Source organism: Pistacia vera, unplaced genomic scaffold, assembly GCF_008641045.1.
Source record: "Pistacia vera cultivar Batoury unplaced genomic scaffold, PisVer_v2 Contig270, whole genome shotgun sequence".
Lineage (NCBI taxonomy): Eukaryota > Viridiplantae > Streptophyta > Magnoliopsida > Sapindales > Anacardiaceae > Pistacia > Pistacia vera.
In genome coordinates this window covers 492,503-560,641 of record NW_022196080.1, presented here as the reverse complement: position 1 = coordinate 560,641, position 68,139 = coordinate 492,503, and the positions used below count along the sequence as shown (strand labels likewise).

The window sequence follows — 68,139 nt, the reverse complement described above, 5'->3', positions numbered from 1 at the left end:
AAATATCCATTAATGATGATGTATAAAACAAGTCCAATCAAATTATGTAACATTATCATTACCTGTATTCTTCTCTAATCAAGAACTCTTGATATTTTAAAAGTAGGAGAGGGATGTTTAAACAACATTAAGAAAAGTTCAAAAAATAAAAAAAAAATGAAGCACCTGCTGGGCGTCGGCGCTGCTGGTCGTGAGGGAGAAATGGTTTGCAGTTATGGCTGCGTGAGAGAACTCTGGCCACCTTCTTGTTAGCTGAGTGAGAGACTTGTCTAAGGCCCAAGTAGTGCTGGCTGCGTGAGAGATAAATGGTTTAGGAAAAATGGTTCAGTGATGGCTGCGTGAGAGAGAAATGGGTGAAATGGTTCGGTGATGATGAGTGATCTGATGGCTGCGTGACAGAGAAATGGCTGCGTAAGGAAATTAGGAGAGCCGCTGGGCGGGTTGAGTGATGGCTGCGTGAGAGAGAAATGGTTTTAGGGTTTTTACTTTTTTTTTTTTTTTTTTAAGTAAAATGCGGATACTGTTGGCATTATCCGGCTCACCTGCATTTTTTACAGGCGAATCGGATACGGATAAATTTAAGATGTATCCGTATTTGTCCGTTTGATATGAGTACCCGTTGATACCTTTTTGCCAAGTCTAGGTAAAATTAAGTATTTTAAAACACTTGATCTAGACATAGTTGATTAAAACCTCAGGGTCGGTAAAGTGTAAACTATTGGGGCAAATGTTAAAATAATTGATTTTATAAAGTTTTAATTATAAGAAAAAGAGTAGATTCTTTTACAAAGTTGCATTCTAAAGAAGGAAGGCTTTACAATTTTTATTTATACAGAATTCCTTCCCCTTTTCATAAGGAGAATATATTATGCCTATTAAGCTAACATTCTTTTCCCTACTTCTACTTATTTAATTTTTTTTTAATGAATATTCATAATTAAATAATGCTTGATATTTTTATATGACATGTTAATAAAATAAGCTTTTCACAGCTTTAAATATTACACTTATATCCTTAAATGGCGAATTTAACTAAAGTTAGTTTAACCAATTAAGCTTTAAAACTAAATACTGAGGTTGTGCTTAGAGGAGGCACATGTTAAAATAATTAAAAATTAACCAAAAAAAATAAAAAAATTTACATGTTAAAATCATTAAGAGAAAAAATCATTTTGAACAAACATAATGTTATTGAAACAAAATATATAAAATAAAAGTAATATAGGTTATATATTGTCTCATGCCTTCAAATAATTATAAAGTAATATGTGTATATATATATATATATATATATATATACACGATGGATAAAATGGGATAAAAGAATCATCCATGAATTAGATTCAATCTGTCCTTAAAAAGCAAGTAGAGAATTTCAATTTCCCAAAATAAAAGTAATATAGATTATATATTCATTGCTTGGCAAAAGAGAAAAATTAAAGCATCTTATAAATCCCCATCAATTTTATGCTTCAAGTCTCATGCTCTTATTATTACAAAATTATACTAACTTTATTATTTCAGTAAAAAAACTTTAAAAATAAAAAATAGAATATTAATTATAAATTGTTGAAAGACCTACATTTTATGAAATATTATTAATGAAAAATTAGTTTAATCGACAAACAAAAATATAATGAATTAGTAATGATTTTAATTAACTTAATTGCCGAAAGGGAGCTAATTAAACATCCTAATAGAAGTAACAATTTCTAATTTGGAGGTATTATGAAAACTTATAGTTATAGACTTATATGACATTTCTATTAGAAAAGATAATGAAAGCATACTTTAACTTTTAAAGCTGTTAACTTTAACCAATTAAAACTATGTTAAGGCCAAAAATCATCCTCAACCTAAATGGGAAAACGGGACTGACAATAAGGAAAAGATCAGGCGTGATCTTGATGCGGCCCAATCCAAAACTCACTGGATTAAGCCCATTTGATATGAAGTACAATCGGCCCAAACCTTCCGGACACAAGCCTCCTAATCCCAGTTCACCCCCTGGACCTATGAACGAATTCAGAGCCCACGGTCACCTACTGATCACGCTCCTACTCAAACACTGACAAAGTAGTCCACTATTATCTCCATTCCTCCAAGGTCCGCGTCAGAGTGACACTCGAACTCCCTTTCACGCCAGGATAAGGGGATCAATGACATATCGCTAGAGGAAACAGATTGCTACGAGAACTCCCAATCCCACTAGGATTGGGAGACCAGACAATCACTATTTAAACAGAGACCAGCCCTCTCACAAGGAGATTACACTACACCTTCAGACCCCGGAGTTCCAGCTTGAGAACTTCACATCACAGCCGTAGTCACAGTCCCCGACTAGACTTCTGGTAACCTCTTTACTCCCTAGCCCTCACTAAATCAGCCTCTTTCAGCCTTGCTGACTTGAGCGTCGGAGTGCCTATGGAAAACACCACCTCGATGTTTTCCGTCGCTTCATGTTTGTTTCTGTTACGTGTGCAGCTATAGCAGATCGCTAGTGGCCTCAACCTCATGGGATCAATCCCTTATTCCGTACAGGTAGATTTTTACGTCTACAGTTTGACGCCCATCATGGGGCCTCTAACAATCATTCGGTTCAACAAACCTTGCTATGTAAAGGAACTTTCCATGATTGACAATTCTGACAACGCTAACCCCGGCCTCGAGGCCAAACTGGAAGCTCTGACTGCCCTCATGTAGCAGAACTCAGATGAGGTGGCTGTACTGGAAGCTGAGAACACTGCCATCCAGACTGAAAACGCCTCCATCAGGGCCGAAAACTAGTCTCTGAAAGATAAGGTAAGTCAATTTTATGACCTTGAGCTTCTGCCTTCTCAAGTACCACCCAATCGATTTCGCGCCTCGGTTCCATCTATGCAACCTCTCCAAACTCCAAAGCCCAGACCTGCGGCCTTAGATAAAAGGTCGCGTCAACTATGTTCGTCGGTGGTCGACGATTTGGTCCTGCCCCATGGAGAAAAATATTTGCCAGCGGAACCTCGCTCGGCCGAACCATCACAAGATCAAGGTGTCTAAGTGACAGAAAGCCCACTCCAACAAGAACCACCCATCCTAGCCATCCCACCTCACATCCAGTCAACCATCCATACACAAAACCCATTTAGCTCGGCTCACCCTCGCGGGTCAAATGGCCACCCACATCAAACCATCCCGCTCGAGTCCATCCATCCTGACGGACCGAGCAAGTACCAAACAACCCCTCTGACTATCCATGTAGGGCGAAACACTCGATCAGTTACAATGGGAGTCATCCAACCGGAGGTAGTGAACGGTGATCCAAGCTACTAGGTGATACATGAAGGAATGATCCACCAGGCTACACCACGCGGAATGACCCAACAAAATTTGCCGAATGTAATGGCCGATCGAGTCAAATGGGATGACCTAGTGGTATCACCTTCTCCCATGGAACAAATTCTGGCCAAGAGGCTGGCCAATGTAAAGGCAGTGATGAGGCGCATACTAGGGATGCCGATCCCCACCAAGAAGAGCAGGCCCCACTACTACGCCGATTTGCCTTTTGTAGATGCGATCGCCCTAGTCGACATGGCCCCACTAATTTACTATCCCTGGCATGAAGCCCTATGACGGCACAACCGACCTAGATGATCATATAGCCTCGTACAAGCAGTGAATGTTCACTGTTTCGATACCCCAAGCACTGAGGGAAGCCTGCATGTGTAAGAGTTTCGGTTCAAGCTTATCTGGTCCAACACTTTAGTGGTACACAAATCTCTCGAACGGTTCCATTGACTCATTCGCACAGCTCACCGACACCTTCGTAGGGCAGTTCGCTAGCAGCAAAAGCCTCGAGAAACTATCGGCTGACCTATACAGAGTATACCAGAGAAGGGGAGAGCCACTGAGAGAGTATGTCAGCAGATTCAATAAGGAGAAAATTTCCATCCTTTCTTGTAACCCCGAGACAGTCGTAGATGCCTATAGGAAGGGTCTCCTCCTGGATGGAGAGTTATACAAAGAGCTGATGAAGCTTGGCTGTACCACGATGGAGGACGCCTTGGCCAGAGCAGTGATTCAGATAAGGTGGGAAGAAGATGAGATGAATCAGGTAGTACATGCCAGGTATGACCCAAGGCAGAATGATAGAAGGCCAGAATTTAGATCAACTGAACCCCGTCACCAGCCCCCTCCTCGTAACCAGAGCAAAGTAAGAAAGCCATATGATTGCCAGCCACAATATGACCGCTAGCCACAATATGACCGCTAGCCACCTAGAACTGACAACAGATAGGTTAGACCGAGCCGATCTCAACATCGAACCAGCCCAAGTGGTGGCGATCATGAAAGGAATGGGATCTAGTGTTAGTGGCCAGGCAAGCTTAATGCCGAAGCAAGGAGAGACACGACCAAGTGGTATGAGTTCCACGATGACCATGGACATAACACCCTAGACTACATTGCCCTGCGTTTGGAGGTCGCCGCATTATTGAAAAAGGGACACCTCCAAGATCTGTTGACAGATAAAGGGAAACACACGATCAGCCAGAAAAGCACTAAAGAAACATCTCCACCCCCACGAGAGGCCACACCAAAAGGATTCTGCTCACTCATCTTCGGAGGCCAGAGCCAACAGCCACCATGAGATCCAGTCCATCCATCCGGCTTCTCGGTCACATTCCTATCAGGTAATTCAGTTTGAAGATAATGAGCCGATCACTCTGGCCGCTCCTCATCATGATGCTCTGGTCGTCTCCCTCCAGATCGCCAACATCTTAGTTAAGAGGGTATTCATAGATGGGGGGTCATCAGCGAACATTCTGTTCCTTGTAGTAGTGAAGGCTATGAGTCTGGAAGAGGAAATCATCAACAGAAGGCCGACCCTACTGGTTGGCTTCAGTTCTGAGCAAAAGTACACCATCGGAGAGATCATCCTTCCTATTTACGCTAGCGGAGTAAATAAACAGACCGTCTTTCTAGTGATCAACTATCCTTCACCCTGTAATGTCATCTTGGGCCAACCTTAGATCCACGACATGCAAGCGGTCCCATCCACTTTCCACTAAACGATCAGGTTTCCTACCAAATGAGGAGTACGAGAAATCAAGGATGACCCGAAAGCTTCCACAGATTGTTACAAAAATCTCTTTAAGGGCACGGGTAACACTTCATAGTAATTATAGTCCCATCTAATCCCTCCGACCGAGCCAGATCAATCATCTATAGAAGAGTTAGATGAAGTGCAGATACACCCGAATGACCTCGAGAGAAAGACACAGATAGGTTCCCGCCTCAGGCCCGAGACAAGAGAGAAGCTGATAGAATTCCTTAGACAAAATCAAGACTGTTTCGCCTGGTCCCATGCCAACATGACAGGAATCAGTCCAGAGGCAATGGTCCACCAGCTCAAAGTAGATCCAGGTCACCCGCCGGTCAAGCAGAAAAGGAGAAAATTCGCAGCTGAACGGAACCAGATCATCAATGAAGAGATCGAAAAACTCCTAAACAACGGTATGATCAGAGAGGTCCACTACCCCGAATGGCTTTTAAACATCGTGGTTGTAAAGAAAAAGAACGGAAAGTGGAGAGTTTGCATCGACTTCACGGACTTAAACAAAGCGTGCCCTAAGGATTCCTTCCCGCTCCCACATATCGACATGATGGTTGATGCGACCGCAGGCCACAAGCTCCTTAGTTTTATGGATGCTTTCTTAGGTTACAACCAAATCTTGATGCACCCGGATGACCAAGAGAAGACAAGCTTCATCACAGAGAGGGGAACCTATTGTTACAAAGTGATGCCATTCGGTCTGAAGAATGTCGGGGCTACCTATCAACGGCTAGTCAACAAGATGTTTGCTGAACACCTCGGGGACACTATGGAGGTTTACATTGATGAATATGCTCATCAAGTCCTTGATAGTCGAACAGCACCTTGACCACTTCAGCCAGGCGTTCGCCGTTTGAAGGAAGTATATCATTCGACGTCTTGTCAGGTAAATTCTTAGGCTATATGTAACTTAGCGAGGGATAGAAGCCAACCCCGACCAGATCACAGCGATCCTCAATATACCATCTCCAGCTTGCATAAAAGATGTCCAGCGCCTTGTAGGATGAGTAGCTGCCTTGAGTCGTTTCATCTCCAGATCCGCCGACAAGTGCCACCTTTTCTTCCATGCACTCAAGAAGTCCAACAAGTTCGAGTGGACCCCCTCCTGTGAGGAAGCCTTGCAACAGTTAAAAAGGTACCTGACCTCCCCTCCGCTCCTTTCCAAGCCTGTGGACGGGGAGAAGCTTTACACCTATCTGGCGGTCTCAGAGACAGCAATCTCAGCAGTGTTAGTTCGGGAAGAGGATGCGAAACAGCTACTGGTCTACTATAAGCAAGTCACTCCTCGACATAGAAACACGGTACAGTCAATTGGACAAACTGGCCCTCGCACTCATCCATGCATACAGGAAGCTCAAGCCGTACTTTCAGTGCTACTACATAGTCGTACTCACCTCTTTCCCACTCAAGAAGATACTGCACAAATCAGAGATATCAGGCTGACTCACACAATGGACAGTGGAGCTTAGTGAGTTCGACATATCATACCAGCCTCGCACTGTCGTCAAGTCCCAAGCATTGGCAGACTTCATTGCTGATTTCACCTCGAGCACCACCACCCAAGCAGAAGAAGAGATATTATGCATGAACAGTGAGTCACCCTTTAAGTGGACTGTTTCAGTGGATGGCTCAAGTAATGTGAATGGAAACAGACTCGGGCTAGTACTGACTGCACCAGAGGGAGACGTCATCCAGTGGGCAATACGGTGTGGGTTCAAGTGCACAAACAATGAAGCCGAATATGAGGCTCTCACGGCTGGACTCTCTCTAGCCAAAGAAATCAGAGCGAGGAGTCTGGAGGTGAAGTTCGACTCCCAGCTAGTAGTCAACCAGCTGCAAGACACTTACCAGGCATGTGACTTGAAGATAACGACATACTTGAACCTGGTCAAAGAACTGCAGGCCCAATTTGAAGAGTTCTCCATCGCCTAGGTCCCAAGAGCAGAGAACTCTCATGTTGACGCCCTTGCCAACCTCAGCTCAACACTCCAATGTTCTTCCTAGTCATCCATCCCTCTGTTATTCCTGCAATGGCCATCCAACTAGAAGGAGCAACCACTAAATAAGTCGCTTGAGGAAGCAATGGATATTGAGCTAGTCGACTGCTGGATGACCCCGATAGTGAAGTACTTAGAACATAATGAACTTCCGGCTGATAAGAACGAAGCACACCGACTGAGAGCAAAAGCTTCCAGATTCACCATCTATGAGGGCCAACTCCTCAGGAAATCATTCTCGGATCCCTATCTCAAGTGTACAAGCCCAGAGGAGGCCGAACGTGTTCTCGCCGAACTCCATAAAGGCGAATGTGGAAACCATGATGGGGGACGCAGCCTTGCACATCGGGTGATCACCGTTGGATATTACAGGCCAACCATACACACTGATTTGACTGCTTATGTTAAGAAGTGTGACAATTGTCAAAGATTCGCTCATGTCTCACACCTCCCACCCGAGCGACTCCACTCCATCCTCACACCTTGGCCCTTCATGAAGTGAGGAATGGATATAGTGGGGAAACTACCGACCGCACCCAGGGCAACGAGTCTTCATGTTGGCTGTGATAGATTACTTCACTAAGTGGATCGAAGCCAAAGCTTTCGTACAAGTCAGGGACAGAGAGGTAAAAGCTTTTATCTAGAAACATATCATCTATAGGTTCGGGATACCAAAGGAAATCGTCATCGACAATGGATCCCAGTTTATTAGTTCAGGCTTCAGGGATTTCTGCGACATGCGAGGGATCAAGCTTAGCTTCTCCACCCCCTGCAACCCCCAGTCCAACGGCCAAGCCTAGTCATCAAATAAAACCATCATATAGACCCTAAAAAGGCGATTGCAGAAAGCGAAGGGTGCATGGGGAGATGAGCTACTCGGAGTCTTTTGGTCCTACCGAACTACAGCTCGCTCGTCAACAAGCGAGACCCCCTTCTCCCTCACATACAGTTCTGAAGCGGTCATCCCGGCCGAAGTATCAGTTCCATCCACCAGGGTCCGATGGACAGACGAGGAAACCAACAACCAGAACCTTTGCCAAAACTTGGACATCGTCGATGAGCTAAGCGAGCAGGTGAGCATCCGCAATGCTATCTACTAGTAACAGGTCGCCCGGTACTACAACTGCAATGTTAGGATCAGAACTTTCAAAACAGGAGATTGGGTCCTCCGCAAGGTCTTTCAAAACACTAGGAAGATCAATTCTGGCAAACTCGGCCCCACTTGGGAGGGTCTCTACAAGATAATCAAAGAAGCGGGGAAGGGCGCATACCGACTCCAGACTCCGGAAGGCAAAGACATCAACAACAGTTGGAATGCAGTCCATCTCAAACGCTACTACTTTAGGTGAACTCATTCGTTTAAATGTTTGTTTTCTTTTTGTTTTTATTTTTTAAAGGGATAAGTAGGCCTATCCACCTCCTCATAGACAGTCGGCCTTATAGCCTGAATTTAATGAAGTATTATTCAGAATTTCACATCTTCAGATCGACCTTGCTTGATCAAATTATTTTTACACCTTCCGATCAACCTTGCTTGATCCATGGATTTACACTTTCGGATTGACCCTGCTCAATCCACGGATCTACACCTTTGGATCAACCCTGCTCGATCCACGGATTTACACCTTTGGATTGACCTTGGTCGATCCACAGATTTACACCTTCAGATTGACTTTGCTTGATCCATGGATTTACACCTTTGGATTAACCCTGCTTAATCCATAGATCTACACCTTCGGATCGGCCCTGCCAGATCGGATCGACCCTGCCCGATCGGATCGACCCTGCTTGATTCACGGATTTACACCTTCGGATCGACCCTGCTTGATCCATGAAATTACACCTTTGGATCGGCTCTGCCTGATCCACAGAATTACACCTTTAGATCGGCCTGCCCGATCCACAGAATTACACGTTCGGATCGACCCTACTCGATCCATATTATTTACACCTTCGGATCAACCCTGCTCAATCCACAGAATTACACCTTCAGATTAGTCTGCCCAATCTACGGATCTACACCTTCGACGGGCCCCACTCGGTTCATGAAGCTACACATCCAGACAGCTAGACTGAGTGAAGGGTTCTTACACCTCAAAATCTACAAGTCATCGACCCAGCCTAGTAGAGAGTTTATAGGACTCAGCCACTAGGCCACACCAAAATCACAACACAAGCATAAGAGTTCAACCCCTAGTGCATCTACGAACAAAGAAGCAATCAACAACTCATTCACCCATCAAGAAAACATCAAAAACAGAACAAAAAGTTTTAACATATAAACAACCTCAAGCGGCTTAGTTCAGAAATACAATAGAAGGCATACACGCCAAGAAAGGGCATTGCAGGTCCCAAAATACATGAGCAAAGCAGAAATAAAGCTAAGTGTCATCGATGCGAGTCGTCTCTCCCATCTCCGACTCGGTCACCCCATTGCCAGCACCAGTACCCGTCCCCGCAGCTTGGTCACTCACATCCCCAGTAACCGATGGTCCCGACCAACTAGCAAAATCGAGTACCTGCTCATCAATCTGTTCCTTCGTATGCTCAGCCTCCTCTTCTAACATCTCCTGCATGAGCTGGATATCCTTATTCGGATTCTAGTGGGAAGTGTTCCCGACCTTATACTCGAGCATGAGCTCTCCCTGGGCCCTAATAATGGCATCATCAGCAATAGTGAGGCACTGCTCCTTGAGGGACTTAACCTCTGCAGTCTTCTTGGCTAACTCTCTCTTCAGCCTCTCCAACTCACCCTCGGCCGCCTTCAGACGCTGCTGGCTCTCCTGCTCGGCCTTCTGGGCTGTCGCCTCCCTCTGTCGCAAATTGGTGTTTGCCTTTGACACATCTTGTATCCTCTTCTCCTGCGCCACTACGGACTTCCTCAGATGCAGGTTGCTCGTGAATGCCTGCACAACAAAACATTGTCATCAGTACAAACCATGATGAACAAAATAAAATAAAACTCTTAACCTACCTAAAAGGCGTGGGATACCCCCCAGTCAGCGGCCGCGATCACCCCCATCTGCTTCAAACCGGTCTCGTCTGCCGGGAATAGGAAAGAGTCAGCCAATTTGCTCATAGAAGCTGCGTTAGAGTAGGTCGACGTAGAAGCCGGAATATGAAAGGTGATCATCTCAGTCTCTTCATCCAAGATCACTGTCTAGGATGACCCGGCTCCGACAGTGGGTTGACAGCTCAGTGAGGTCGCCACCACATCCTCCGCTCTTCTGTCCTCTCTAGCCGAGGATTCCCTCTTCCTCTTTTCCCGACGCCGGGCGATGGACTCGCTTGCACTGGGGATTGTCAGCTTCTTCATCAATGTCTCTGCAAGCGCAAACTCTCCAATGGTTAGTGGGTTCAGGACTTACCAAAACTGGTATGATTGCAGTAGCGAGTTAGAAGCACATCCCAAGTTTGCTTCAACGAAGGGAAGGGAATACCTTGCTGAATCATCTCTACTCCGGCCCAGAGATGACTGCTCCATAGATTGGCCTCCGCCAATACTACTCACCAATCCCTCTACGCCTTCGAAATGGCTAGCATCTTCTAGGTCTGCACGTCAAAGCCATCTCCGCTCTGCCTAGCCCGATTGTACTCAAGCTTTGCAAGCAAAAAACACAATAAGATTTAGTAATCAAAGTACAAAAAAAGACAAGTTCTCACCAGTGGTTTGCCAATTGCTCGGAATATCGCCTTGGCCTCTCTCCTCAAAGACAGCCTGACCCCACACAAAGAAGTACCGATCCTTCCAGTTCTTGTCTCTGGATAAGAGGTTGGTCACCAGATGAGACCGATCATGCTTGAGGTTGATCAGATATCGACCCTTCTCTTTGTCGTTCTCCTTCAGAAAATACAAGTACAAAAGCTCGTGCAGCCCAAACATCACCTAGTTCCGCTTACAGAGGTCCTCCATCGTCATAAGTAACCTCCAACCATTTGGCATGAGCTGCGATGAGGCAATCATGAAGTGGTTCAGCACCTCCCAGACGAGGCGAGGAATAGGCAACCTCAGCCCGTCGTGAAACCACTTCTCATAAACACTCACCCAACCTTTTGCCTCCCAATCAACCTGCTCGTACGACCATGGCGCCCGAATCTCAACCAAACCCAGAATGTGATACATAGTCCGGATTTGCCACACGTCGCTATCCTTGAGCACAGGCGGATAATCCCTGGTCAAGATACTACTGGATGAGGGTGAAATCCCAACACCTTTGGAGTCTTCCCCACTTCCCCCATGCCTGCCCGAACCACTCGGACCAGCAACACTCGTCCCTGGGGTAGCTACACTAACACTGGTTGGTATGCCCATCGGAACGCCCTCCTCGGGCATCATCACTATGGTAGGAGCACGTTCGCACTTGTTCCCAAAATCAGACCTAACTCTGCTCGAGCCATCCGACTCTGAGTCTGACATGTGAACCTATTCACCCTACCCGACCTACTGATTTGATTCCACAGTCCTAACTCCCCAAAACCTAAGTACGTGATAACCACTCACTCTGCACCACCAACTAACCTGTTCGAGCCCACCAACAAAATTTCTTAATCTAGTACACCGGTTGGTGTGCTGTCATAGGCAACCAAGATTTTGAACCTTCCTAACCTAACTATTGAACTATAAATAGGGTAAGCAAGGGTCGATCCCACGAAGAGTGTCTAGCCGAATTTTCGATGATGTGAATAAGGCTGGGGGGTTTTGAGTAAAATAGAAAACAATCTTAGCCAAAAACAAAAACAAAAACAAAAACAAAAACAAAAACAATTCAATTCAAAATCAATTAATATAACGAAACTTGGTCTCCGTCAACATCCACCACCGGAATCTTACAACTGATCATTAATGCAAAAAAATAAATAAACTCTTATGAATATTCACCGTTAGAACTATTTTCCTATCTCTCCTTAATTGTAATTAATTAGGAAATAAGCGATCTTAATTAATCTTACCACTAAACAACCCTAGACAAGCGCTCAAGATTTAATCTAGTGGCAGCCTTAAGAATTAGAGAAATCGACGAAGCTAAACAACACAAACACAAGCGGTTGTATTTAATTTAGTTGAATGTTCTTCTTAAGATTACTAATTCTTGACACAGCAAATTATTAACCCTAATTGTTTCACAAGTTAGAGGGATCAAACAATTATGGATTTGATAGCAAACTTAGCAGTAGATTGCAACAAATAATACACTAGTAGGCCTCTTAGTAATTAAATGCATCAATCATGAAGATATGCACATAATAACATTCAATACTCAAACACGAAAATTGAACACTAAAATAAAATAGATTAGATCTCACAATTGGTTGATTCCGAGGTCTCCGTTTCCTTCGACCAAGTTACCAAAAATCAGCCACTCATGGCCATCACGAAAATACAAAGAAAAGTTCCAGAAGAGAGCCAAGAGAGATGTCCTTGATACTGGTCTAATCCCCCTCTCTTTAACAAATCCAATTCAAGTGTTTGAAATCCACTCAATCTCCTAAAATATTCTAATATCCTAAAATCATTTATCCTAGTCTGATTCTAATTAATTGACAATACAATAAAGTCCTAAAATAAAAATAGGAAAGTGGTGTGTCCAGCTATAACTTGTGTGCCACATGTCTTCAGATCTTCCAATAATAAACTGCCTCTTGGACTTGCATTACTAGGCGGAATGTTCCAGAATATCGGTAGTGCAGATCCGTCAAATTCAAGCCTGATTACAACCTTGATCCAGTGAATATCTCTCCAAACTCGAAACATAAAATTGTATATATCTTTCTCAGCATTCCACAGCATTTTGAATTAACTCAATCGGAGCTCGGATGAGAGAGTTATGCCCAGATTACGAAACAATGTTGAAACTGTCCGAATTCACTTAATTAGTTCCGTTTTGCAATTAATGCTTCCATTTGCTTCCTAAATCAAAATAGAATAATAATCAGTATATTTTAAGAAACAAATAAGTATAAAAGACTGGACATTAAGGGGGATAAATATGACATTTTGCATTCTCATCACTGGTTGACCTTCACTACCGACTGGATAAACTATCGACACTAGCAACTTCACTGATCGACCCTCACAACCAGCCGACCTGGTCCTCGAAAACAGCAACTGGCCTGTCCCGTTCACCCAGAGCGACTGACCTAAGGTTAAAAACTACGTGCCTTCTTAATGTCTTCACTCGCCCTGGGTCCTCGGATGATTACTCCTAACTAGGGGTTGTTGTAAAATCTCCCACTAAGTCTGGATGACTGATCCCTTATTCTATTTTACTCTGCACGACCCCCTTACCACTCGGTCGGGGAGACCAGGTGACTACTTATCTCTGTTGAAGCTGTTTCCTTCCAACCCTGATCCAACCAGTCACTCAATATGGTCAGGCAGATCGACCAAGCCAAATTAAGTGGATACTTAACCTATTTTCGTCTTCTCGGTTCCGTCCAAAAAACTCGAAAAACGCCAAAAACCAGACAAATCGGCAGAAACCCACTGGAAATACCAAAATTCACGCATATTCTAAAAATCTGTATTCCAAACACCTCAAAACCCAGTCAAAACCCCTCGAAAACTTCAAAAAAATCTCACCCTCTCCCAAAAAAACTCAGCAAACGGAGCAAACAAACCAAAAAATCAGCCCAAGGAGAGAGTATTTATCGTAAAGACTTCGGAATCTGCAGAAAGAGAACCACCGCTGCTCAAGGAAACTAGAACAAAGAAGAAGAAAAGAAGAAAAAAATATTGTAGAAAAATGGAGGTAAACGCAAAATGGGAGACGAACAGTCCGCTCCCTCGTTTTATTAAGCAAAATCTGACAGAAGCAAACACGTGGCAGCCCGCGATTGACTAACGGTCAGAGCGACTTTTCATTTTCCCGCCTCCAAAGCGAAGGGATGATCGCCACCGTACACATGGCAGGGATCCACGACATCTAGGAAACTGCAACACCGTATGAAAACCATGCTCAACCACCCTTTCTTCCTGACCTATTCATCATGCGACTACCGAAACGGACCCAACATGATCCCATGTTTCACATACCAAGGAGATTCTGCCGACTGGTCGACTAGCTTGGAACAGTTCAACTTGTGTCCCCCCTCGAGACGATTAAGGCAAGAGGCCTCGCCCATTTGGTCTTTCATAGAGGACGAGTGGACAACCCAAGGGTCAATGTTCGCACATTTGATTCGGCCTTATGGCATCCAGTAAAGACCGCCCCGTGGTATCACAAGCGTTGGTCATACGGTCTAGCAAGCCGGTCGAGTCGATCCCATCCACTTGTTCACCCAAGTACCCTGACCGAACGCACCTTCAGTTCAATGTCTTTTCTTATTTACTCGACTCGACACACTGATTGGAAATGCCTGTGATAGAGGCTTGCTCATTTCTCCACTCGGCCGGACACACCGAACGGAAATGTGTACCCCAAAAGTTTCGTTATCTCAGTCCGCCTGGCCCTTCCCATCGATCGAGTACATCCTCCTGGGATGGTTGCATACTCCGGCTCGACAATGGATACCGAACGACCCTTGACCACAAATCACCTGCATCAAACTTTTTATCTGTGCTGACAATTGGTCATTTGGGAAGGATGATCGAATACGCCCTGCTCACTTCCTACTCTCTGACTTAAGAGAACCTTAACTTAGAGAGTGGGGGGCAAACTGTTAGGGCCAAAAATCGTCCTCGGCCTAAATGGGAAAACATGACTGACAATAAGGAAAAGACCCGGCCCTATCCCGATGCAGCACAATCCAAAACTCATCGGATTAGGCCCATTTGATACAAAGTACAATTGGCCCATTTGATACAAAGTACAATTGGCCCAAACCTTCCGAACATAAGCCTCCTAATCCCAGTTCACCCCCTGAATCGATGAACGAATTCAGAGTCCACGGTCACCTACTGATCACACTCCTACTCAAACACTGACAAAGTAGTCCACTATTATCTCCATTCCTCCAAGGTCCATGTCAGAGTGACACTCGGAGTCCCTTTCACGCCAAGATAAGGGGATCAATGACATATTCCTACAGGAAACAGATTGCTATGAGAACTCCCAATCCCACTAGGATTGGGAGACCAGACATTCACTATTTAAACAAAGGCCAGCCCTCTCACAAGGAGATTACACTACACCTTCAGACCCCAGAGTTATAGCTTGAGAACTTCATATCACAGCCGTAGTCACAGTCCCCGACTAGACTTCTGGTAACCTCTTTACTCCATAGCCCTCACTAAATCAGCATTTTTCAGCCTTGCTGACTTGAGTGTCGGAGTGTCTACGGCAAACACCACCCCGATGTTTTCCATCGCTTCACGTTTGTTTCTCTTACGTGTGCAGGTACAACAGATCGCTAGTGGCCTCAACCTCACGAGATCAATCCCTCCTTCCGTACAGGTAGATTTTTACGTCTACAAACTATGCCTTATTACAAAATAAGCTTTAACAAATGAAATACATATACAAATAAAGATGATGGATAAAATAGGGTAAAAGAATCATTCATGAATTAGATTCAATCTGTCCTTAAAAAGAAAGTAGAGAATTTCAATTTCCCAAAATAAAAGTAATATAGGTTATATATTCATTTCTTTGCAAAAGAGAGAAATTAAAGCATCTTATAATTTCTCCATCAATTTTATGCTTCAAGTCTCATGCTCTTATTATTACACAATTAAATTAACTTTACTATTTCGGAAAAAGCATGTAAAACAACATTAAAAAAATTAAAAAACTATATTTTATAAAATATTATTAATAAAAAATTAGTTTAATCCACAATTAAAAATATAATGAATTAGTTAGTTGGCTTCTGGGTTTTTTTGCTCTGGCGAGTCTTCTTCTTGCTTTTGTTTTCACTCAAAGTTCATTTCTTTTTGTTATTTAAAGAAATAAGTTGGCTTTGACGAAGACGATCAACTTACTCTTCACTCTTTGCTTACAGCACTCTTCATCTTCTTGGCTTCTGGGTTTTTTCTCTGGTGTGTCTTCTTCTTCTTCTTCTGCTTCTTTTCCTTTTCTTGTTTTTGTTTTCACTCAAAGTTCATTTCTTTTTGTTATTTAAAGAAACAAGTTGGCTTTGTTTACTGGCAGTTTATGACATGAACACCATACTTACAGTAGAGACCATGTAAATCTAAAAAGAAAAAGAAAAAGAAAAAAGGAATGAAATTTAGTGGCAAACTTGTAATATGAAAGTTATATGATCGTTCCTTTTAGTATTAGAAGTCTTATGTAGAGAGATTTTCAGATTATCAAAAAAAAAAAAAAAAAAAAAAATAGGCTTATGTAATAAAGGATTAATGAAGTTTTTGTTATGTTACTGGGTAACGTAACCTCTAGTATTATATTAGCATCTTGGTTTAATGGTACAAGTCTCGATAATGTTACCGGGATGGCAACACAGAAAAATTCTTTTGCTGTATGCATGATTCATGAATGAGAGGGAGTGTTATTATAGACTGGCTCGATGATGTTACTCGAGTATCTATAAAAGAAAAATGATAATAATTACAGGTTATGTATTATATATTAACAGAATGCCATATTTTAGAATTAATATTTTGTTGTTAATTTGATGTTTAATGTTACTATTTTATTTTTTTCTAGTTTCTGTTCTTTTCTTTTATTTGCTTCAGGAGTGTTTGTTTTGTTACATAAAATTTCCACATTTATTGAACCCATGATGGATTTAACATTTTTGCTTGGATTAATTTTATTGTATATAATTTTATCTGTGCCCACTTTAGAGTAAATTTCTTGTTTTGATTTAATCGCAAGCTTATCTTTTCAAAATCACTACTGATGAGAAATGCTGGCACATCAGCATCAATTTGATTTTCCTTCTGAGTAGAACATGAATTCATATAAGATTGCTGTTCATGTTTATATACGCACACACCCACACATAAGACTACCTTCTCTGATTTTTCATAAGTTTCTTTTTCTGTGGAATGATTGAAGTTAAAGTATGGCTAGATTTTAGATCTTATTTTTAATTGGTGCTTCCACAAATAAGTAACTGAAAGTTTGACCTATGGATCTTATTACCTCCTCGAGAATGTTAAGGTCAACAGTACAACAGTATTTCGTTTTGCTGATATTACTATGTTTCGCAACAATTTTCTTTGTTGTTTTTGAATACTTATTTTACATTGAGAGGACTTGATTGGGGATAGTGGGATTTAAAGTGTTAACATGTTGCAAATACACATTGCAGGGGTTGCTCCTGTACCCCTGCAAGATTCCTTCTTTACTCAGAAATAGTGTTTACCGATATTAATTTGGGAAATTGGGGTTTTGGATGCAAAACTTATTTATAAATTTGGTTTGTTTCAGAACTCATACACACAGTATGCCTAAGTTGCAGTAACTATGAGAAAGATAACTATGGTATGGGAGTTCATATCTCAATGCTCGGCCAATGGAGCATGATATTGTGCCGAAACCGAGAACCTTTATGCATAGCATGGAAAAAATAATGCTGCATTTTGGTTGTCAGATCTCAAGTGAAGCATTTGCTGTTCTCTGGAGAGGGGTGGATGTTTCTGTGAATTTTGGTATCGGAATGCGAAAATTAAATTTTTATCTGTCTTATCAACGAGTAGAATACAGGCTTGAGCTCGCTTACGAAAATATTTGGCAGATAGAACTCCATCGTCCATGCCATCAAAGAGCAAAGTATCTTCTGATTCAGGTTGCTTTTCTAATTTTGATCATTGACGATAATTCATTGCTATTTTATTTTCTTTTATTTTTCACGCAGCAAAATGCAGCTTCATTGCTTGTATTGCATGAATGGAAAAAGAATGAAAGTTCTTTTATATGAATGTATACATTCTGTTGATTTCTATTTTCTGATTTGCAAGCAATTGATGATAGTCACCTGCATTTTCTTTTTCTTATTGAAAAGAAGTTCTTTTATATGGACTGTCTCAATGCTTTTTGGACATTTATATTTCAATACTTCTGGCTATGGTACTGCACTTTTTAAATAAAATTCTTACCAGTTTTCTACGTAAAAAAATTTACTTTTAACAAAAAGAAGGGGGCGAGGGGGAAGGGAATTCATAGTCTTTTGTTGAAGGTTTTTTATTTGGGATTCTGAATGGGAAAGAATGGACTAGATTTATTTAATACATATTGCAATTGGAAATTCATGGAATTAGATGGATGGTGGAATTCAGTTATCTATATGCTTGAGAGTTGGATCTTTCAGATCATGTTTACTATTCTTCTTTCTTGGGTTAAATGTTAATTTGCTGACTGTAAAGGATTATTTTTTTGGGTTTCTTTTGATTTTAAGCTACTTGGTGCTCCCCGGATTTTTGAGAAAGAAACACGCTTTTCTTATGGTGAATTTGAAGACCCTTTATTTAACTTCTTTAAGGATGACCCTGATGATAAATGGGTCAGGGCAACAGATTTCACTCCCTCAAACTGTATTGGGCAGTCTGCTGGATTATGTTTAGAGCTTCCTTATCGCCTTGAACTTCCAAACTTTAAGGAAAACTTTGGTTACTATAAAGAAAGTGATGGCAGGTTTGATTTGGAAATAAGTTCTGCCTATTCTTGCAATCACAGTTTGGTTCCAATTGTTGGTCCTCCCTTTGGAATTTACTTGCCATATGAGATCTTGTTTAAGATCAATTTGTTGGATCAAAATGGGTGTCTTGTTTAAGGTGGCTCACTGAACAGTACCAAAAATACCTCACAACCAGGAATAAGCCAAGATCATCTGCTATAACTTTGGATGGCAGTTTGGTATATGTACACAGAATCCAAGTAACACCTTGTAAAGTTTATTTTTATGGTCCAGAGGTTAATGTCTCGAACCGTGTACTTCTTCACTACAGAGATTATATTGACAATTTTCTTCGTATTTCTTTCATTGATGAGGATTTAGATAAAATCCATTCAATAGCTGTAGCTCCACGTTCATCTTCTGCAAATGAGCATAGGGGAACTGGAATTTACACAAGGATCCTTTCAACCCTACAAAATGGTGTAGTTATTGGTGATAAGAAATTTGAATTTCTTGCTTTTTCATCTAGTCAATTGCGAGAAAACTCTGCTTGGATGTTTGCTTCTACAGATGGGGTCACTGCTGCACATATAAGGGAGTGGATGGGAAATTTTCGTCAAATAAGGAATGTGGCGAAGTATGCTGCCAGACTTGGTCAATCCTTTGGTTCATCAACTGAAACTCTTAGTGTTCGTGAGGATGAATTTGAGGTCATTCCTGATGTACAGGTTACAACAGGTGGAACTGAATATGTATTTTCCGATGGTATTGGGAAAATTTCTGTTGAGTTTGCAAGGAGAGTGGCCCAAAAATGTGGTATTAAAGATTGTCCTCCATCTGCCTTTCAGATTCGATTTGGAGAAGTATGTTCAAGTATCATTGAGGAGAAGTATGTTCAAGTATCATTCAGACATCATGAAACTGGATGTTTTGGCATGGAGCAAATATCAGCCTTTGTTTTCTGAATCGTCAGCTGATTACTCTTTTCTCTACCCTTGGTGTTCATGATAAAGTTTTTGAGAAGAAACAAAGAGAAGCTGTAGATCAACTGAATGCTATCTTAACAGATCCACTACGAGCACAGGAGGCTCTGGAGTTGATGTCGCCTGGAGAAAATACTAACATTCTCAAGGAAATGCTCTTGTGCGGCTATAAGCCAGATGCTGAACCCTTCCTTTCTATGATGCTACAAACATTCCGGGCATCAAAGTTGCTGGAGTTGCGGACTAAAACAAGGATATTTGTTCAAAATGGAAGATCTATGATGGGATGTCTGGACGAAACATGAACTTTAGATTATGGGCAGGTGTTTGTGCAATTCTCTAAAGCTGCTTCTCAGCAGCGTTATTTTATTGAGGGAGAGGTCGTTGTTGCAAAAAACCCTTGCTTGCACCCAGGCGATGTTCTTGTTTTAAGGGCGGTGAATGTGCCAGCTTTGTATCATATGGTGGATTGTGTTGTATTCCCACAGAAAGGAATGAGGTATAACTTTCAACTTCATGGTTTAGAGTGTTGCGGTGTGTACTGGAATTTATTTCAAATAACTATATAGATATCCTTGTTATACAACTGGTGTATCCTTATCATATGCCCATTGTCAACTAAACAAAATGAAAGCATCTTCAGTCAACCTTGTGAATGACTTTACTTAACATGTTTATAATAGATTAAACTTTGAAACTGCTGGCATCCCTTCTGATTGTATCACTCTGTCAAGTCTTACAAGCTATGCCATGTGGAATTTGACACACACTTGAATCAATTTTTGTACTTTTTTATTTCTGCTCTTTTACGTTTTTGCTTTCCTGGGTTATGAATATGTGACACTGAGTTCACCTAATTTAATGCAAGAAAAATTATAGTCAATAACCACAAATGCCTGTATTTGGGAAACTTAGGATTTACTTTCTGTACTTCATATTGTAATGTTCAAATTTGACACGATTTATTTTTTTGAATGGTAATACTATGTGTCTTTCTGCTGTTTATTAATAATAGATTAACGAGACAAATTAATGAACTGCTCAGACATTTTGCATTTGACTGATATTCAAAACTGATTTATAGTCCTAGACCTCACACAAATGAAAGTTCAGGAAGTGATTTGGATGGAGATATCTACTTTGTCTGTTGGGATCCTGAATTGATTCCACCACGGCAAATCTCACCGATGGATTATACCCCAGAACCAAGTATTCAGTTAGATCATGATGTTACAATTGAGGTATTATTCTTTTAGACCCTGAAGTATTCAAAAATTTTGTTATTTTCTTTTATCCCATTTGCATATGACCAAAGTCATGATTCTTCTAGCTTTCATTGCCTCATGCTATGTGCAGTATACTGCCAAAAAGATAAGATCTGACAGCTGGAAATCCTTGAAAGCAAATGATGACTGAGATGCATTTATACATGCCTCTAATTTTTTACCTTACTCTTCTTTCTCCTGCCACACAAGTACACAACTGCACACAACGTTTTTATTCAGTGATTTGCATATAAGGGTGTTAATTTCTGCCGTGCAGGAAGTTCAGGAGTATTTCACCAACTACATAGTGAATGACAGTTTGGGAATTATTGCGAATGCTCACACTGCTTTTGCTGATAAGGAGTCTGGCAAAGCAATGAGCGACCCATGCTTAGAACTAGCGAAGAAATTCTCTATTGCGGTTGACTTTCCAAAAACTGGTATTCCTGCGGAAATACCACCTCATTTACATGTCAAAGAATATCCTGATTTCATGGAAAAACTAGAGAAGCCCACCTACGAGTCACGCAATGTGATAGGAAAGCTTTTCTGAGAGGTGAGGGACATAGCACCAGATACAAGCCCTATTAAGTCGTTCACTGGGGAAGTAGCAAGAAGGTCTTACGACCATGACATGGAAGTTGATGGATTTGAGGATCACATTGAAGATACTTTCTATTACAAAAGCAATTATGACTACAAACTAGGGAATTTGATGGATTACTATGGCATCAGAACTGAAGCCGAAATACTCAGTGGTGGTATCCTGAAAATGTCCAAATCTTTCACAAAGAGAGGAGATGCAGAAGCAATTGGTATGGCAGTAAGGGCCTTGAGGAAAGAAGCTAGAGCCTGGTTCAATGAGAAGGGAAGTGGGTCTGATTTTGAAGATGATGTGTATGCAAAAGCGTCGGCTTGGTACCATGTCACATATCATCCTAACTACTGGGGCAGCTATAATGAAGGCCTGAATCGCCAACATTTTCTTAGCTTTGCGTGGTGTGTTTATGACAAGCTGATAGAGATCAAGAGGGACAAAACAAGTCTGAGAAATGCTCTAAGCCTGTCATCTCTTCAGCACTCGCTCAGTCATGGATTGCTTTTGCATTGAGAAATTATGCTTGTGTTGTTTTCTTTTACAATGCTTATAAATATGCGTGGTATCTTGTATATATTTGTGGCAACAGTCGGACTAACAACTGTACTCTGTTACAAGTGTTTCTGTATTATAAAGTATAAATGCTTCATAATCAAGATTGAGACTGAACTGGATTGCTGTAAAAAGTATATGATTTTATCCTTCTAAGTTCATGGCTCCTTGTTCTCTGATGGATTGTTTTGTGTTTGTTGAGACTAAAATATACTATCAAGAAAAAAAGGCAAGTGGATTCTAGAAATTGGTCAAGTCACATTTTGTAGTTTCAGGACAATCGTTAGGTGTGTAGTCAACAGAAGAAGAAAAAGTAAATTTTGAATTTGAAATTAAGAAAAAAGAGTTATAAACAGAACACCTGATTAAGAAATTAGTAAAAACTGATATAAACAAAAACCCTAATTGAGTTTGAAATTGGGAAGAAGTAGTGTAACAAATACTCTAATTGCATTGAAATTGAGGAAAATGGGTGCAAATAATAACCCTAGTTAAGTAGGGATATATTCGGTATTAAATAAGATTTAAAGAGACTTTTTTCTTTTTCTTTTTCTTTTTTCTTTTTTAAATATAGTAAAAGTGTATTTAACAATAGAGGCTATTAAAACTCTGATGGGGACTAAAAAAACATTTTCCCAAGATAAATGTTCCTCTTTTACAAGCTCAATAAAAGCAATTTATTAATGGGTTTTCACTACAAACAATTGTTTGCATGAAATTTTAATATCGAACTCAGAAAATTTCTAAATTGGTCATCGCTCTCTTGAAGATCACATTATATTCTTCTTGTGCACTGATATTTTGTTTACTTAAGCATAATTTCTCTGTAAAGCATATTTACAGTGACATTATTGACATTGTTAACTAGACCTCATCTTGATGAATGTTGGGAGAGTGATTTGGATGGAGATATCTACTTTGTTTGTTGGGATCGTAATCTCATTCCTCCTTGCCAGTATCCACCTCTGGATTGTACTTCACCACCACTTAAGATTCTTGATAATGAAGTTACGGTTGAGGTATTACTCAATCTAGCGTGCCAAGAATTGTTCAAACACATACATATTGCATTAGTTCATTTTCTTTTGGATTCTAATTAGCGCATATTTTTTTTTTCTATGCCTTAACATAGACAGTATTGTGGTACAAATGTGGAGGAGTTTCTTGCTGATTACATGGTCAATGAAAACTTGGGAATAATCTATAATGCCCATGTTGCATTTGCAGATATTAGTCCTTACAAGGCAATGTGTTGGCAATGTATTCTTCTTACAAAACTAGCCTCCATTGCTGTTGACTTCTCAAAAACCGGAGTACCTGCTAAAATCCCTCGACGGTTACAAGTTAGAAGTTTTTCGAATTACATGGAAAAGCATGAAAGAGAATCTTATGAATCGCGAAGTGTGATTGGGAAACTTTATCGTGAGGCAAAAGATCTTGTGCCAAAGATGGGTACTATCAAATCCTTCACCTCGGATGAGGTGAGGCAGTTTTATGATCTTGACATGGAAGTGCAGGGCTTTAAAAACTACAGTGATGATGCTTTTTATTACAAATGTGAGTCTGATTATAGATTGGGAAATTTGATGGATTATTTCGAGATATCAACCGAGGGTGAAATACTTAGCGGTCAAATAATGAAAATGGAAAAATCTTTTAGTAAGAAAAGAGATTTGGAAGGAATCAAATTGGCTGTGAAATCATTGATAAAAGAAGTCAGGGATTGGTTCAACAAGATGGAAAATGAATCTGATGGTCCTGAGAAAGTATACATGAAAGCATCAGCTTGGTATTATGTTACATATCATCCGAGTTTTTTGGGTCGATACAACGGACTAAATCGTGAGCATTTCCTTAGTTTTCCATGGTGTGTTCATGATAAACTTCTTTAGATCAAGAAAGACAGGTAGAGAATCTTATGGGCTTTGCATCATTCTTCATTACAAGCCTAGTTCGTCATATGAAGTTCTTGTTTGTCTCTTGATATCATTACTTCAATATGTGAATACATATGTTTATTTGTACAGTTATTCAGTTTGAGTGTCAACTTTATATTTTATTGATTGTTGTGTGCTTGTCAATATTGTAAGTGTCTCAAAACTTGTTGTATCTTACGATTTGTTATTCAATAAATCTGTGATTTGCTGGGTTGCCTTAAAATTCTGCTGCAAATTTAAATACATGGCCTTCTTCAAAGAAGAACACTTTGGTGAATCCGTTGCACTTGTTACCACCCAATTATGATTCAAGTGTTTGTTATTTGCGCTATTTTTATTGAGTTGTTTTATGTGAAACGGATATACAAAAAATTCTCTCTTGATTCAAGGATTTTGTATGATCTGCAAATGTGTGTATGTATGTAATATTCTGGCCTGCCTCAATTTTTGCACAAGAGTGCTTGTATTTGAACACTTATTAGCAAATATCAACTTTTAATTAGCAAAATTTGCTTTACTTCTAATGGATAATATTATTTGTTAAACATTTTGGAAAATTATTTTTGAAAAACTATTTCAAGAAAGAGTTTCGTCACATATTTTAAAAATATCTTCCAATAATTAGGACAACAAAAATACATAATTACAGAAGAAACATTATATTCAATACGCATTTAGCAATAAATATTTTAAAGAGTTTTCATAATGTGGGTTAAAATAATAAACTCTTATTAAGATATTATTTCTTACTATTTTAATCATACTTAATATTTGCAATGTATTTCTTCATAAAATCATAGTTTAAAGAAGCATTCTATAATCTTTTGGTTTGATAATTAATTACAAAATTGTCATGGCTATAAATACGAAAAAGAAGAAGAAAGATAAGGTCAAAATAAAATATGATTTTGGGGTCCTCCTTCAAGCAACTTAAGGAAGAAGGGGATAATACTCCACGTTTTAAAGAAGCATTCTTTATTTTTGTCTTTGTCTTTGTCTTTTTACCTTTTTAAATATTGATGATTCAAAACGTGTGCAGCCATATTGTAGTAAATAGTACAACTTTAATCCCATGTATTTAGCCTCTAAAAAAATATTATCCACTTAACATTAACACAGATTTTAGATATTAGATTGATTAAATTTGGATAAATTAGTAAAAATGTTATTTTCTTACAAATTTAAACATAATAACCTAAAATTTCATAAAACATTGAGGTTCCGTTTGTTTTGTTTTTGGGAATACTATTATTAGTATTCCCAAAAAAGTTAAACAGTAAAACTATAAAAACTCACAATATTATCCAATATTATTCAACCTTTTTAAAACCCCTTAAATTTGATAATTTAATTAAAAACCCTAAATAATTCTTTTTGAAATTACAAAAACACCCCTAAACCCACATTATACCATATTCCGGCCACCACTGCTGGAAGATGGCCGGAATCCGGTACAATGGCACACTACCGGTTGAATCTGGCCGGTAGTGCACCAATCTAGCCTTTTCCGGCCAGATCCATGGTGGATCTAACCGGAAAAGGCCAGATCTTTGGCCGTAGCCAATCGTCAACGACGACCAACATATGGCCTTCGTTGACCATCAACGACGATCGTATGTTGGCCGTCGTTGACCAGCAAATGCAGCCAGATCTGGCTGTCAATGGCCAGATCTAGCCGTAGATCTAGCCTTTGCCGGCCAGATCCACCGTAGATCTAGCCGGGAAAGGCCATATTGGTGCACAACCGGCAAGATCCAGCCAGTCATGCGTTGATACGGCGACTCCGACCACTCTTCAACGGTGATGGCCGGCTGTGATTATTCAATGGGTGGGTTGGGGGTGTTTTTGTTAACTTTTAAAGTTTTATTATAGGGGTGTTTAATAAATAAAAAAACATAGGAGGTATTTTTATTAATTTTCAAATCTTACATCGTAATACCCGCCCAATTCAATTTTTTTTTAACTTTTTTCAAAATTTTTTTCTAAAAAATGTAAAAAAGTGAACCAAACAGAGCCTAAAATAAGATCATATTTTTAAAATGGACGCATGCGCACTACAAAAAAGACAAAACACCTTAGGATTAGAGTGTATTTCTATGATTGAACTTCTTAAAATGGTAGCTCACAAATAATACATTTATTAATTGGAAAATGTTACGTTTTACAACATTTTCTCATAAACTTTCTCTCATAACTTCGATGTGACAACTCATAATTGGTTAACTTGTAATTGATTCTACCTTATAAATTGCGACTGGTCAATAGCGAGTTATCACTTTAGAATTGTGTAAAATAGTTTCTAAGAAGAGGTTGTAAGTATAACATTATTCTTATTAATTAATTAATGAGAGGTTCCATGTTCCAAATCCGTCCTCCAATTTCGGGTTATGCTTACATTTCTACGTAGTTATTTCAACTTAATAGATTGCTTCGAGTCGTGAGATGAAATCATTATGAGCTATTCATTATATCTAGTCGGTAGACACGGATGTTTTTGATGCAGTGAAATTGAACCAGTTTTGTAGTATAAACATACAAGCCTTAGCAAGCTGCACGATATTTTTGCGAAATTTTGTGCTTATTATCTGTATTAAATCCTTCCATTGGTGGAAACATTGTTAAAATAATCTTGTTAACTTGGGAGAGCCGTAGCTAGTTGGAGGCGAAGTAATGTATTATTGCTTGTGTCAACCTCTTCCTGTTAAGTGCTTATAATTGTATTCAACTATTTGTAGTTATGCAAGAACTAACATCATCTTGCTCATTAGGAATTACCTGCGTTTACCCCCTGTGGGGTTTTTCTCCACTAGTGCTTATAATATGTATTAGTGGGATATATTCCTGTGATTTTAACGGCCGACAAGGATAAATAGACAGTCTGGGGCAGAATCTAGGCTTTTAAAATTGGGATAATATCAAAATGAGGGGTGTTTTGGTTCTTAAACAGAGAAATCCCAATTCACTGGTTATGTAAACGTTTGCTAAATTCATGTGGGATAGCTTAGGTATTTTAAAACACTTGATCTTGACATTTGATTAAAACCTCAGGGTGGAGAAAGTGTTTCTCTTTTGCTAGACCTGGTAAAACAAGCAGGCCAGGCAGGTACAAGTACACAGAAAACCTTAAGCTCGATCGAGTTCGAGTTCGCTGCTGTAGCAGTCGAGTCGAGCTCGGTCGAGTTCGAGCTTGTTGTTGTAGCGGACCTAGCGGTTGAGTTCGAGCTTGCTGTTGTAGTAGTTGAGTCGAGCTCGTTGTTGTAGAAATCAAGTTGAGTTTGAGTAGCTAAATACTCAACTCGGCTTGATTACACTGCTAGTGTGTTAAATTCACGTGGGGTAAATTTAGACCTGGCAAACGGGCGGGCTGGACAGGGATGGGTGGGTCGGGTAGCTGCGGACAAAGGGTAAAACGAGTACGGGTAAATTTTTTTTTTGCGGGTAGGAAAAAACATGACCTGTACCTGCCCATACGGGTACAGGTCACCCGCAAAAATGCAGTTTTTTCATTTTTTTTTTCCCTGATTTTTGTTATTCAAATTTCAAATTGTTGTGCTTTCGTATGCATATTTGATCAATTTTATTTCAAAAAGTATTCTATAAACAATAAAAATTTAAAAATAAAAACTGGTCTGATAGTGTGATCAAACCACCGTTGGCACCAAAATGATTAGATGGACTTGATTTATCCATGAAACAATAAACTGTACATTGTAATATCATGAAACGTTTTAGGAAGCATGGAGAGATAAAAAAAACCTCTGTACGCTATAAATATCCATTAATGATGATGTATAAAACAAGTCCAATCAAATTATGTAACATTATCATTACCTGTATTCTTCTCTAATCAAGAACTCTTGATATTTTAAAAGTAGGAGAGGGATGTTTAAACAACATTAAGAAAAGTTCAAAAAATAAAAAAAAAATGAAGCACCTGCTGGGCGTCGGCGCTGCTGGGCGTGAGGGAGAAATGGTTTGCAGTTATGGCTGCGTGAGAGAACTCTGGCCACCTTCTTGTCAGCTGCGTGAGAGACTTGTCTAAGGCCCAAGTAGTGCTGGCTGCGTGAGAGATAAATGGTTTAGGAAAAATGGTCCAGTGATGGCTGCGTGAGAGAGAAATGGGTGAAATGGTTCAGTGATGATGAGTGATCTGATGGCTGCGTGACAGAGAAATGGCTGCGTAAGGAAATTAGGAGAGCCGCTGGGCGCGTTGAGTGATGGCTGCGTGAGAGAGAAATGGTTTTAGGGTTTTTACTTTTTTTTTTTTTTTTTAAGTAAAATGCGGATACTGTTGGCATTATCCGGCTCACCTGCATTTTTTACAGGCGAATCGGATACGGATAAATTTAAGATGTATCCGTATTTGTCCGTTTGATATGAGTACCCGTTGATACCTTTTTGCCAAGTATAGGTAAAATAAGTATTTTAAAACACTTGATCTAGACATGTTGAGTAAAACCTCAGGGTCGGTAAAGTGTAAACTATTGGGGCAAATGTTAAAATAATTGATTTTTAAAGTTTTAATTATAAGAAAAGAGTAGATTCTTTTACAAAGTTGCATTCAAAGAAGGAAGGCTTTACAATTTTTATTTATACAGAATTCCTTCCCCTTTCATAAGGAGAATATATTATGCCTATAAAGCTAACATCTTTTCCCTACTTCTACTTATTTAATTTTTTAATGAATATTCTAATTAAATAATGTGATATTTTATTAAAAATAGCTTTTCACAGCTTTTAATATACACTATATCCTTAAATGACGAATTTAACTAGTTAGTTAACCAATTAAGCTTTAAAACTAATATTGAGGTTGACTTATAGGAGGCACATATTAAATCATTAAAATTAATCCCAAAAAAAAAAAAAAAATTACATGTTAAAATCATCAAGGAAAAAAATCATTTTTAACAAACATAATGTTATTGAAACAAATATATAAAATAAGTAATATAGGTTATATATATAATTATAAAGTAAAAGAAATATATCATTGTAGCAGATGAAATATAATATATATACATACATTATATATATATATATATATATATATTATAATATATTATATATATATATATATATACACTACAACAAAAATGGCTTTTAGTTACGAATTTTTTTGTTGCTAAAAACCTAGAAATTGTTGCGGTATACATTTCGCGACGAAAAAAAATCGTCCTATGATCGTCGCGGTAGGCATGTCGTGCTTGATTTTATGTGACAATTTGTTAAAATTCGTCGCTAACTCTGGCGACAAACCAAAAATTGTCGCCTATACCATTTTGTCGCTAAATCTAATTACTGGTGAAATATTAAATGTCGGCCAAAGTTAATAGCAGCGTACTCTCTATTGTGTCGCCTACTCTATACCGCAACAAGAGTGTGTTTTTGTGCTAAAGTATACCACGACGAATGTGAATTTTGCTCGCCTACAATATACCGCGACGAAATGTGCATTTTTGTTGCATAAAGTAATAGGACATTATAATTATAGCATCACTTAAAGTAAACAGCGACGAATATGACGTTTTGTCGCCTAACATGTAGTGCGATAAAGTATGGGTTGTTGTCACCGAAAGTTAATAGTGACGTAATCTCTATATGTGTCGTTTAAAGTATAACAGACAATAGTTATATTTTGTCACTTGAAACTATTAGCGATGAAATGTAAAAGTCGTCAACAAAATTTTTTCAACTTTGAATGTATTCATAGCTAAAAGTCTACAACGTCGAAATATAATTGTGGTCGCCCATATATATATATATATATATATATATATATATATATAATTTTATCCTAGAATATTAAAATTTAATTCTAAAACGTAAATATCAATTTGTAAATGTAATTAATCAAATCAAACAAATATATCGAACCAAATATATTATAGAACTATATATGTTTGTTTTTAAATAAAAATTTAAAAATATATAAAGTTGACTAAATTTTTAATGTTCAACAAAAAGTGACAAATAAAAGCTCAAATTGTTGCAGGTGGTGGAGGATCCGGTGGAAATTGGCCCGAAAATATTTGTGAGCCATTAGATCGAGAACCCATATTCATGAGATGAACTGCTGCATCTTCTCCATTGTTTGCCTATATGGTCAAATTCTTCCCTATGCCCGTAGTTCTTGCACCTCCCCGCAAGTGTGTGAGTTCCTCTAAAACTTCTTGATCGGCTCACTTTCTAGTCTTCGAAGATGCAGGTGGTTTTGGACCATAACCTAATCCACGTAATAACTAGGTTTTTTCAAGACCTGTTGAGTGACTCTAATTGAGTAGGTGGCTGAGAACCTTCTTCACGCTCCTGATTGAGAATGTTCTCCATTTGTTCCTACAAAAATAATATTATGTCCATACGCACAAATATATAAAAAAAACAACATAATTTTTAAATTAAAAATTAAAAGGTATTAGGTTATAATATAAAAATATAATAAACTTTTATTAAAAAAAAAAATACACTACATAATACTTACATATCGAACCTTAGCTTCATCATTTATCCAAGTATTTTTTACTGCTAAAATGAGTGTCGTGGAATAAATGCACCTCCCCTTGGAGCTGGCCTTCAGGAAGATCCTATATTAAAAAAATAAACAAATAAAAGACAATTAATATTCAAAAAATGAAAAAATAAATAACAAAAAATATACATTTTAATATTTTCAAACCTCTGAATTTTTTGTTCGGTGAAAAACAAAGGGTTGACCCACCATAATGATTGTATGGCAACTTAGCAATTAGCCTTGTTTGCTTTCGAAAGTTTTGAAAATTGAATCATGATGCATATAAGTGTATCCGGGTTGTAAATTATCTGCTTTAATTTGTGGTTAGGCTAATGCATTTGAAGGTTCTTAACCTTTGGAGCAATAGTCACTTGATATGTTGCTTACACTGTTGAATGAGGTATTACCAGAAGGTACAAGTTGCCAAAAAACCCCTATGGTGTTAAAAGAATGTTACATGACCGGGGACTTGGATGTGAAAAGATTCATGGTACAAATTTGATGTGCATTATTTTGGAAAGAAAATGAGAAGTTGGAAAATTGTCCTGTATGTGATGAAATCATTAAAGTTGAATAATGGCACTAGGAAAAAGATACCACATAAGTACTTAGATACTTTCCATTGAAGCCGAGATTGCAGAGACTTTATGTTGAGGCATACGCAGTTGATATGCAGTGGCATAGTGAGAAGCGAGTTACTGATGGTGTGCTTCGACATCAACTGATGGGGAGGAGTGGAAAGAGTTTGATAGGGCATATCCATCATTTGCTAGGGATGCACGAAATGTTCGAGGGACTTGCTTCAGATGGTTTTAATCCTTTGGTAATATGTCTAATTCGTATAGCATGTGGCCAGTTGTTCTTGTACCCTATAATCTACCACCGTGGAAATGTATGAAAAAGCCATATTGATGATGTCTCTCTTATACCAGGGCCACAATCACCTGGTAGAGAAATTGATGTGTTTTTACGTCCATTAATTGAAGAACTCAAAGAGTTATGGTCGGTTGGTGCGTTAACATTTGACTTTTCAACTGGCAAGAGTTTCAAATGCATGTTGTCTCTTATGGACAATGAACGACTTTCCAGCCTATGGAAATTTATCGGGTTGGAGCACTAAAGGTTATATGGCATGTCCAGTATGTAACAAAGAGACTTTCATTAGCGGGTAAGAAGTAAGATATGTTATACAGATCATCGACGATTCTTACATTCTGGGCATGCATGGAGACGGAGTCGACTACACATAATAAACTAGAAACTCGAGCAGCACCAAGGGAGTTATTAGGGGTTGATATTCTAAATCAATTAAGAAGTGTTGAGATGGTGAAATTGGGAAAGAACCCAAGTAATCAAGATAGAAAGCGAAAACGTACACCAGCAGAGAATTGAATTGGACAAAAAAAGTTTTTCTTCGAATGGAATATTGGTCCTCTTAAAAGTACGACATAATATAGATGTCATGCATGTGGAGAAAAATATTTGTGATAATGTTGTTGGGACAATTTTGTGCATTGATGGAAAATCAAAGGATACTGATAAAGCTCGAATGGATTTGCAAGATATGACATGAGGAAGGAATTGCATTTGGTGAAAATTGGGGATAGATACATAAAAACGTGCAACATACACTTTGATACTACAAGAAAGAAAAGACATTTTGTAACTTCTTAAGACGATTAAATTTCCTGATGGTTATGCAGCTAACATATCAAAAAATGTAAGTGTTTTAAGATGGTAAACTTGGACACTTAAAAGTCACGATTGTCATGTTTTACTTCAACGAATTCTTCCCATTGGCATTAGGAAATTTTTTCGTTTGACATTTATACGCACTGGTGGAGTTATCTTGTTTTTTCAACAAATTTGTGCAGAGTCAATTACAAAGGATGTGTTGCACAAGTTGGAGGAACATATCGTGTTAATACTTTGTAAATGAAAGGATTTTTCCACCGGCCTTTTTTGATATCATGGTTCATGTAGCTATTCATTTACCACGTGAGGCAAGACTTGCAGGACCAGTTGGATTTCGATGGATGTTCCAATTGAAAGGGCTTTAGGAACTTATAAATGTTAGTAAAGAATAAAGCAAGACCCGAAGGCTCTATTGTCGAGGGATACATTGTTAATGAGTCATTGACATTCTGTTCCATGTATCTTCAAGTATGAGACTAAATTCAACCGACCAGAGCGTAATTTTGATGACAATGACAAAGTTGGTGAGCATCTATTTTCAAGATAAAGTAGTCCATAGGTGGGAGGCAAACTAATGCAGTTACCACAAGCAGAAATTGATAAAATGCATTGGTACATTCCAATAATGTGTGGAATTGCGTGGTATTAGAGTAAGTGATATTTTGCTAACATTGTGAATTTTTTGTTTTGTGAAGTTTTATTTTGTCATTATATGATATGTTCAACTTTGTTTAATCTTTTGTTGTATCTTATGAAAAAATGTTTAGTGAGCACAGGCTTGAATTAGCAAAAGAAAGTGAAGGACTATATTTCAGAGGTGGTGGAAATATGAAAAGGCAAAAACAAATGTTTCTGATTGGCTTGAACATCGGGTAAGTAGTCGAACATTTTGGAGTCTTATTATTATTATTTTTTTATGGTTTTCACTTTTATATTGATCATATATTTTAATATATTTTTCTTTTTTTGGTAGATGAAAGTGTTACGTTCTCAAGGAGCAGTGGAGGCTACTGATGATTTGTATTCATTAGCGTGCAAGCCTGATAGATGAGTGTCTAAATATACTGCTTGTATTGTTGACGGAGTACGATTCACTGTGAAAGATCGTGATGTAGACTCACAACCCAAAATAGTGGTGTTTTAGTGTATGAGGAACTTGAAGATGAGATAATGGTGATGGTGATGATGAGAGGAGGAATTTTATGGGATTCTTGATTAGTGTTGAAGTGAATTATATTTAGACAGAAGTGTGATTTTGTTTAAATGACTTGTGTTGACATGACCCTAAAAAGAAATGGGTGCGAAAGGATTTTCATTTACAAGCATCAATGTGAGTCACAAATGGTATGCCAATGATCCTATGTGTTAGCATATCAAGCTAAACAAGTTTTCTACATCGATGATCCTAAGTTAGGGGCCAATTGGAAAGTTATACAGAAGGTGCAACATAGGCATTTGTACGACATTCCCGATAACATTGTGGAAGATCAATCGACAATGCATGATGCATATCAAGCCAATAATTCAGATGAATTTAGTTTTCATGTTGATGCGAAGTTAATGAACAAGAAGAACTTCATAGGGTGGATGTCGAACCAGAGGTTGTTCAATTTGTGGGAGCAAGTAGTCGAGTTAGTGACGATGATACCAATTTCATAAACGATGGATGAGTGATGAAAGTGAGAGATGTAAAGTTGAAGATGATATTGAGAATTAATAATATTTTATTGTCATCCAAATTTAATTTGCATAATTGTGATGTGATTCTCATTGGCATTAATTTGATTTGCTTGCTTTTATTATTAATTTAACGTACAAATTTAATATTTAAATATAAATATTAATAAAATATTTAAATTTATTATAACAATAACCTAATATAATAACAATAATAAATAATAATGATTCAAATATTACAAACAAGTACCAAGCTTAAGCGCCAACAGCTCTGTTTTAAAAACCAGACCGGACCGGCCGATCGGACCAGTTGGACCGGGAACCGGTAGCTTCTCCGGTCCGATTTAGGTCTTAGGGGGTTTTTTGAAATATTTTAAAATATGAGGGTTACTTTGTAATTTTATAGGGGGATTTTGAAGATATATCAAAAGTTTAGAGATTAATTGGTAATTTTATTGGGGCATTTTGGAATAAATAAAAATTTAGGGGCCAATTTGAACTTTTAGAGAAATTTTTGTATATATTGAGATTTAGGGGTTAATATGTTAATTTTTTAAAAATAATATTGCTGACGTCATCGGTCCAAACCGATGGTCCAACGGTGTGACCGATTGAACCGTGACCCAGACAGCAAAACGGTTTGCCCTCCGGTCTGGGTTTTAAAACAATGGCCAACAGTGGAAACCTGAAAAACAATTTACCCCTGGTGCTTTTCGTATTTACAAAATAAATAATAATAATAAAATGTGAATTCTTTTATTAATTACTGATTAGTTTTATGTTTTCAATTATTGTCATAAAATATAAAATTATATTAAAAATTAAATTTTAACAAACTAATGGCAATGATTTTAAGAAAATGACACCAAAATTTTCATGACAATACGTTTTTGGCATTGTTTTTATATTTTTATCACCAAACACGTTTCCGACGCACAATTTATGCGTAGTAGATGGATTTTGCATATTTTTATATTTTCGTCGCCAAAAACCATTCACGCGCAATTTGTTGCATAGCTAGATGGATTTTACATCATTGTTTATTTTGTCGCCCAACACGTTTCCAACAAACAATTTGTTGCGTAGCCAGATGGATTTTACATCATTTTTATATTTTTGTCGCCAAAAACGTTTCCCGATGCACAATTTGTTGCGTAGCCAGATGGATTCTGCTTTGTTTTTATTATTTTTCATCGCCGAAAAGGTATTACGACGGGCCTTTTGTTGCGTAGCTAAACTTCGTTGGCGTCGCTTTATATATGTTCGTCGCCAAAAACCTTTTATGGCGCCATGCATTTGCGTTGCTAAATACTTTGGCTAGTTTGTATTATTTTCGTTCTTAAAAGTATCCACGGCGACATATAGTTACGTTGTGAAAAAACTTGGGTGTCACTTTTTTTATTTTTGTCGGCAAAAACATTGTATGGACGAATTATGTCGTCGCTAAGTCGTCGCCAATTTGCTCCGCCATCTGTGAAGGATTAGAAATTCTGCGAAACTATTGGCACCAATTTCATATTTCGTCGCTAATAGTTACCTTTGGCGACGACTTTTGAAATCGTCGCTAACAAAATTGTAGCTAAAAGCCCTTTTGTTGTAGTGATATATATATAAAGACGATGGATAAAATGGGGTAAAAGAATCGTCTATCAATTAGATTCAATCTATCCTTAAAAAGCAAGTAGAGAATTTCAATTTCCCAAAATAAATAAATAAATATATATATATAAAGACGATAGATAAAATGGGGTAAAAGAATCGTCCATCAATTAGATTCAATCTATCCTTAAAAAACAAGTAGAGAATTTCAATTTCCCAAAATAAAAGTAATATAGGTTATATATTCATTTCTTTGCTAAAGAGAGAAATTAAAGCATCTTATAATTCCCCATCAATTTTATGCTTCAAGTCTCATGCTCTTATTATTACAAAATTAGAGTAACTTAACTATTTAGTGATGTGTATATTGTTTTATTTCTATTTTTTAACAATAGAATCACTTACACATGGATATTTTAGTAATTCCAAATTTTTTTGTTGAAATTAACAGTTTTAAACCGTTAAATGTCATTTCATTGTCTTTTATGATAAAAGTGTTCTATTGCGTAAGTTTATAATAAAAATGTCCCCTAACTTATAATAACCCTGACTACTTTTAATAAATATATTTATTTTTGAGAAACTATCATTTTAGATTTCACATGAGAGATTTATTTATATATTTTAATATAGAGCTTGACTATGTAATTAATAAATTTTTTGAGTTTATAAGATTTTGGAACTTTTAATAAAACTATCTAATAATATCAACTAATTAATAACTAAAATATCTGTGTGAATAATGTTAATATGAGATTGTTAATACAACATTAATAAGTAAAGAAAATAAATAAAATATAATTAAATATAGAGGAAGAGTGGTCTATAAATAAGAGAAAATGGAGTTACATGATGAATTTTATAAAAGTAGATTGGGAGAATGAAAGATTGATAATTATTTATTATGAGTAATGTTTTTTATATGTAATTAAAACAATAATATTCAACAAATTATATATACATAATTTTAAAAACTTAAATTTTCTTCTATAAGATTGGAGCCCAAGGGAGGCATCTCTAGCTCTGCCTTTGATACCATGTGGTTAAAAATGGAGTCTGGATTTAGCTTATATAGGAAAAAATGACGTCAATTTTTGATAATTATAAATACTTTTAACACCAGCAAATGTGATATTAATTATCAGAATTAATAGTACTTAGTACTATAATTAAGTAATGCTTATGCTTGAGATTTAGGTATAGTAGTAGAGAAATTATTTGCAGGAAAAGTATAGAATCCTGGAATGGAACTTGTTGGCGCTATGAAGAGACTTGGTTTGCAAGTATAGAAATTGACTACCAATAGTCTTTCTTTTCCTTCTTCTTTATAAATGTAATCAAATCCTTTATTTCTTCTTCGACATTTTGCTTGTTTCTTCTTACACACGTACTGCCATCTGCTTATTCTATCTCTACAATTATCTCTTTGTACACTTTGTGAGTTTCTTTCTCTTATTTAGTTATTTAATTACAACCATTCGCTTATTTCCTTTGTTGCAATCTCTTGTTTAAGATTGCATGCATTTTAGAGTTGAATTTTATGGAGGATTTTCAACTGAGTGCTCTTTTGTTTGCTCATTGATTTTGTTTTTCTCCTTACACTAAACTTTACATATTCTAAATTTTGATCATTTTTCCATGTTTAGACTGGCTAGGTTTTGATATTGTTTATCATTTCTTTGAGTGCCAAAATTTTTGTTCATCTCTGCAAAGCTTTAGACAAATTGGCTTGTATCTTAGGGAATATTTATGACAATTTTTTGTGATATTAGGGCAATTAATGAAAAATTTCTTTTATGTGATTTGAAGATTTTATCAACCAAGCTTATTTCCCCTTGATTATATATATTCTTATAATCATGAAAAGAAGGATTCTTTTCAGCAATGCATCGTATGGTAATATGGTTTGTTATATATATTCTTTTAGATTATTGAGTCTGTGGATCAATCAACTTCCATTAAAATTGAAATGGGTGGGCATTTTTTAGGTCTGATTGTTCAATATCTGATGCTTATAATTTAAGAAATATTTGTTTAAGTTTATTAATTGAGCTTTGATGTGTTTCAAATTTCTTTACTTTTCATGCACCAAATGAGATTTTGTTAAGTGTTACTAACTTGGTGTTGATTAGGGAACAACAGTTGAAATTGTTTAGACTGAATGGGTAAGTCAATCATATTGTATGGATTTGCTACAGCTGAGCAACCAGAAACCATAAAACAATTTTTGGAGCAAATTTTGGGTGAAGGGACTGTCACTGATGTGGGAGTTCAGCAACAGGAAGGTTTAAGGGGCTATGCAATTGTACACTTCACAACAAGTGAAGCTGCAGATACAATCAAGTCCTTGGCTGACGAACACCTTTGGTATGGGAATTCTTATTTGAAAGCTCAAGATATGGGCGAGGGACCAAAACCAGGTCACATTCAGCATAAGATTAAGGATGTCAAGTTGCACTTTGGTTTTCAATTGTCAGACAAAAAATTTTCATCACTATGGACTCAGGAAAATGTTTCTGTCAACTTTGGATTAGGACTAAGAAAATTTAACTTTTTTCTATCTCATAATTCTGTGGAATATAAGCTTCAGCTCCCATATGAAAGCATTAGGCTAGTTGAGTTGCGTCGTCTACAAGACAAGAGGTTTATCATCATTCAGGTGTGCTGTTTAAACTAATTTGTATTGTATTTTTTTTTATTTCAGCAATATAGAATTGCTTCTTTTGTACTTTGTTGCTACATAGTTTGCATTATTTAAGATTTTGTTTCGATTGCCAGTGGATGATTTGGTACTAAAGGCTATAGTTAAAACTTGTTCTAGTTCTTAAAATTACTAGCAATAATACATTTTAATCTGTGTGCCAACTGAGGACAATTCTTAACATGTTCTTCTTTTTCATATTTCTATGTTGCTATTATTAGTTATTCGGTGTTCCTCGGATATATTCAAAAGACGTGCCTGATCAAACCTTTTTTAGAGATGACACTGATGTTCAGTGGGTTCATGAAGTTGATTTTACTCCATCCTTATGCATTGGCCAATCTAGTGCTTTATGTTTGGAGCTCCCAACCATTGGTTATCTTTCGGATTTTCAGAAAGATTTTGCTTACTACAAAGAAACTGAAGGGAAACTCATTGTGGAGAGAGGTTCAACTTCCTCTTGCCACTCTGATCATGTCCCAATTGTAAGTCCACCCGAAGGATTTAACTTGCCATTTCGTATCATGTTTAAGATTAATATCTTAGTTCAGCATGGTTGTATTCCTAGGCCAGCAATAGATGATAATTTTTTTCGAATGGTTGAACCGCATAGAAGAAATGTCGCATTTGTAGAGCATGCTCTTGAGAAACTGTTTTATTTAACACTTTATTCCAAAGAATGTTGCTTTGAACCTCGACAGTGGCTTAGAGAACAATATCAAAAGTACAACATGGCTGTAAGACCTCCTATGTTGCCTGCCATCAATTTAAGTCACGGATTGGTATATATGCGCAGGGTTCTAGTCACCCCATCTAAAGTATATTTCTTTGGTCCAGAGGCTGTTCTATCCAGTAATGTGTTACGCACATATTCTAATGATGGTGAGAACTTTATTCGTGTTTCGTTTGTTAATGAGGATTTCGAAAAAATACATCCAACGGATTTATCTTCTCGAGCATCTTTGGTGAATACTGAAAGGCCTACTAGAGTTTATCAAAGGATATTGTCAACTCTAAGAAATGGCATTGTTATTGGAGATAAAAAGTTTGAATTTTTGGCCTTTTCTAATAGTCAACTAAAAGATAATTCTGTGTGGATGTTTGCATCTAGACCAGGGCTTACTGCAAGTGAAATCAGGGAGAGGTTGGGCGATTTTAGCGCAATAAGGATCGTGGCAAAATATTCTACTAGACTCGGTCAATCATTCAGCTCCTCCAGGGAAGGTGTGAATGTTGATAAGAGTGAAATTGAGGAAATTCCTGATATAGAAGTTGAAAAGGGGGAAGTCAAATATGTTTTCTCTAATGGCATTGGGAAAATATCGGCTACATTGGCTCATATGGTGGCTGGAAAGTGTGGCTTCAGAACTGTTCCATCCGCCTTTCAGATTCGATATGCTGGGTACAAAGGTGTTGTAGCGGTTGATCCAACTTCATCAATAAAGTTATCAATGAGACCAAGTATGTCCAAATACAAATCAGATAATGTTGGTCTTGATATTTTGGAATGGAGCAAGTATCAGCCGTGTTATCTTAATCGCCAATTGGTGATACTCTTGTCCACTCTCGGTGTCAGGGATTATGTGTTTGAGAAGAAACAAAAATATGTGATTTCTCAACTGGATACAATTTTAACAGATCCACTAAAGGCACAGGAAGCACTTAACTCGATGTCATCAGGAGAGATCACACATATACTGAAAGATATGCTCGACTATTATTCTAAGCCACATGAAGAACCATTTCTTTTAATGGTGTTACAAATATTTCGCTTGTCAATATTGAAAGACTTGAAAACGAAAACAAGAATCTTTATCCCAAGGGGACGAGCAATGATGGGGTGTCTAGATGAGACTGGAATCTTGAAATATGGTCAAGTGTTTGTGCAATGTTCAGGTCGCCAAACTAAGTTATCGACCAATTCCTCTGATTTGTTAAGTGGCAGAGTATCAAATCCACGCAAGATTGTAAAGGGAAAGGTAACCGTTGCAAAAAATCCATGTCTACATCCTGGAGATGTTCGTGTTCTAAATGCTATTAATGTTCCGGCCTTGCACCACATGGTGGATTGCATAGTATTTCCAGCTAAAGGAAAGAGGTAAGCTTGTCATATACACCACATAGCATACACACACATGCACAAAACATAGATTGTCTTATTACATATTATATATTTCTTGCTTGCATGCAATTTTAATATCGAACTTAGAAAATTTCTAAATTGGTCACCTCCCTCTTGAAGATCACATTACATTCTTCTTGTGCACTAATATTTTGTTTACTTAAGCATAATTTCTTTATAAAGCATATTTACAGTGACATTATTTACATTGTTAAATAGACCTCATCCTGATGAATGTTCGGGGAGTGATTTGGATGGAGATATCTACTTTGTTTGTTGGGATCGTGATCTCATTCCTCCTCGCCAGTATCCACCTATGGATTATATTTCACCACCACCTAAGATTCTTGACAATGAAGTTACAATTGAGGTATCACTCAATCTAGGATGCCAAGAATTGTTCAAACACATACATGAATTATGGCTTATTGCATTAGTTAATTTTCTTTTGAATTCTAATTAGCGCATATTTTTTTTTTCTATGCCTTAACATAGACACTATTGTGGTACAGAATGTGGAGGAGTATTTTGTAGATCACATGGCCAATGAAAACTTGGGAATAATCTGTAATGCCCATGTTGCATTTGCAGATATTAGTCCTTACAAGGCAATGTGTTGGCAATGTATTCAGCTTGCAAAGCTAGCCTCCATTGCTGTTGACTTCTCAAAAACCGGAGTACCTGCTAAAATCCCTCAACAGTTACAAGTTAAAAGTTTTCCGGATTACATGGAAAAGCATAAAAGAGAATCCTATGAATCGCGAAGTGTGATTGGGAAACTTTATCGTGAGGTAAAAGATCTTTTGCCAAAGATGGGTACTATCAGATCCTTCACCGCATATGAGGTAAGGCAATTTTATGATCTTGACATGGAAGTGGAGGGCTTCAAGGACTACATTAATGATGCTTTTTATTACAAATGTGAGTATGATTGTAGATTGGGGAATTTGATGGACTATTTTGGGATATCAACTGAGGGTGAAATACTCAGCGGTCGAATAATGAAAATGGCAAAATCTTTCAATAAAAAAAGGGATTTGGAAGGAATCAAATTGGCTATGAAGTCATTGATAAGAGAAGCTAGGGACTGGTTCAAAAGGAAGGAAAATGAATCTGATGGTCCTATGAAAGTATACATGAAAGCATCAGCTTGGTATTATGTTACATATCATCCCAGTTTTTGGGGTCGATACAACGAAGGACTTAATCGCGAGCATTTCCTCAGTTTTCCATGGTGTGTTCATGATAAACTTCTTGAGATCAAGAAAGACAGGCAGAGAATCTTAAGGGCTTTGCATCATTCTTCATTACAGGCCTAGTTCTTCTTATGAAGTTCTTGTTTGTCTCTTGATATCATTTAAAGAGAGATGCCTTGACAAGAGTACTTCATTATGTGAATATATATGTTTATTTGTACAATTACTCAGTTTGAGTGTCAACTTTTTATTGTGTTGATTGTTGTGTGTTTGTCAATATTGTAAGTGTCTCAAATCTTGTTGTATCTTACTATTTGTTATTCAATAAATCTGTGGTTTGCTAGGTTGCCTTAAGATTCTTCTGCAAATTTAAATACATGACCACCTTCAAAGAAGAACATTTTGCACTTGTTACCACCCAATTATGAATCACATGTATGTTATTTGCGCTATTTTTATTGACTTGTTATATGTGCAACGGATACACAAAAAACTCTCTCTTGATTCAAGGATTTTGTATGATCTGCAAATGTATGTATGCATGTAACATTCAGAACTGCCTCAATTTTTGCACAAGAGTGTGCTTGCACTTGAACACTTATTAGCAAGTATCAACTTTTAATTAGCAAAAATTGCTTTATTTCTAATGGATAATATTATTCATTAAACAATTTGGAAAATTATTTTTGAAAAACTATTTCAAGAAAGAGTTTTGTCACATATTTTAAAAATATCTTCCAATAATTAGGACAACAACAATACATAATTACAGAAGAAACATTATATTCCATATGCATTTAGCAATTAATATTTTAAAGAGTTTTCTTAATGTGGGTTGAAATAATAAACTCTTACTAAGATATTATTTATTACTATTTTAAACGTACTTAATATTTGCAATGTATTTCTTCATAAAACCATAGTTTAAAAAGCATTCTATAATCTTTTGGTTTGATAATTAATTACAAAATTGTCATGGCTATAAATACAGAAAAAGAAGAAGAAAGATAACGTCAAAATAAAATATGATTGTGGGGTCCTACTCCTTCGAGCAACTTAAGGAAGAAGGGAATAATACTCCAAAATGGGTAGCAAAAGACGCCACCTTTCTTTATAATGTACGGACAACATTTTTGATCTTTTTATTTTAATTATTTGTTTATTTTTATTCTTCCCTTCTTAAATATTGATGATTCAAAACGTGTGTAGCCATATTGGAGTAAATAGTAAAACTTTAATCTCCATGTGTTTAGCCTCCAAAAAAATATTATCCACTTAACAATAACGACAGATTTTGGATATTGAATTGATTAAATTTGGATAAATGAGTAAAAATGTTATTTTCTTACAAATTTAAACATAATAACCTAAAATTTCATGAAATATAGAGATAAGATCATATTTTAAAAATGGACTCATGCTCACTACAAACAAGACAAAATACCTTAGGGCTAGACCGTATTTCTATGATTAAAACTTCCTAAAATGATAGCTCACAAATAATATATTTATTAATCAGAAAATGTTACGTTTACAATTTTCTTATAAATTTTCTTCCACAACTTCGATATAATAGCTCCCAATTTGTTAATTTGTAATGGGTTCCACCTTATAAATTACGACTGATTAATAGCGAGTTATTACGTTGGAATTGTGAAAAATAGTTTATAAGAAGAAGTTATAGGTATAACATTAGTCTTATTAATTAATTAATGAGAGGTTTCGTATTCCAAAACCATCCTCCAATTCCGGGTTATGCTTACATTACGTAGTTACTTCATCTTACATTCCACAACACTTTTATGCTTTACTTTTACTCTTTTCTTAAGCAAGAGTTTTACTTCTCTGTTAATCTTACCACACTCTTCAGTTCAACCTACCCAATCATTTTTTCTCCACCTCATCAACTTTGATTGATTTAGTCAAATAATATAAAAAAGGTTTTATAATTTAAGAAAAAACTTAATAAAATATAAAATGAGAATATTTTTTATTTTTTTTAACTTTGAATAAAATCGAGAAGGATTTATATCTAAAATTGCATTTAAACCATACAAAAATCTTCTAGTAAAAATCAGGACGTAATGTCAACGTTGGCAAACACACATCAGCAGTATTATAATGGGTCAACAAAGCTACGGACAACGGCACTTTTGCATCGAAAATGTGTATCGGTTTATATGTCCCCTGACTCACACCAGCAATCTAGACGCATTATTAAATATTTTTTTAGTGAACGACTGTCCATCAAATATGGACGGCCGTTCACTTACATGGACTCTCATCCATATTATATGGACGGGGTCCATTTACTACGGACAGGCGTCCCCATTTAAAGGACACCCGTCCATAAGTAAAATGGAATAATTTTTTTTTATAAAAATTAGGGTCGACCGTTTATAGATTATGGATGGCTGTCCCAAAATATTGGACGGGCGTTCATATTTTAATGGATGCCCGTCCATTAACAATTTTTTTAAAAAAATTAAAAAACATTTAGGGACGGCCGTTCATCCGTTATGGACGATCATTCATTCATTTTGGATGGACGCCCGCAAATAAGGGATGTCCGTCCTTAACCAAAATATAAAAATTAAAAAAAAAAAAATTTGGGGACGCCCATCCACAAATTGTGAACGGCAGTCCCTTACTTTATTTTGGTTTTACAAAACTAAAGAAAAAATTTGGACGGTCATCCATAAATTATGGACGGCTGTCCACAATTTATGGATGGCCGTCCAAATTTTTTCTTTAGTTTTGTAAAACCAAAATAAAGTAAGGGACGCCAAAATTTTTTTTAACAAGTTTTCATATTTTGGTTAAGGACGGGCGTCCCTTATTTACGAGCACCGTCTAAAATGAATGGACAGATGTCCATAATGGATGAACGGCCATCCCTAAATGTTTTTTAATTTTTTTAAAAGAATTGTTAATGGACGGGCATCCATTAAAATATGAACGTCCGTCCAATATTTAGGGACATCCGTCCATAACCTATGACCGGCTATCCCTAATTTTTATAAAAAAAATTTATTCAATTTTACTTATGAATGAGCGTCCTTTAAATTGGGACGTCCGTCCGTAGTAAATGGACTCCGTCCATATAATATGAACGGGAGTTCATGTAAGTGAACGGTCGTCTATATTTGATGGATAACCGTTTACTAGAAAAATATTTAATAAAGCGTCTGGATTACTGGTGTGAGTTATGGGACATGTAGGTCGATACACATTTTCGGTGCAAAAATGTTGGTGTCAGGAGCTTTGTTGATAATGGATGACCCCGCGACGCAGAGAATCTTTGTGGAATTAAAGAGAGAGACATGCAGTGCTGCACAGTAGCGGCAAAAATTCACATAAAAGAACATTGACCTGCCATTGACGAAGAGTCGAAGACGATCAACTCTCTTCACTCTTTACTTACAGCACTCTTCAGCTTTCTCGGCTTGTGGGTTTTTTCTCTGGTGAGTGTTCTTCTTCTTCTTCTTGTTTTTGTTTTCACTCAAAGTTCATTTCTTTTTGTTATTTAAAGAAACAAGTTGGCTGAGACGAAGACGATCAGCTTACTCTTCACTCTTTACTTGCAGCACTCTAAGTCTTCTTGGCTTCTGGGTTTATTCTCTGGTGACTCTTCTTTTCTTGTTTTTGTTTTCACTCAAAGTCATTTCTTTTTGTTACTTAGAGAAACAAGTTAGCTTTGTTTACTTGCAATTTATGGCATGAACACCATACTTACAGTCAGTGATTAGAAACCCGACCCATGCAAATCTGAAAAGGAAAAAAATAAATAAATAAAAGGAACGAAATTTTGTGGCAAACTTGTAGCATGAAAGTTATATGATCATTCCTTTTAGCATTACAGGTCTCATGTAGAGGGATTGTCGGATTATCCACCAAAAAAAAAAAAACCAACAATAACAACTTGAAAAAATAGGCTTATGTAATAAAGGTTTAGTGATGTTTTTGTTATGTTACTGGATAACGTAACCTCTGGTATTATATTAGCATCTTGGTTTAATGGTACAAGCCTCGATAATGTTACTGGGATGGTAACACAGAAAAATTCTTTTGCTATCTGCATGATTCATGAATGATAGGGAGTTTTATTATGGACTGGCTCAATGATGTTACTCGACTATCTATAAAAGAAAAATGATAATAATTACAAGTTATGTATTGTATATTAATAGAATGCCATATTTTAGAATTAATATTTTGGTGTTAATTTGATGTTCAATGTTACTATTTTATTTTTTTTCTAGTTTCTGTTCTTTTCTTTTCTTTTATTTGTTTCAGGAGTGTTTGTTTTGTTACATAAGATAACCAAATTTACTGAACCCACGATGGATGTAACATTTTTGCTTGGATTAGTGAGGAATGTAGATTTTTAATTTCATGGTATATAATTTTATCTGTGCCCACTTTTATGGTAAATTTCTTGTTTTGATTTAATTGCAAGCTTATCTTTTCGAAATCACTACTGATGAGAAATGCAGACACATCAGCATCAATTTGGTTTTCCTTTTGAGAAGAACATGAATTCAATATTTGATTTTTAAGTAATGGCTCATTTTTTCTCTTATTGGTTTTCTTTTGCTAAATATTCTGATGGCATAAAATTATGAACTTCTGTCCTTTTGTAAAACCTAAACATTAACAATTTGTTGCATGCAAAGAAGTCTTTATTTCTCCACTTATGCCCAAAGTTAGTCCCAATTAAACGTGACCTGAACCTCATGATTCTGGGGTGATAAATTTTGTTTATCATCCCAGATTAACCCTCTAAAACAGGCTATTATGATTTGCAAGCAGTTCCTTACTAGGTTCATTATGTGTGTCTCAATTAAAAATAGATAATCTTTTTAAATTAAAGATAAAATTCTTAATCTTCTATTTTAACCAGTAAACATTCTTGACTTATTTAAGTTGTATTTCCAGGACACGGCTAAGGAAATTCTAAAGAATGCACCAGGAGTAGTTGTTATTGATGAACGGGCATCCAATCACTTTCCTACGCCATTGGAGGTATCAAACAAAGATGATGTCGCAGCTGGCAGGATTCGTCGTGATGTTTCTCAAGATGGGAGTCTCTGTAAAACCCCATTCTTGATTTTAGTTAGATCATGAATTGTATTTAGTTAATTAATATTTTTTTTTTAATTTATTTGAGTTTTTGGTATTGTGGTAAGATAGGAGTATCTCTGTCAGTTTTTAAAGTTGCGTTAAGGGGTAAAAGCGAAGAAATAAATCCTGATGGCTTTGGAGACAGATGGGAAAAATTTGGACATTTTTGCTAGGGAAAGCTTAGGTGGCACGGTTAGATTGAAATTTAGGGAATATTTGGGGGCAGAAATAATTTCAGAAAAATGTTTTGTTTAAAAGAGAAGAAAACCGGGCAGTTCGCCCAAAGGAAGAAGAAGAAAAGGAGAAATAGAGTGGGAGAGGAAGAGATTTTGGGTCTGTGAACAGTGCATCATCAAATCATGATCTGGAGCTCGTTTGCCGTCCGATCGTTCTGATTTTTGGATATGTTGTTCATGAAACACAACTCTACATTCTGAACGGTGGCGATCGTAATCAAATCACTGTAATGGGCAGCCAACTATAAGATTAGAAGGGTACGAAAGAGAAGAGTGTTTGACAGTCCATTTGAGTTGCGGCTGAGCTAGAATTGTGAGTGGATCAAATGAAAGTTTTCCTTAAAAATTCAGATTTATGTTTGCTTGTTAAATATAGTTGGCCATTTTTGCTTTTTGATGAGTGTTGAGCTAAGTTTGAAGCTTGCTGAACTTGCTTTCCTCTCCATGCTTTTGGATGAATGTTTGGTTGTTTAATTTGAGGTTTAAAATGGAGTGTATTTTGCTTGCTAGCTGCACCTATTTGCATTCGGTTGATTGACTAAAATGTGATGTTGGTTGGGTACTTCAACTGCATGTAATTCGGCTGGGCAATATTTTAAGAGGTGCTTGGATTGTACTTTGTTTTAAAAAAAGTTGGCTAGGTAAATCCACTTGCATGCTCTCGGCTGGAATGCCTTTGAGATAATTGATTGAATGGTGTCTTTAATATGCTGGAAATTAAAGTAATTTGGCTGTTAAAATGTTAAATGGTTATATGTATATTAAGATGAGATATTACTATAATTTTTTTAACCTTTTTGTTTATTGGTATGTATGTATATATTCATGCTATATGAATAAAATGCTACTGTTGGGAGTTGAGAATTGGTTGAATTGTATATGGGTTGAGACGTGTGATGTGGTAAATAATCTTCTCGGTAAAAAGGGCAAATGGGGTGCTTTTCGTCAGTTTTGAAGGCATGCTTTAAAAACTTGCATTTTACCCCTATTTTCCATGAAATCTCATATGTTGGCATGATTTATCCTTATATGAAATGTGGCATATAATTTATGGAAAATGATGGTTTGTGATAGAAAAATGAGATAGTTGTGGTGCTACAACCACCCTACGAAGTACCCATCCCCCAGAGATACAGATTTTTGGCTCTACCCGAGCGATGCAAGATTCCGTCGGGTATGACAGTTTCAGATTTTGGCTCTGCGCATGCGTATGACAGATTTTATTGGCTCTGCCTAGGCGTTGAGTGGTTCGCCAGGTATGACAGTTTTTTAGGCTCTGCCCACGTGATGATAGACCTTGTCGGGTATGACAGGTACGTCACTTGCTCTGCCTGCGTTTGGGACGCCCTCCAGGTATGACAGATTTTCCCCAGGGTACTAGTTGTGGTGAGAGTTTTTAATACTAAATGTTGAGGTTTTATACAGAATCTGATACAGTTAAAGGAAGTAAGTCAGAGTACAGTTTACTGAGTGTAGGATGATTAGAAATAAATTATATATTGTATGCGAGAATGGGGTGGTTGTTCTATTGCATATTCATAAAATTATATTGTTGCCATAATTTACTTGAAAATTGTTGTATGTTAGCATTATTTTTTTTTTTTAAAGAACTTTTATAAACCTCCCCCTTTTCCCACTCACTGAGTATTTCAGCTCAGCCCTTTTTTTTTAAATGTTTTTCCCCACACCAGGACCTTTCGGAGATCATGCCGAGCAGTGAGCCTCCGCTCAGGGTTGTGCCACACGTTGACATCTTTTGTGTGGGTTTTATATTTATGTCGCATTGTAAATTTGGACTTTCGTTTCAAGAATTTATGTTTTCCATCATGTATTTCCTTTTGTTTAATATTTTGGAATGTGTAGTATAAGTGGAAAACCTGATACCTCAAGTTTCCCTAACTCTTTTCTTTTGTAAAACGAAAGATGATTCATGTTTTTTTTTTTTTTTTTTTTTTTTTTTTTTTTTTTTTTTTTGAGTTTTGGAAATGGAAATACTATGATGTTATTTAGGAAAAGTTGGTCATTTAACAGGTTTTACAGTTTTTCTACATGGCACGTCTCGGGTATCCGAGTATTGTGGGAGCGTCCGGATCCTACAGGACAAGGGAATTCGGGACGGGTCGTGTCGTGTCAATCTCGGGTAATAGTCTAGGGCCATAGCTTTCTTTATCGAAGTTACATTCAACTTTTAGTAGCAAACCATCATACTGATGGAGAAATTTGAAACAGGTTGGATATCTTTGTCTGCGGTGATCAAATTCGCAAAGGAGCTGCACTTAATGCTGTTCAGATTGCCGAGTTGTTACTATAGTCAACCTTCTAGTTCTGAAGTTTCATCTAGTAGATTGCTTCGAATGGTGAGATGAAATCATTATGAGCTATTTATTATATCTAGTCGATAGATGCGGATGTTTTTGATGCAGTGAAATTGTAAGAAAATTTACCAGTTTTGCAGTATAAACATACAAGCCTTAGCAAGCCGCGCGATTTTTTTGCGTAATATTGTGCTTATTATCTGTATTAAATGCTTCCATTTGGTGGAAACATTGTTAAAATAATCTTGTTAACTTGCGAGAGCTCTAGCTAGTTGGAGGCGAAGTGATGATTATTGCTTGTGTCAACGGCTTCCTGTTAAGACTATGAGCAGTTATGCAAGAACTGACATCATCTTGCTTATTAGGAATTAATTGCATTTACCCCCTCTGGGGTTTAGGTCCACTAGTGCAAGTTGTGCAGTATTGGGATATACTCCCGTAATTTTAACAGCTGATAAGGATAAATGTAGAGTTGGTCAAAGACCAGTCCCAAGCAAGCCTAGGCCTAGTGTAACAAATCCCACATTGAAAGCGTATTGGGGAGGTCTTGGCCTTATAAATGGGGGGAGTCCCTCCACCTAATAGGTTAGCCTTTTGGGTGTGAAACTCCCAGCCCGTGACAAGTGGTATCAGAGCAGACCCAATCCGTCTTTCGATGTCCCGTCAAGCGCCCACGCAGGAGCGTCCACGTGTGATTATGGGTCCACACGAGAGTGAGGTGGATGGGTAGGCAGGGGGCCCCACCTGTGACAAGGGCGTCACAGGATTGGGTGGGGGAGAATGTACAAATCCCACATTGAAAGCGTATTGGGGAGGTCTTGGGCTTATAAATGGGGGAGTCCCTCCACCTAATAGGTTAGCCTTTTGGGTGTAAACTCCCAGCCCGTGACACTAGGCCCGTTTGGGACTGGTCCCAACTGGGACTAATCGCCATGGGCCTAGGACCCAGACCAGTACCTAGGACCCGAACTGGTCCCTAAGACTGGTCCTATGGGCTTGGAAAATTCTTTTTCCCATCCTATTATATATATATATATCTATATATATATATATATATATATATATTTTAGGGGTGAAACGAAATTTTGTAGGGGGTGTATATATATTTTAGGGGTGAAACGAAATTTTGTAGGGGGTTTTTAGTATTTTGTAAGAGTAAAATTTATAAATTTTTTAGGGCCTTGAAAACTTATTTTTTTAATAAATTTTGTAAATTTCCTTTTAACTCATATAATTTATGTTTAGTTCAAAATTTATAGGGGGTTTTAGTAATTGTACAAGGTACTAAAACGAAACTATGTAAAAAAAATTTGGGCCTAGGCTCGGGACTTGGAGGAGGGCCCAATGGAGGGACCGAACCCTCCTCCTTAGGCCTGGTCCCGTTTTGGGACTAGGCCTCCTAGAACCGGGTTTTTGGGTTGGGTTTTTGGACCCAGTCCCAAATGCCAACTCTAGATAAATGTACATTATAGGGGCAGAATCTAGGCTTTTAAAACTGGGCAATATCAAAATGAGGGGAGTTTTGGTTCTAAAATAGAAAAATCTCTGTAACTGATTATGTAAACGTTTGTCAAATTCATGTGGGGGTAAATTAAGTATTTTAAAACACTTTCTAGACATTTTATTAAAACCTTAGGTGGAGAAAATGTTTATCTTTACTCGACTTGGCAAAACGGGCGAGCCAGGTAGGTATGAGTACACAGAAAATCTCAAGCTCAGTCGAGCCGAGCTCGATTAGGTAGATACTCGGCTCGGCTTAGCTCGATTACATTGCTAGTTTGTCAAAGTCATGTGGGGTAAATTAAGTATTTTAAAACACTTTCTAGACATTTTATTAAAACCTTAGGTGGAGAAAATGTTTATCTTTACTCGACTTGGCAAAACGGGCGAGCCAGGTAGGTATGAGTACACAGAAAATCTCAAGCTCAGTCGAGCCGAGCTCGATTAGGTAGATACTCGGCTCGGCTTAGCTCGATTACATTGCTAGTTTGTCAAAGTCATGTGGGGTAAATTAAGTGTTTGAAAACTTGATTTAGACATAGACACATAGTTGATTAAAACCTCAGCATGGATAAAGTTTTAAGCTCCCTTTTTTTCACTATTTTCCCACTATCTTATTCCATTATTTTATCCTAAAAACCAAAAAATGCAGTTGTTTTAGTATTCTCAAAATCCAATCTTATTCTATTCAACTCAAAATATTTAGATAATTTTTAACCCTCTAGGTTTGTTAATTTAACCAAATACCTTCAACAATAAAAGTTTATAAATTAACAAAAACACCCGTACCTACCGAGATTTGCCAGATTTCGATCACCATTGTCGGAAAGTGGCTGGAATCTGTCGTAATGGCTTACTACAAGCTGGATCTGGTCGAAAGTGCGTCGATTTGACCTTTTCTGGCTTTGGAAAATGTCAAATCTATGACCAAAGATTTGGCCACATCTGGCTATTGACGACGTCCATATCTTAGCTATTATTTGGTTATCAACGACAGCCAGATCTGTGGTCGTAGATCTGGCCTTTTTTGGCCAAATCGACACACTACCGCCCAAATCCAGTCGATAGTGAGCCATTACGGCAGATTTCGGCCACCTTTTGGCGGTGGTGGTCGAAATCTGGCAAATTGGGGGAGGGTGTTTTTGTCAATTTATAAACTTTTAGTATTGGGGGTGTTTAGTTAAATTAACAAACCGAGGGGGTTAAAAATAATCTGGGGTGCGTTTGGCACATTATTTCTACCCATATTCCCAATCCTATTCCCAAAATATTGTTTGGCAGATTATTTGAGAAATATTAGTCTATTTTTTAATTACTTTTAGACCCCTCAAGTTTATTAATTTCATTAAATACCCCCAGAAAAAAGTTTAACAATTAACAAAAACACCCTCATCCAGCCATATTTGCCTGATTTCGGTAACCACAGTTGGTGGTAGTCGAAATCTGTCACAATGACCTACACCACCATCGAAAATGGTCGGTAATTCACCGATCTGGCCATCAGCGACAACCAAAGAAATGGCCGTCATTGACGGTCAAAGAAATGGTCGTCATTGACGGTCAACGATGGTTATATCTTTGGTTGTCGCTGATGGCCAAAGATGGACTTTTGCGGTCGTCGACGGCTAGATTTGGCATTTTCTAGCTAGATCCGTGGTGGATCTGGCTGGAAAATGCTATATCGACGCCCTACCCGCCATATCAGACCGATCTGTGTTGTAACGCAATTTTTCGGCTAGATTCCGGCGGTGGTGGCCGAAATCTGGCACTGCAGGTGGTGGGGTTTTTTTTTGTCATTTGGAATTTTATATATTAGGGTGTTTAGTTAAATTAGAAAACCTAGGGGGTTTTTTTATAAATTTTTAAATTTTACCTCATAATATTCCCCTATTCAACTACCCAATATTATTCTCAAAATCTTATCTAAAATAATAAAAAAAATGGACCTCTAAATATTTTTAGAAAATGCTATTAAAAAATGTACAAAAAACGTTTCAGAATACTATTCAACTCAACTTTTTCCAAAAGACTATTCTAAAAACTTAACTATTGGGGCAAATGTTAAAATAATTGATTTTATAATGTTTTAAATTTTAATTGGAAGAAAAAGAGTACGGTTGTGTTTGGTACACTTCTCATACTCTATTCTATTCTAGTATCTCATCCAATCCAGTGAAAAACATGTTTGTTTTAGTATTGATAATTCAATTCAAAATCCAATCATATTTTATTCAACTCAAACTATTTAACAATTACCTTTCACAATAAAAGTTTATAAATTAACAAAGACACCCCCACCCACCCAACCCACTATCATCTGCCAGCAGCCACCGCTGCCGCCATTATTGGTCGCTGGCATTGGAATAACACACAACTAGTTGGATTTGGTCGGTCGTGCATTAATCTTGCATTTTCTAGCCAGATCTATGGCCAAATCTATCTGGACATTGACGATGGCCAGAAATCCGATTGTAGATTTGGTCTTTTCTGGCCAGATTCACGGTGGATCTGGCCGAAAAAAGCAAGATTGGTGCACGACCGGTCAGATGCAACTGGTCGTGCATCATTTCGGTGATTGACGGCCACTGTCTGAAGATGATGGCTGACTTTCGGAAGTCGACTGGGTGAGTGAGGGTGTTTTTGTTAATTTATAAACTTTTATTGTAGGGGGTGTTTAGCTAAATTAACAAATGTAGGGAGGTTAAAAAGTAATCTAAATATTTTTGGAATATGTTTTCTAATAATATACCAAGTACATTCTCAGAATCCTATCCTAAAATATTTTAGAATAAGATTTTACAAATCCTATTAAAAAAAGTGAACCAACGAAGCTGTAGATTCTTTTATAAAGTTGCATTCCAAGGAAGGAAGGCTTTACAATTTTTCTTTATAAAGAATTCCTTCCCCTTTTCATAAGGAGAATATATTATGCCTATAAAGCAAACATTCTTTTCCCTACTTCTACTTATTTAGTTTTTTTAATGAATATTCATAATTAAATAATGTTTGATATTTGTATACGACATGTTAATAAAATAAGCTTTTCACATCTTTAAATATTACACTTATATCCTTAAATGACGAATTTAACTAAAGTTAGTTTAACCAATTAAGCTTTAAAAATAAACATTGAGTTGTTCTTACAAGAGGTACACGTTAAAATCATTAAAAATTAAAAAAAAATATATTACATGTTAAAATCATTAAGAAAAAATCTTTTTGAACAAACATGATGTAATTAAAACAAAATAAAAGTAGTATAGGTTATATATTGTCTCATGCCTTAAAGGTATAGGTTAAAATAATTAGAAAATAAATAAAAATGATGGATAAAATGGGGTAAAAGAATCATCTACGAATTAGATTCAATCTGTCCTTAAAAAGCAAGTAGAGAATTTCAATTTTCCAAAATAAAAGTAATATAGGTTATATATTCATTGCTTAGCAAAAGAGAGAAATTAAAGCATCTTATAATTCCCCATCAATTTTTTGCTTCAAGTCTCGTGCTATTATTATTACAAAATTATATTAACTTTATTATTTCAGTAAAAAAACTTTAAAAATAAAAAAAATAAAATATTAATTATAAATTTTTGAAAGACCTATATTTTATGAAATATTATTTATGAAAAGTTAGTTTAATCCACAATTAAAAATATAATGAATTAGTGATGATTTTAATTAACTTAATTGCTGAAGGGGAGCTAATTAAACATCCTAATACAAGTACCAATTTCTAGTTTGGAGCTATTATGAAAACTTACAATTATGGACAGTTATGAACAGATACTTAACCGTTTAAAGATGTTAACTTTAACTGAAATGACTTAAATGACTAAAATATATATGTGTTAATGATTTTGTTGTTTGGGAAGAATAATAGAAATAAAACAATATATGCATGGATATCAAATATTTTAGTGACTTGTATATTGTTTTATTTCTATTTTTTTAAAACAATAAAATCACTTACACATGGATATTTTAGTCATTCAAAAAATTTCTATTGAAATTAACTGTTTTAAACAGTTAAGTGTCATCTCATTGTCTTTTATAATAAAAAGTGATATATTACTATAAGTTTTTATTAAAAATGTCACTACTTTTAATAAATATCTTAATTTTTGAGAAACTATCATTTTAGATTTCACACAAGAGATTTATTTATATATTTTAATAAAGAGACTATGTAGTATGTAATTAATGAAATCTTTGAGTTTATAAGATTTTGAAACTTTTAATAAAACTGTCTAATAATATCAACTAATTAATAACTAAAACATATGTCTGAATAATGTTAATATGAGATAGCATTAATAAGTAAAGAAAATAAATAAAATATATTGAAATATAGAGGAAGAGTGATCTAGAAATAACACAAAATGGCGTTATATGATGAATTTTATAAAAATAGATTGGGAGAATTAAAGAATAATAGTTATTTATTATGAGTAATTTTTTTTTTTTATATGCAATTAAAATAACAATATTCAACAAATTATATGAACATAATTTTAAAAACTTAAATTTTCTTTTATAAGACTGGAGCCCGAGGGAGGCATCCCTAGCTCTGCCCTTGATACCATGTCTATTGGGGGGATTTTATTTAATACTAGTAAATCCTAAATCTCTGAAAGCAAAATATAATGCGAACAAAGGACACAAAATAACCACACATACAAACACAAGATTTATTATTGTTCACTCTTCGTATGAGAGTTATGTCCACTTTGCCGTTGTGGAATTTTACTATGAGGAATAATAAAAATCACAAGAATCTCTCAAGTCTCACAAATTGGTTGACTCACTAAACCCTATCTAGTGGCTCTCACTCTGATTGTGGCTTTGTCTTCTATTTAATTTGTGTTGTCTAACTTTAGGACTTAACCCTTTTTTATAGGTAATATATGGGACACAATTCCTAATAGAACTCAAATCCCATATCCTAATAAGAATTATATTTTAATTCCTAATACAATTATAATCTTATTTCTAATTGTATTCTTTTTTTTTTTTTTTTTAAAAAGAACAATTATACTTAAACACAAATTAGGAAAACCCATGTCCTAATCCAACTCTAATTTGGGTTGAATTTGGCTCCACAATCTCAACAATCTCCCACTTGGAGACTAATTCAACATGTCTTCAATTCTTCACTTCCATCAGCAGCGGCATCAACTTCTCTTTCTTCAAGCGAGAAGTACAACTGAAGTTATACATACCTTGAGTTTCTCAAGTGTAACCACCTTCGTAAACATATCAACTGGATTTTTACTCCCTTGAATCTTCTCGAGAGCTATAACTCATTCTTCCAAAACTGAGTGTATGAAATAGTAACGAACTTCTATGTGTTTTTTCCTAGCATGGTAGATTGGGTTCTTTGCCAGGTGAATTGCACTTTGACTATCATAATACAAAGCGCTCTTCTCATAATTCTGACCCAATTCTTCTAGGAATCGTTGTAACCGTTTAGCTCCTTACTAGCTTTTGTCATAGCAACATACTTTGCCTTTGTAGTAGAAAGAGTAACAATCTTCTGTAACTTTGAAACCCAACTGACCACTGTACCACCTAATGTAAAGACAAAACCTGTGGTACTCTTGCAGTTATCAATGTCATTAGCCATATCAACATCCACATTGTTAGAGTAGATACCCTAGAGCCAATCAATTATTGTAGAATTGACTCTTTGTAATAATGTTCATTAATCAATAATAAAAGACATTTTATTATATATTGCATAAATCATTATTATTGCAAAATGCATTGATATATGTCCTTAGAATAGTAGAACCGTGACAAGGGCATCAAGTGTTTCAAATCTTAATAGTGAGAACCCTATGACCACATATGGTGGCCATTCTAGAAACGTCCGTAGCCCAGTATTATTCTGAAGTAAGGGCACATATAATACGGTAAGGCTATCATAGTGTTGAACGACCTTGTCGAAAGGCAGTGACTGATCTCACTTGTCAAGGTTGTTTGGTGACAACCGGGTGTAACACATGGGTGCTTGCTGTTGGCGAATACACCGCAGCAAGTTCACTAGACTGACCCACCAGAGGATTCCATATGAATGGTAACCCTAGTGTCTATGGAACAAATCCTCTAACGAATGGTGGTGCATGTGATCCTTAGACTTGAGATCACCGGAGCACCTTGTGCATCGATTGGTGCAGTTTGACACTAACCAAACGCAGTTCTTTTCAGAGCTGTCAATACGGTGGTGATTGGCTGCATCAAGAAGTGTATCAAGACTATGGTGGATAGATAGAGGATTCATCACTCCTGGGTATGGGAGAAGTTATCTCACGACGCAATTCAATACATGGCAATGACACTAAAACTGTGGGCACAATGGGATTGAGTTGTTGCTCTATCCAGTTTATAATATAGGCCATTGGTCCAGAAACTGAATACATAATATCGAGATTAACCGAAGGTTGACACTATTTCTATGCCTTCATCTCGTTGAGATAACGTATGATGAAAGGATCAAATTGTACAGTAACCATATCGTTGACAGGTAGCTACTTTGCTGAATCCGAATCTATTGGGTGGCCATGACTAGGGGCCAATCTTGGTATGTGTTTAGTGAGATGATTAATTGGCGTTAATCGCGATACTACACACTGCCGGTATGATGAGGATCCCATAGGTCACACACATAGAAGATAATTTAAGACTCATGAAGTGAGAAGGGCGTTTTCGTCTTTTTAGGCAAAATGGTATTTTGGTAATTTCACAGTGCAATTAAATTTGCTGAGGTTGTAGCCTTTATTTAATTTGTTAGAAAAATTAAATAAGTGAAATTACGTTAAAATATGTGTTAGCATATATTTAAATAAATTATCATTATTGTTAAATATTAATATATATATTAAATATATATTAATTGATTTTAATTGAGATAATGATGAATTAAAATAAATATCTAATTGGGAGTGTTTGGAAACATGGGGTATTTGGGTTGGAGCCCAAACCTATTCCATATGGGAATAGGGCAATTAAACTTTACTATGAAAGAAAAAGGTTAATTGAAAAAAGGGTGTGATTTTATTCATTCATTACTTTTCATTAAGAGAGAAAAACACACAGCCCCAAAAACTCTCTCCCACGCCAGTTTTAGTTTTGATTGAAAATCAAAATACTCTTCATTTCTTCTTGTTTCTTAAGGCTAAAGAGAATCTAGCAAATCTCTCTTTAATTCCTTGCGATTGTCTTCGTGTGGACTACATCGGTTCGATCCGACACTTGGGTCGGTAGCAAAAACGTTCATAGACAAAGTTGGAGGAGCCTCCAAACGTGTGTATGATTTCTTAAACTCTAGATTAATTTTCTGCAGATTCTTATTTTGATATAAACTGTAAAATTGTACCCTCATCTTGGTTCTATGGAACGATCTGTATTGTTTAAAGTTTTCTATTTTTCGCTACGTAAATAGATCGTTTCCTAACTAACCTTGTAGCTGTAAGTTTGACTTCCTAAAGCATAATGCTGAATCTATAGTACCTTTTAAATATCTGAGAATCCACTTCATTACTTCCCAATGTTGCTTTCTTGGATTGCTTATGTACCTACTCACAACTCCCACTACATGTGCTATGTCTGGCCTTGTACACACCATGGCATACATAAGACTGCCAATCGCTAATGCATAGGGTACCTTAGCCATGTGGTCTCTCTCATGTTCTATTGTAGGTGACTAATCTTTGGATAGTTTAAAATGACTAGCCAAAGGGGCACTTATTGGCTTTGCTCCACCCATGTTGAACCTATTGAGTACTTTCTTCACATACTCTTCTTGTGACAGCTTTAAGAAACCTTTGGCTCTATCTCTGGCAATCCTCATATCAAGGATTTGTTTTGCAACTCCCAAATCCTTTATAGCAAACTCCTTTGACAATTGCTTTTTTAGTTTGTCTATTTCCTGTTTACAAGCCCCTGCAATCAACATGTCATCTATATATAGTAATATGATGATATAGGAATTACCAAGTTTCTTGAAATAACAGTAATGGTTTGCTTGGCATCTGAGGAAACCGTTACTACGCATAAAGCCATCAAACTTCTTGTACCACTGTCTAGGCGCATATTTTAGCCTATATAGGCTCTTTTGAAGTTTGCACACCAATCTCTAATTTCTTTTTACTTTAAAACCCTGTGGCTGTTGCATATAAGTTTCTTCATCCAATTCTCTATGAAGAAACACCATCTTTACATCTAATTGCTCAAGATGAAATTCTTTTTTGGCCACTAACCCAAGTACTGTTCTTATTGTAGTCAACTTGACAACTGGAGAGAAAATTTCAGTGTAGTTAATGTCTTCTTTCTACTGAAATCTTTTCACGACTAGTCTTGGTTTATAATTGCTGCTATCATGTTCATCTTTCACCTGATAAACCCACTTGTTTTGCAATGCCTTCTTCCTTTGTGGTAGCTCTGTCAACTAACAGGTTTGATTTGTTAATAATGAGTCCATCTCATCCTTCATAGCTAGCTCCCACTTGATTGAGTCATCAACTTGCATTGCTTCCTTGTAACACTTTGGTTCACCACCATCAATTAGTAAAATATAGTGCAAAGAATGAGAGTACCTCTATGGTGGTCTTATAGTCCTAGAAGATCTTCTAGGTTTGAACACGGGTGTTTGTGGATCAACTTCTTGAGTTATATTATCTTGATATTCCTAGTCATTGTCTTGCATGCCTTTCATTGGGAAGTCTTTCAAAGGAACTATCTCTTGCTTCTTCACTTCAGTGCTTGGATTTTCTAACTTCATGTTGAGCCTATCCTTGTACATCACTTCTTCATTGAATATGATGTCTCTGCTCCTTATAATCTTGTGGTTTTGGTCATCCTAGAAACGATAACCAAACTCAGCGTCACTATAACCAATGAAAAAGCATTTGTTAGATTTTGCATCAAGCTTACTTGTAAGAGTAGAGTCAATGTGAACATATGTTAAACAACCAAACACTCTTAAGAAAGAATAATTTACCTCTTTGCCGCTCCAAACTTATTCTGGGATCTTGCAATTTAGCGAGACATAGAGTCATTTGTTGAGCAAGTAGGCTGCAGTATTAATTGCGTTAGCCCAAAATGTCTGTGGTAGTCCAGCATGCAATCTCATGCTTCTTGCATGCTTATTCAGGGTTATGTTCATCCTTTTGGTGACACCATTATGTTGAGGAGTTACAGGAATGGTCTTCTCCATCTTGAATCCATTATTGGCACAATATTCTTTGGACCCTTGATCAATGTACTCTCTCCCATTATCAGATCGCAAGCACTTCACCCTTACGTTTGTCTCATTTTCAACCATGACTCTCCACTTTTTAAAAGTATCAAAAACATCAGATTTATTTTTCAAAAAATAAACTTGCTTACATCATCAATGAACGTCATATAATACTTTGAGCCTCCAAGGGATGACATAGGAGCGGGTCCCCACACGTCTGTATGAACAAACTCCAACTTCTTTGCTTTTGGTTCCCTTGCTACTTTGGAAAAACTTACTCTTCTTTGTTTGCGAAAGATGCAATCGTCACACACAAACTATGATCATCAACTTCAACTCTGGTAGTTTTCCCTTTGATTGAAGCTCCTTCATTCCTTTCACGCTCATATACCTAAGTCTACAATGCCACAAACTCGAGATAACATTAGCATCTGCGACTGCAACTGAATCTCTACAACTAGAAGTCATGTAAAGAGTTCCAGTTTTATTTCCACGAGCAACCACCATGACTCTTTTAGTAACTTTTCATGTACCACCCAAAAAAGACACACTATGCCCTTCATCGTCAAGTTGCCCAACTGATATTAGGTTGCACATAATTTTGGAACATACCTTACTTTCTGGATTTTCCACACAGATTTGTTTGCCATCTTTAATCTAACATCACCTATACCTACAATATCCAAAGGTTCTCTATCTGTTTGTTATACCTTTCCATGATTTTCAGCCACATAATTTTCTAGAATTTCAGCCACATAATTTTCTAGAATTTCATGGTGTGTAGTGCTATGGAATGAAGCTCCTAAATCTAAAACCCAAGAACCGATAAAACTATTAACAAATAAAAGTAAAACATCTTGTACCTCCTCAGTTATTGCATTGGCAGTGTCATTATTGTTGTTCCCCTATTTCTTTGTGCTTTACAATTCTTGTGTATGTGGCCTTTGTTGCCACAATTCCAGCACTCAACTTTTTTCCAAACCTAGACTTGCTTCTTTTGTCCCTTGATTTTGATCTTGTTCTACCTCGGTTTGTATTTCTATCATAGCCCTTGCCTCTTGTTTTAACATTCAAAGCGTTCGATGTTATCTAACTCGAATCTTTTCTACGAACCTCCTCAACAAGAATTTTATCCTTGACATCAATGAGTTTTAATTTCGCACTACTTGTTGAATTATTAATTGCTACTTTCATAAGCTCATACATCAGGCAAGGGCAAAAGACTAAGATCATAGAAGTAAAGATGTTGTGGTGTCCTAAAGAAAAAGAACTGGCTTATGATTCTCACTTCCCCCCGGATCTTTAGGTAAGTAATGTGTTGTGCTAACTTCCTTCTTTATGAGCTCATCGAGACTAAAAGCAGAGTTAGAAGGTGTAGAATAACTAAAGCTATTGATGATAGTGGGATGGAGAATAGTGTTACAGCTACCTTACGACTTATGCTACCTTCTCAGAAAACCGCAGAAGGCTTACTTCCTAGAGACATAGTTAGACCAGCTTCCGCTTTCCCTACTGGTACTTCGAAAAGGCTACCTTCCCCTACTTATTGTCAATTTTTCTTCTGAGCTTCCTTGCTTCAAGTATTCCACTCGGACTTTGTGACATTGATCTTTTTCTGCTTTTTTAAGTTGGTGAAGAAATGAGTTGTTGTTAAACATCGATAATAATTCATTAACCTTGATTGCCTGGTTCGCCTCCTTCACTCACTTCGAATGAACCAAGTCTAGAAATTTCATCGCGAGAAACTTTTTGAAATCTGTAGACCTTAAGACTATGGTTAGGAGTATTCGTAACATGAGAAACTCCATATCTTGACCCTCTAACAATTGGACCAACCAGGATGATAACCATCCAGCTGAGTGACGAGCAAATAAGCTCGCTCTAAGGAATAAAGAAGTCGATGAGTTCCTTTCTTAACAAGATGTCTACTTGCATATCCATGGTATCAATTGCTAGCTTGAGTAAGGATTTTCCCATGAAACCGGAGCAGAAAAAGTTTGGTGCGGGTCTCATGGTATCACTTTGGCTTGGTGAACATGTAATGTCGCAAGTGAATTCCTACTATGTAAGGCATGGTGCTATCCTCTGTTTTTTTTTTTTTTTTTTTATCTAAAAGTGCCATTTAGTTAGATATGCTATCTTGCCCACCCTTAGTAGAGTTTCGAATTGTCTCAAGGCCCTTACGATTATCCCATCTCTAAGAATCTTAGGACTTGTGAAGAGTTACCTAACTGACTCCTGCGCTGAACTAACAAATCTCGTTTTTCATGTTCTCGAAAGTGGAGTGAACTATCTTTTCGAACCAGAAACGGGATTCACAATCGCTAGAGAGCAAACCTGAAGGAGAGTTGTGTTCTTTTACGATTATCAAGTGATCACTCCTATCAAAGGATATTCACCTAGCAGCGGCAACTACAGGGCAATAACACGGTGTCGATGGGATACAGAACAGCACAAAAAAGGGAGACAAAATACTCTTACTCCTCCCTGATTCATTTTTGAAGTCTCTTTGGAAACTCAAAGTAGCCCCTAAATTTTTCAACGGCTAGGGAAACAGTCATTGAAGCGAAGCCTATTGCCACGCCGACTATCAAATACGAGATTAGGCCCCTTCGTAAAAATGGATAAGGAAGGAAAAGGTATAAAAGTTGAGGAGAAGGCTTCTTTTAGGACTAAGATTGACTTCCCTCCCTAACTTTTATTGGGATAAGGCCTGTAAGCTTCTTCTTTGATAGCTAGATATGACTCCGGTAATTTTTGTACTGAAATCCCTGGGTCAGGTTGTTCTTGTCGGGTTATACAAGATAGGACAGAAGAGATTAGATCGATCAAGTGATAACCGAAGATAGGGTCCATGATATCCACTTTAGTTCCTTTCTATGGCCATAGTTTAATATTAATTAGACTAGAAGATTGCTTCATCTTCAAGGATTGGGTGGAAAAACTATTTAAGGAAGGGAACATCACTCTTTCTAAGTCAGTTTTGGTGGACCCTCCCCCAACAAACCAATACAAACTGTCTACACTAGGTAAACAACCATTAATATCTATCTATGCGATTTTCAATATTTTGAAAAATCTTAGTTCGTTAACATTCATCCTTCGGTCTCCTCTTCCTCTTCTTTGTCCCTTCTTTTCTTCTACTAGACATGACATGCCTGATGTTCATATCTTTACTGTGCAACCTTCTCTTGCAAACAATCCTTTTGTCGCTAACACCGGTAATGCTCTATCCCTTTAGCACTACCTTTGAGGAATTCCTCTTGCGCCTTGTATTGATAAGAGCACATTTTCTCCCAAAACAGCTTTGAGGCCAAGGCAGCCATCCTCTTGCCAATCCTAAACAAGTCAAAGAGGCAATATTTTTCAATCTCACGAGGACAACCCCCATCTTACTCAGCTGAGGGCTACAATTTTCAGACGAGAAAAAAGTTGCTCTTACAACTATTTGGTAGCGAAGTCGTAAGAATTACGGCTTGGACTTCTTCATCGAAATCAATTTTTACAAACGACAGTTGATTAATAATTGTATTAAAATCAGTCATATGCTTTGTCATGGAAGCACCTTCTCTCATCTTAAGATTAAATAATTTTTTCATAAGATGTACCTTGTTATTTGTAGAAGGCTTCTCATTCATATCGGACAAGATCTTTATCAACCCTGTTGTGGTTATCTCCTTTGCCACGTTACTTGCCACGTTCGTGGTCAATGTCAATCAAATGACTCCTAATAGTTGTCTGTCAAGGAATGCCCAATCTTCATCTGACATCTTTTCATGTTTTTCTGCTAAGAGAGGGAGATGTAATTTTCTGCTGTATAGATGATCTTCAATTTGCATCTACTAGAATGCGTAATCTGTTCCATCAAACTTGTTGATCCTAGGTACAGATCGTCCTTCTTCTCCAACCATTGCTTTCTTCCTCAAACCTTGCTCTAATACTAGTTGTTGGGGGGATTTAATTGGATACTACTAAATCCTAACTCCCTAAAAGCGAAAAATAATGCGAACAAAGGATACAAAATAACTACACACACAAATACAAGATTTATAGTGGTTCATTCTCCGTATGAGAGCTATGTCCACTTTGCCGCTGCCAAATTTCATTATGAAGAAGAAGAAAAATTACAAGAATCTCTCAAGCGTCACAAATTGCCTCACTCATTAAACCCTATTTGGTGGCTCTCACTCTGATTGTGGCTTTGCCTTCTATTCAATTTATGTTGTCTAACTCTAGGAATTAACCCCTTTTTATAGGTAATACATGTGACACAATTCCTAATAGGACTCAAATCCCATATATTATTAGGAATTATATTTTTAATCCTAATACAATTATAATCCTGTTTCCAATTGTATTCTTAAAGAAAAAACCAATTATACTTAAACACAAATTAGGAAAACCCATGTCCTAATCCAACTCTAATTTGGATTGAATTTGGCCCCACAATCTCAACAATGTCGTTAAAAATGGAGTCTGGATTTAGTTTATATTAAGACTTATATAGGAAAAAATGACGTCAATTTTTTATAATTATAAATACTCTTAACACCAGCAAATGTGATGTTAATTATCAGAATTATAAGTACGTAGTACTATAATTAAGCAATGCTTATGCTTGAGATTCTAGGTACAATAGTAGAGAAATTATTTGCATGGAAAGTATAGAATCCTGGAATGGAACTTGTAGACGCCATGAAAAGACTAGGTTTGGAAGTATAGAAATTGACTACTAATAGTCTTTCTTTTTCTTCTTCTCTATAAATATAATCAAATCCTTCATTTCTTCTTCTGCGTTTTGCTTATTTCTTCTTATGTACGTACTTTCATCTGCTTATTCATATCTCTGCAATTATCACTCTGTACACTTTGTGAGTTTCTTTCTCTTATTTAGCTATTTAATTACAACCATTCACTTATTTCCTTTGTTGCAGTCTCTTGTTTAAGATTGCATGCATTTTAGAGTTGAATTTTATGGAAGATTTTCAACTGTGTCCTCTTTTGTTTGCTCATTGATTTTGATTTTCTCCTTACACTAAACTTTTTCTTGTTACACTAAACTTTACATATTCTAAATTTCGATCATTTTTCCATGTTTAGACTAGCTAGGTGTTGACACTGTTTATCATTTCTTTGAGTGCCAAAAATTTTGTCCATCTCTACAGAGCTTTAGACAAATTGGCTTGTATCCTAGGGAAGATTTATGACTATTTTTTGTGATATTAGGGCAATTAATGAAAAATTTCTTTTATAAGATTTGGAGATTTTATCAGCCAAGCTTATTTCCCCTTGATTCTATATATTCTTATAATCAAGAGAAGAATGATTATTTTCAGCAACGTATCGTATGGTACTATGGTTTGTTATATATATTCATTCAAATTATTGAGTCTGTGGATCAATCAACTTCCATTAAAACTTAAATGGGTAGGCATTTTTGAGGTCTGATTGTTCAATATGTGATGCTTATAATTTAAGAAATATTTGTTCAAGTTCATTAATTGAGCCTTGATGTGTTTCAAATTTCTTTACTTTTATGCATCAAATGGGATTTTGTTAAGTGTTACTAATTTGGTGTTGATTAGGAAACAACAGTTGAAATTGTTTAGACTGAATGGGTAAGTCAATCATATTGTATGGATTTGTTGCGGCTGAGCAACCAGAAGCCATAAAATAATTTCTAGAGCAAATTTTGGGTGAAGGGATTGTCACTGATGTGGGAGTTCAGCAATAGGAAGGTTTAAAGGGCTTTGCAAGTGTACATTTCACAACAATTGAAGTTGTAGATACAATCAAGTCCTTGGCAGTCGAATGCCTTTGTTATGGGAATTCTTACTTGAAAGCTCAAAATATGGGCGAGGGACCAAAACCAAGTCACCTTCAGCATAGGATTAAGGATGTAAAGTTGCACTTTGGTTTTCAATTGTCAGACAGAAAGTTTTCATCACTATGGACTTAGGAAAATGTTTTCGTCAAGTTTGGATTAGAACTAAGAAAATTTATCTTTTTTCTCTCTCATAATTCTGTGGAATATAAGCTTCAGCTCCCGTACGAGAGCACTAGGCTAGTTGAGTTGCGCCGTCTACAAGACAAGAGGTTTATCATCATTCAAGTGTGTTGTTTAAACTAATTTGTATTGTATTTTTTATTTATTTATGCAATATAGAATTGCTTCTTATTGAACCCCACTGCCACATAGTTTGCATTATTTAAGATTTTATTTCGATCGCTAGTGGATGATTTGGTACTTAAGGCTATAGTTAAAACTTGTTCTCATTCTTAAAATTGCTAGCACTAATACATTTTAATCTATGTGACAACTGAGGACAATTCTTAACATGTTCTTCTTTTTCATCTTTTTGTGTTGCTATTGTTAGTTTTTCAGTGTCCCTCAGATATATTCCAAAGATTTGCCTGATCAAACCTTTTTTAGAGATGACACTGATGTTCAGTGGGCTCATGAGGTTGATTTTACTCCATCCTCATGCATTGGGCAATCTACTGCTTTATGTTTGGGACTCCCAACCACTTGTTATGTTTCAGATTTTCAGAAAGATTTCACTTACTATAAAGAAACTGCAAGAAAACTCGTTGTGGAGAGAGGTTCAACTTCCTCTTGCTACTTTGATCATGTCCCAATTGTAAGTCCACCTGAAGGATTTAACTTGCCATTTTGTATCCTGTTTAAGATTAATACCTTGGTTCAACATGGTTGTATTCCTAGGCCAGCAGTAGATGATAAATTTTTTTCGGATGGTTGAACCGCATAGAAGAAATGTAGCATTTGTAGAACATGCTCTTGAGACACTATTTTATTCAAAACGATGTTGCTTTGAACCTCGATAGTGGCTCAGAGAACAATACCAAAAGTATAACATGGCTACAAGACCTCCTATGTTGCCTGCCATCAGTTTAAGTCACATATTGGTATATATGCATAGGGTTCTAGTCACCCCATCTAAAGTATATTTCTTTGGTCCAGAGATTGTTCTATCCAGTAATGTGTTACGCGCATATTCTAATGATGGTGAGAACTTTATTTGTGTTTATTTTGTTAATGAGGATCTTGTAAAAATACATCCAACAGATTTATCTCCTTGAGCATCTTTGGAGAATATTGAAAGGCATACTAGAGTTTATCAAATGATATTGTCAACTTTGAGAACTGGCATTGTTATTGGAGATAAAAAATTTGAATTTATGGCCTTTTCTAATAGTCAACTACAAGATAATTCTGTGTGTATGTTTGCATCTAGACCAAGGCTAACTGCAAGTGAAATCAAAGAGAGGTTGGGTGATTTTAGCTCGATAAGAAATGTGGCAAAATATTCTACTAGCCTCGGTTAATCATTCAGCTCCTCTAGGGAAGCTGTGAATGTTGATAAGAATTAAATTGAAGAAATTTTTGATATAGAAGTTGAAAAGAGGGGGGGGGGGGGGGGGGGGGATAGGGGAGTCAAACATGTTTTCTCTAATGGCATTAGGAAAATATTAGCTACATTGGCTCATATGGTGGTTGGAAGGTGTGGCTTCAGAATTGTTCCATTCGTCTTTCAGATTTGATATGGCTGGCATAAAGGTGTCATAGCAGTTGATCCAACTTCATCAATAAAGTTATCAATGAGACCAAGTATGTCCAAATACAAATAAGATAATGTTAGTCTTGATATTTTGGAATGGAGCGAGTATCAGCTGTGTTATCTTAATCGCCAATTGGTGATACTTTTGTCGACTCTCGGTGTCAGGGATTATGTGTTTGAGAAGAAGTAGAAATATGTGATTTCTCAATTGGATACAATTTTAACAGATCCCTTAAAGGAACGGGAAGCACTTAACTTGATGTCTTCAGGAGCGATCACATATGTACTGAAAGATATGCTTGACCATTATTCTAAGCCACATGAAGAACCATTTCTTTCAATGTAACGCCCCGCTTGAGGTACGTTGTTATTGTTCCTCTTTCGCCCTTAATCGAGTTGGTTTTTGTTATTATTGTTTGATTGAATGTCATGTTGAATGTTGCCCTGAATTTTGGTTGAAAATAGAAGAATTTGAGTGTACCAAGCTNAATAAAAAAAAAAAGTCCTGCAAATAAAAGAACCTAGACGCCCATTGAAAATGAATTTGATAATAAATACTTGTTCTCTTACTGCCTCGAATATTATAATAGTTTCAAAAAAATTTAGAATAAATTTTTGAAATACATTTTTAGGGTTTTTTTTTTGTAAAAGAGTTTTTCACGCTTATTAAAATTGAAATGTCCAGTTATGATCAAGAA

General features: G+C 36.7%; 2 protein-coding genes and 1 pseudogene across 3 annotated transcripts; all 3 read left to right on the top strand.

The window, feature by feature from the left end:
* Positions 1 to 17,487: 17,487 nt before the first annotated feature.
* Positions 17,488 to 22,165, top strand: LOC116133493 (RNA-dependent RNA polymerase 1-like). Its single transcript, XM_031419195.1, is given in 7 exon segments — positions 17,488 to 17,781; positions 18,391 to 18,757; positions 18,760 to 19,468; positions 19,470 to 19,560; positions 19,562 to 20,091; positions 20,683 to 20,833; positions 21,135 to 22,165. Coding segments are annotated over 7 exon segments (2,955 nt in total). The 5' UTR covers positions 17,488 to 17,508; the 3' UTR covers positions 21,969 to 22,165.
* Positions 22,166 to 36,831: 14,666 nt separating this feature from the next.
* Positions 36,832 to 41,730, top strand: LOC116133492 (probable RNA-dependent RNA polymerase 1). Of its 2 annotated transcripts, XM_031419194.1 has the most exons (6): positions 36,832 to 36,863; positions 37,559 to 38,085; positions 38,349 to 40,225; positions 40,469 to 40,619; positions 40,762 to 41,094; positions 41,187 to 41,347. In XM_031419194.1, exons 2-6 carry the CDS (start codon positions 37,588 to 37,590, stop codon positions 41,223 to 41,225), a joined length of 2,898 nt encoding a protein of 965 aa, XP_031275054.1. In that variant the 5' UTR covers positions 36,832 to 36,863; positions 37,559 to 37,587; the 3' UTR covers positions 41,226 to 41,347. The 2 variants fall into 2 exon arrangements, with proteins under 2 accessions (XP_031275054.1, XP_031275053.1); XM_031419193.1 differs by having other exon boundaries at positions 40,762 to 41,730.
* Positions 41,731 to 61,174: 19,444 nt separating this feature from the next.
* LOC116133512 lies at positions 61,175 to 67,787 on the top strand (annotated as a pseudogene).
* The last annotated feature ends 352 nt before the right edge of the window (positions 67,788 to 68,139 follow it).

What these genes read in the sequence shown, in the direction of transcription:
- LOC116133492 (XM_031419193.1), top strand. Translation starts at nt 37,588, where the DNA reads ATGGGTAAGTCAATCATATTGTATGGATTTGCTACAGCTGAGCAACCA. An exon ending in AGAGGTTTATCATCATTCAG is followed by an intron (nt 38,086 to 38,348) that starts GTGTGCTGTTTA and finishes TGCTATTATTAG; the next exon opens with TTATTCGGTGTTCCTCGGAT. An exon ending in ACAATGAAGTTACAATTGAG is followed by an intron (nt 40,620 to 40,761) that starts GTATCACTCAAT and finishes ATTGTGGTACAG; the next exon opens with AATGTGGAGGAGTATTTTGT.